At 47.4% G+C, this 72,089-nt stretch overlaps 1 protein-coding gene across 4 annotated transcripts; it reads right to left on the bottom strand.

Annotated features, from left to right (window-relative positions):
* Positions 1-22,476: 22,476 nt before the first annotated feature.
* p2ry1 (purinergic receptor P2Y1) lies at positions 22,477-63,217 on the bottom strand. 4 transcript variants are annotated; one of them, XM_038815866.1, is made up of 3 exons: positions 62,948-63,217; positions 44,017-44,338; positions 22,477-25,648 (listed from the first exon to the last, which is right to left on the bottom strand). In XM_038815866.1, exon 3 carries the CDS (start codon positions 25,601-25,603, stop codon positions 24,503-24,505), a length of 1,101 nt encoding a protein of 366 aa, XP_038671794.1. In that variant the 5' UTR covers positions 25,604-25,648; positions 44,017-44,338; positions 62,948-63,217; the 3' UTR covers positions 22,477-24,502. The 4 variants fall into 4 exon arrangements, with proteins under 4 accessions (XP_038671794.1, XP_038671796.1, XP_038671795.1 ...); XM_038815868.1 differs by having other exon boundaries at positions 62,962-63,217; XM_038815867.1 differs by lacking the exon at positions 44,017-44,338 and having other exon boundaries at positions 62,962-63,217.
* Positions 63,218-72,089: the final 8,872 nt, after the last annotated feature.

Here is a 72,089-nt window from a genome sequence, read left to right as displayed (position 1 = left end):
CCATTCAATCATGGCTGATATTTTCTCATCCCCATTCTCCTGCCTTCTCTCCATAACCCCTGATCCCCTTATTAACCAAGAACCTATCTATCTCTATTTTAAAGACACTCAGTGATTTGACCTCCACAACCTTCTGTGGCAAAGAGTTCCACAGATTCACCACCCTCTGGCTGAAGAAATTCCTCCTCATCTCTGTTTTAAAGGATCGTCACTTTGGTCTGAGATGGTGTCCTCTGGTTCTAGTTTTTCCTAAAAGTGGAAACATCCTTTCAACGTCCATTCTATTCAGGCCTCGTAGTATCCTGTAAGTTTCAATAAGATCCCACCTCATCGTCCTAAACCCCAACGAGTACAGACCAGAGTCCTCAACCGTTCATCATACGACAAGTTCTTCATTCCAGGGATCATTCTTGTGAAACTCCTCTGGACCCTTTCCAAGGCCAGCACATCCTTCCTTAGATATGGGGCTCAACACTGCTCACAATACTCCAAATAGAGTCTGACCAGAGCCTTATACAGCCTCAGAAGTACATCCCTGGTCTTGTATTCTAACCCTCTTGACATGAATGCTAACATTGCATTTGCCTTCTTAACTACCAACTGAACCTGCATGTTAACCTTTTTTTTTCTTTCTTTTTTAAAATAAATTTAGATTACCCAATTATTTTTTCCAATTAAGGGTCAATTTAGTGTGGCCAATCCACCTACTCTGCACATTTTTGGGTTGTGGGGGTGAAACCCACGCAGACACGGGGAGAATGTGCAAACTCCACACGGACAGTGATCCAGAGCCGGGATCGAACCTGGGACCTCAGCGCCGTGAGGCAGCTGTGCTAACCACTAGGCCACCGTGCTGCCCTCTGCATGTTAACCTTAAGAGAATCGTGAACAAGGACTCCCAAGTCGCTTTGTGCTTCTGATTTCCTAAGAATGTCCCAATTTAGAAAATAGTCTATGCCTAAATTCCTCCTTCCAAAGTGCATAACCTCACACTTTTCCACATTGTATTTAATTTGCCACTTCATTGCCCACTCTCCTAGCTTGTCCAAATCCTTCTGCAGCCCCCTTGCTTCCTCAATACTACCTGTCCCTCTACAGATCTTTGTATCATCTGCAAACTTAACAACAGTGTCTTCAGTTCCTTCTTCCAGATCATTAATGTATATTGTGAAAAGTTGTGGTCCCAGCACAGACCCCTGAGGCACACCACTAGTCACCGGCTGCCATCCCCTTTATCCCCTCTCTCTGCCTTCTGCCAGTCAGCCAATCCTCGAACCATGCCAGGATCTTACTCTGAACACCATGGGCTCTTAACTTATTTAACAGTCTCCTATGTGGCACCTTGTCAAAGGCCTTCTGGAAATCTAAATAAATCACGTCCACTGGTTCTCCTTTGTCTAACCTCCTTGTTACCTCCTCAGACATGACCTCCCTTTGACAAAGCCGTTATGACTGTCCTATTTTACCATGCACTTCCAAATATTTCGCGATCTCATCTTTAATAACAGACTCTAAAATCTTACCAATGACTGAAGTCAACTAATCAGCCTATAATTTCCCATCTTCTGCCTCCCTCCCTTCTTAAACAGCGGTGTTACATTCGTGTGATGTGGAGAAATGTATTTGTGATTCTTTGGAATTCACAACCCAGAGGTCTGTGGATGTGCAATCACAAGACTGAGATCCATCAAGTGTTGGACACTTAAGGGAATCAAGATATGAGGATAGTGAAGGGAGATGCAGTTGTGATTGAAGATCAGCCATCATCTTATTAAATGGCAAGTAGGCTGAAGGAGCCATGATGTCTACTCCAGCTCTTATTTCTTACACTATCATGTTCTAACAGGACATCATGCAGCCAAAAAGGTCAAGTTTTCTATTAGACATGTCTGAATATGGAGCCAGACCAGGCGCCGGAATGTGGCGACTAGGGGCTTTTCACAATAACTTCATTTGAAGCCTATTTGTGACAATAAGCGATTTTCATTTTTCATTTCAGAAACGGCAGGTATATCCTGCCACATCAAGACAGTCTTTATATGGGATGCGAGACCGGTTACTGATCAGGATCCGAGGTACAATCCTCTGCTGCCTACGACAACAGTGCATTTCCCTGCGAGACCAGGTATATGAGCAAAGATATGGCAAAACATATCATGGTAACTACAGCAGCTAGCAGCCCAAAGAGTGAGGCAAAACTGGGAAATAAGAATCTTCCCATACAAGTAATTATTACCAGATGGTAATGTGCACAAATGTGTGCCTTACACTCTTCCAAGTGAAATAGTCAGCTTGGCTCAGTTGCTAACAGTCTTGCCTTCCAGGTAACATGGGTTGGAGCCCAAATAAAGATCCTGAACACATTATTGCTGCTCAATTTCTGAAAGCACTGCCCATTGAGATCGGGCTGGATTCTCCCCTACCCGGCAGGGCAGGGGGTCCCGGCGGGATGGAGTGGCGTGAACCAATCCGGCGTTGGGCTGCCCCAAAGGTGCGGAGATCCGATCTTGAGGGGTTAGGCCCGCGCCAGAGTGGTTCCCGTCCCGCTGGCTGGCGTGGAAGGCCTTTGGCGCCACGCCAGCCGGGGCCGAAGGGACTTCACCGACCAGCGGAAGTCCACGCATGCGCCGGAGCGTCAGTGGCTGCTGACGTCATCCCCGCGCATGCGCTGGGGAGGGGGTCGCTTCCGCATCAGCCATCGTGAAGTCTATGGCCTACGCGGAAAGAAAAGAGTGCCCCCACAGCACAGGCCTGCCCGCCGATTGGTGGGCCCCGATCGCGGGCCAGGCCACCGTGGGGGCACCCCTCCCCCTGGGGCGCCCTGCGCCCCCTCCCAGGACCCCGGAGCCCACGCACGCCGCCAGTCCCGCCGGTAAGGGAGGTGTTTTGATTCACGCCGGCGGGACCGGCATTACAGCAGCAGGACTTCGTCCCATCAAGGGCCGGAGAATCGCCGGGGGCGCCCGCCGACAGGCGCGGCGCGATTCCTGCCCCTGCCGAATATCTGGTGCCGGAGTCATCGGGAGACGGCGGGAGGGGGGATTCACGCCGCCCCCTGACGATTCTCCGACCCGGCGGGGGGGTCGGAGAATCCAGCCTAAGATGTTGAAGTGAATTCTCACCTGGAGTTAATGTAGATGCCAAGTGTTCCACAACACTTCCCAAAGAAGATCAGGGAATGCCCCTCGAGTCCTGATCACAATTCCTTCCCTAAAACATTGGTGGAAATTAATTGACTGGTCAGTCACTTTCGTGTGATTGGTGACAGCCATTTAAAACAAAAGATTACCATCGTCAAAGTAATTTGTAAATGAAGCAACCAGTTCCCCTCCTAAATCATATACGAGTTTGAGACGGTAATGTTTCACCTTTCCTTCATGGGGACTGGATTAAAACCCTGGAGCTCCCTCCCTAACAGCACCAGGGAAGCACTTTCACCGCATGGACTGCAGGAGTTCAGGAAGGCGGGACATTGCCTCCTCAAGGGCAAAGGGGTAGAATCCATACAGTTCAAGAGAGGACCCAATCGAGGCCCACTTCCCCACCCTTTCCCCATAACCCCCATACATTCTTGGACACTAAGGGGCATTTCAGCAAGGCCAAACAACCTAACATGCACATCTTTGGACTGGATTGGATTGGATTGGATTTGTTTATTGTCACGTGTACCGAGGTACAGTGAAAAGTATTTTTCTGCAAGCAGCTCAAAGGATCATTCAGTACATGGGAAGAAAAGGGAATTGAACAGAATTCAAGAAAATACATGAGAATACATAATAGGGCAACACAAGATATACAATGTAACTACATAAGCATTGGCATCGGATGAAGCATACAGGGTGTAGTGTTAATGAGGTCAGTCCATAAAAGGGTCATTTAGGAGTCTGGTGACAGTGGGGAAGAAGCTGTTTTTGAGTCTGTTCGTCCGTGTTCTCAGACTTCTGAATCTCCTGCCCGATGGAAGAAGTTGGAAAAGTGAGTAAGCCGGGTGGGAGGGATCCTTGATTATGCTGCCTGCTTTCCCCCGGCAGCGGGAGGTGTAGATGGAATCAATGGATGGGAGGCAGGTTTGTGTGATGGACTGGGCGGTATTCACGACTCTCTGAAGTTCCTTGCGGTCCTGGGCCGAGCAGTTGCCATACCAGGCTGTGATGCAGCCCGAGAGGATGCTCTCTATAGTGCATCTGTATAGAGACTGTGGGGGGAAACTGGAGCACCTGGAGGAAACCCACGCAGACATGGGGAGAAAGTGCAAATCCATACAGTCACCCGAGGCCGGAATTGAACCCAGGTCCCTGGCGCTGTGATGTAGCAATGCTAACCACTGTGCCACCATGCCGCCCACTGGGTGACCATGGAAGCATTTCCTCGCGAATAACTCAATGGATGAGTCTGAAACCTGCCCCCGGCCCGCCCATGTCCAGATCCTTCTGATGTCCTGATGCCCTCTCCCTCATGTCTGGATTCCCTCCCCATGTTCAGACTCGCCCACCACTCCAGGTCTGGACCCCCACCCACCATGTGCGGTGCAGATCCCGCATCTCAACCGCTGCCAATGTCTGAACCCCCAACCCCACAGCCCATCCACTTTCCTTCGAAACCTACCTCCTTCGATGGGGCCCCTTCGCTCTGCTCCTTTTACATTTTGTCAGAGGAGACGGGGACGCAGTTAGCTTCTTCTGACTCACCCGGCCTGAGTCAGGAAGGTTGGGTGAGACAGGTTCTTTCCGTTTTGCGTGCGGTTAAATCGCAGCGGAGTGGCAATCTGCCGCTGACTGCCACTCCGAGGGAACTACTGGCCATGGCCTCCAGCTTAGGTCTTGCCCATAAGTGCGAACATCACTATTCATTCATTATGTCCTATGCTTTCCATGTATGAAACGATCTGTCTGGACTGTACACGGAACAATACTTTTCACTGTACCTCGGTACACGTGACAATAAATCCAAATCCAAATCGCTATTCATTCAAAAAATTTAAAGGTGCCCAGAAATTATCTAAAATACTCCACGAAACACGGTCATTGCTTTATAATTTTATTGATGCAACTTTGTTACTGCTCTGAGTGCTATACTGATAAAGTATTTGGTAACATGCTAAGTTTAACATGTTGCTTGTCCTGACATGCTGCACACGTTACTGCAATTGCATGCGAGAACACAATACAATCATACAGAATGCAAGCTGGGTACATTGAGAGAAAGGGAGACAGTTAATCTAGCTCCTTGACTTGCTGACGGTGAATAGTGGCCAATCCATGGCTAAATTGACAAGAAGACTTACGAGTACAAAGAGGGAGGATGGAAGGATTGCTTTTGATGTAAGGTTACTCAAATATAGAATGCATTATCACAATTGGCCATTCAATCTGTCAAGTTTGACATTTGAGAGGGAATTTGAGAACTGCTTGAAGAAGAAAATGTTAAAGAGTGTGGAATTAAGGCTCATGGACCATTCTGATGTAGAACAATGGGATAAATAGCTTCCTTCAATCCCAGCATTTCTATGGTTCTAAGACTCCAACCAGTTCAAACATCAATACAGCACTATTTCTGTACAGCAATGCACTCGTGCGGTCATTTATGAAACATACAATATCTCCTTTCTTCATCTTGTAATCCTGGTTTGAGTTGGGCTCTCTTGATGATGTATGTCGATTTGTATCAGTGGGAGAGAAATTTCAGTTAGTAGTATTGACAGGCAAATAGTTAACGTCCTTGTATCCAGCATTGTAATAGGGGTGTTAACCTGTTTATGGTAACTGTGGTGTTTCTGCTTAAGTAGAAGACAGGAAACACTCAGCAATTCATCCACTTGTTTCACAAACAGCAATCCCTTGACTGGTGGGTTTGATTGTCAACCTGGCATCGCAATTCACATGCTCAAACCACCAGATTCGCATGCTCACAAAGAAAGGTCGTGGTCATAGACATCAAATGTTGGGCTTGATTTTATTCTGCAAAGGCAAGGGTTTGGAGGTCGATGTGCCAGCAATGGTGTGCAATCGGCCAGCCTGTCTGTATGTACCCACCTCAGGGCTATTTTGGGGCGGGGTGGGGGTGAGGGGGAGGGCAGGTGACAGCTACCCATCCACCAGCAATGGGTATCCAACTGAAGTGCCAATCCAAGTCACTCACCACTCCGACTTGGAAATATATCGCCGTTCCTTCACTGTCGCTGGGGCAAAATCCTGGAACTCCCTCCCTAACAGCACAGTGGGTCTACCCACACCTGAAGGACTGAAGGCAGCTCATCACCACCTTCTGAAGGGCAACTAGTGATGGGTAATAAATGCTGGCCTAACCAGCGACGCCCACACCCCGTAAATGAATTTTTAAAAACTCAAATTGACTTCACAGGCCGTATGGAATTTTCCAGATGGCAGTCTGCTGGATGGATGGAGGTGGCCTCTCAGCAATAGGCCATGGCATCAGCAGTGGCCCATTTAACTCTGGCTCCCTCTTCCCCTGGTGCGAGAGGGTTACAGCTGCGACCGGGGACCACCTTGTGGAGGAGTACTGCGGCCAGCAGATGTGGCCACATTTTATTTTTCAAACTTCTAACGCCTTCCGGGGGGTGGCTCCATCTTGGAATAAGTTCTTGTTCTCCCACCTACAGCAGTCATGCCCACCTCACCCAGCAGTGCTGTTGGTCACTCACACCCTTGAGCTTCTGATTGGCCCTCCTGTCTGAGGAACCCATCCACCCTCTTTAATTGGACGGGGCACCTGGAGGCGGCCTCTTAATATCCTTTTTTTGATTCCTTCACGGGATGTGGATCAGCATTTGTTGCCCATCTCCAATTGTCCTTTAACTGAGTGACTTGCTGGGCCATTGCAGAGAGCAGTTCAGAGTCAACCACATTGACGTGAGTCACATGTAGGTCAGACCAGGTAAGTATGGCAGATTCCCTTCCCTGTAGGACAATAGTGAAGTGAAATAGCTTTATATTCCAGAGTTATTTATTGAATTTAAATTTCACCTGCTGTCATGGTGGGATTTGATCCAGATCCCCAGGGCATTAGCCTAGTCTCTGGCTTGCTAGTCCAGCGATATTACAACTACGCCACCGTCTCACCTAATTGGCCTCCTCCTTGAAACTCCCATCTGTCCCTCCAGAGGAATTTCCAGTTTCCTAACCCGGAATTGGGACCCAGTTAACTTGGTTTGTCTCTCCGCAGCTGTGGCCTATTGGGATTATTTTCTGTTACCATTTCAAAGGTACATAAATCGGCTGCGGAGCACTTTGTGATGCACTGAGGTCCTGAAAGATGCTACAGAAATGCAAGTTTCCTTTCCCTATCTCCCAACTAGTGCTTGTGAGGTGCCAAGGTCATCAACCCAAAACTTTAACTCTGTTTCTCTCCACAAATGCTGCCAGCCCTGCTGAGTTTCTCCAGCATTTTAAAAATGTAACTTTTTTGCTCATAAGGATTATTCATAGATTATGATAGAATTTACAGGGTAGAAGGAGGCCATTCAGCCCATCGAGTCTGCACCGGCTCTTGGAAGGAGCACCCTACCCAAGGTCAACACCTCCACCCTATCCCCATAACCCAGTAACCCCACCCAACACTAAGGGCAATTTTGGACACTAAGGGCAATTTATCATGGCCAATCCACCTAACCTGCACATCTTTGGACTGTGGGAGGAAACCAGAGCACCCGGAGGAAACCCACACAGACACGGGGAGGATGTGCAGACTCCGCACAGACAGTGACCCAAGCCGGAATCGAACCGGGGACTCTGGAGCTGTGAAGCGATTGTGCTATCCACAATGCTACCGTACTGCATCTGAATACACGAAGATGGATACTTGCCCTACTCCAATGAATGTCAGATTACTTTGGAATATATCCCTGCTGTAATAAATAACGCACTCGCTAGTGGAAGAACTAAGAGATAACAGCAACTTGTGTCTTTAACGTAATAAAACATCTGAATGCACTGACTTCACTGGGATGCAGCACCCTGAACTGCTGATGGGAAAGCTCAGCCAGGACTCTGTTTCCTGATCACCAGTCGGTCGGTTGGACAACTCTTGGGTGAAATTCAACTACCATGGGTGGGAAAAGTGGGCATGAGCCAACAGGTCGCATGCTACATATCCTGTCTGTTACCCATCCTGCCTGTTAAATACCCTGTCCATCAGACAACTATAGACGCCTGTCCGCATAAAGGAGAACACAGCCAACCCAGTCAATCACCACCCCGTCATATATTCTTTTATCATCAGCAAATTGATGGAAGGTGTCACAAACAGTCCTCCCAGGAGGTGCTTACACAACCATTGCCTGCCCGCTGATGCTCAGTTTTGATTCTGCCTGGGCCACTCAGCTGCGGACATCATTGCAACCTTGAACCAAACATGGACAAAAGAGCGGAATTCAAGAGGTGAGCTTCAAGGCAGCATTTGACCAAGTATGGTGTCAAGGGGTCCTCCCAGAACTAAATCCAATGGGAATCAAGGGGGAAACTCTCCTCTGGTTCAAGCCATACTGGTTCAAAGGATGATGGTTGTTTGTTGAAGGTTAATCATTTCAGTCCCAGGACATCGCTGCAGGATTTCCTTCAGGTAATATCTGTGCTTAACCATCTTCAGCTGCTTCTTCAATGACTTTCCTTCTACTGTAAAGTCAGAAGTGCAGATGTTCATTGATGACTGCGCAATGTTCAGCACTATTCGCAATGCCTCATTTACTGAAGCAATCCATGCCCAAATGCAGTAAGACCCGGACAACAATTTATTGGCTTTGCCAATAAAGTAACATTTACACCCCACAAGTACCTGGCGACATTCATCTTCAACAAGAGAGGATCTAACCATTTCCTAATGACATTCAATGGTATTTTCAGAATTGAATCCCCCAATATCCTGCGGTTACCATTGGCCAGAAACTGAACTGGAGTAGCCTCATAAATACTATGACTGCAAGAGCAAGACAGAGGCTGGCAATTCTGTGGAGGGCAACATATCTCCTGACTCCCCAAAGCCTGCCCACGATCTACAAGGAGCAAGTCAGGGGGGTGATGGTCCATTTGCCTGGATGAGTATAACTCCAACAACACTTGAGAAGCTCGACACCATTCAGGACAAAGCAACCTGCTTGATTGATACCACATTCGGCACCGTAAACATTCACTCTCTCCAGCATTGGTGCACAGTTTAGCAGTGAGTTCCTACAAGATGCACTGCAGGAACTCACCAAGACTCCTTTGACAGCAACTTCCAAACCTCTACCACCTAAACGTTCAAGGCCAGCAGGTACATGGGGACACCACCTCTTGCAAATTCCCCTCCAGGCCACTCACCATCCTGACTGGGAAATATATTCCCATTCCTTCATTGTCACAGCGTCAAATTCCCTCCCTAACAGCACTGTGTGTGTACATACACTACATAGACTACAGCCATTCAAGAAAGTGGCTCAGCCCATCACCTTCTTAAGGGAACTTCAGAATGGGCTACAGATGCTGGCAACATCTCATGCAAAAATAAATGAAAATAACACCCGGCCTGATAAGCACCTCGTCTGTTACACAATGTACACCCCTTCTGTTAGACACCTTGTCCATTATACATCATACACACTGACCATCAAACATTCCAGCTTTTAAGTGCTCCACCCATTATACACCACCCGTTATGCACTTTCTGTCTGTTATACACATCACCCATTGCAAACCCAACTGATATACACACCCAGTTGTACACCCTTTTGTTATATATTTGTCCAGTTGTCTTGGTGAGGGGTATACTGGACAAATATATAACAAAAGGGTGTACAACTGGGTGTGTATATCAGTTGGGTTTGCAATGGGTGATGTGTATAACAGACAGAAAGTGCATAACGGGTGGTGTATAATGGGTGGAGCACTTGAAACCAAAGCATATTTTGAATATCACTAAGGAACTTTGAACATCACAAAGGATAATGTACTCAGATCACACCCAAAATGAATATTTAGTTGTATTAAAATGTTTAGATCAAAGATACTTTTTAACAATCAAAGTGAAATAAGTTAATTTACAATAAGGTAATAAAAACTTAATTGTTAGAAAGAGAATATAAACCCAGGGAGCAGAACCAGAAGGGAAGGGGAGGAGAACTCAGAGAGAGGAGAGAAGCATATTCAGCTTTCACAGCTCGGTCATGGGAAAGACAAGACGAGCAGCCGAGCTTAAACAGCTATACATCTAAGGAAGACTAGAATTTAAACAGGAGTCAGAGTCAGCTGAGAGATAGCCAGCAGAGCCAGCTCTTATAGCTCAGCACATGGGATCGACAAGACACAGCAACAGAGCTAACCAGCGAATACATCTCAAGAAGACCAGACTTTAAAAGAAGATTGATTGTCAAGGTGGGCCTGAAGGTCCCTTCAGCAGGATCCAAAAGCAAGATCTTTTTACCTTTCTGTAAAGAAAGTGTTTGCAGTTTTTAACAGAAAAAATATAATAATCAAATAACTTAATTTAACCTGAAAAAGTGGTTATTCCTAAAGTCTACTTTACTTACTTAGCAATGCAGGACCCAGGACATCGATGCTACTAAGTGGTAAGTAGATAAAATCTTCGGTGAAGGTATGGGTTATACCGGGGGATAACTTGAAAATATAGTTTGACCTGAATGCACCCACCGAAGCCTGCATCGGAGCCAGGGAGTGAGAAACCCTGATAACCATTTAGAATGTCGGCCCTTTTTGGTATAGGCGGAATTCTAAGAATAATGGTGAGTTTTCAAAATCAGTAGTTTGTAAGTGTCAGCCATTGCTTAGTTGGCAGCATCTGCAGAGAGCGAGTCTGATGGTTGTAGGTTCGAATCCCGCTATTTGCTCATTGCCTCTGCAATACATGAATTCACTGACTTCATATTGGCTTTACTTAAGTTATAACTTCCAATTAGTCTTGTAGGATTATATTAGATTGTACAATATTATCAGAGAAATAACTTGTGCATTCATATCATTATCCCGCCCATTATTTTAACAGAAGCATCATCCCACTTATTTCACACGAGTTAAGTCCTCCAATAAAACAGTAAAGGGATTTGATAAAAATGTCCTCTGTGTATATTAATAATATCACACACCCTCAATCATGTTCGAATACTTGGCTGGAAAGTCTGTAAAATTTATAAGATTCTTTGCTGTAGAATCGCTCATTAAATCTTTGCTCTCAATGGGCACAAATTAAAATCAATTCTTCAAAATGGAACAAACTGATTCATTTTCCCCCAGGGGAGGTTTTGCGATTCCTCAGCTCCATAATCCTATCTTTTTCCAAGCTGGTTAGCATGAACTTGATTAAATTCAAACAAAATTGGACCTCCATCACTCCAAGCCTTTTACCCAGTGATACTCCCATGCAGAATCTCTCTGGCTTCCTTGGGCTTTATAACACATGGCTTAACTCTCACGCACTGGTATAAGATTTGTAGTTTGATGCCTGAATGTAAAATGGCTGCCTACTTGTTATAGAGGCCACCCAATCTTTACTCAAAGGCTAGTGGAAAGCTGGAACCATCACCCTCAAAAGATGTTCAGACTGTGGGTCAATTGAAAATTTCAAAACTGAGATTGATATACTTTGACTCGTCAAGGGTTGTGGGCCCAAGGTCAATAGATCTAGTTGGACAGCAGGACAGGAGTGAGGGGCTGAGGAATATTCCTTTGCTAGGAATAGCTGAGAACAGCATGTAGTCACCATGGATAGGAAAGAATGAACTTGTTTGAACCTTGATATCATTGCCTGACCTCACCACTACCTCAGAATGTTGGCTGAACAAGGCCCCTGTGCCGAGGTGGGGATACAGCCAAATTAATTTGACTGTGACTGTGAAGGGCCATCCAAAACAGTGAAACATTTCCTTGAATGCCCTCTACTACCAGCGCCATGCAGCCCTGAAGATGTGAAGGCCTTCAACTCTCAAGTGTGGAATGGTGAGGGGGAGCTTTTCATGACACAGCAGCAATGAGACTCCGAGATCGGCTCCCATGCAGCCCCTTGTGCATGTGTTTGTTCCATCTAGGCTCAACCACGCCAATATTGTCTTCGTTGCCCTCCGATCCTTCAACCCCCCATTACCGCCAACTTCTCCAGAACTGTGCTTCCAGGGGAAATGGAAACCAAGTGCTTTCCATAATGGATGGCCAATTCAGAACACCACTTGTACATCTGAACTGTAAGACTAAAATCCACCCCCTTGATACTGCTTTCTATCAATAGCGAGATGGTCAACAAATCATGATGGGGCTAGCATGACAGGAAAATGTTGCCGGAAAGTGTCACACTTACATCACAAATTTATTCCCACATTTACCCCACAACTGCACCATTTAACTCAGGGTTACAGTACAAACTGGGCCAAAAGGGCCATGCTGGTGTTTATGCTCTACACAAGCCTCCTCCCACCCCTCTTCAACTAACCCCACCTATACATCCATAAATGTAGCTTGCTCCACCTTTACTAGCTTAAATATATCCATGCCAATCCCCTCAATGATTCCCAATGGTTGCCAGTTCCACACTCTGGGTAAGGCCGTTTCTCCTGAATTCGCTATTCGAGTTATTAGCGACTGTCTTATATTTATGACCCCAAGTTTTGGACTCCCTCAAGAGCTTGGAAACATTTTCTTCACATCCACTCTATCAAATACTTCGATAATCTTCAAGGTCTACATCAGGCCACCCCCTTGCCCGCCTTCTCCTTTCTGGAGAATCAAAAAACACCCAGAATGCAATCTGAATTTTTGTGTTTAAACTGCGTTGCTCATACTCAAGTAAATATGGCACATTACTAAATATCAAAGCAAGTTTAAAATGGTCCCTGAAACAGAGGGAGGCAGTTGTAAGGACCTCAGGCAGAGTTCTACCGTATGTGCCCAGTCAATCTCATGTAAACGTTGGCCCACGATTCTTGGTTTCAAATTTCATAACTTTTCAAATACCACATGTAAATGTCGACAGGGATCAAAATCCATCTATTATTCCGCTTCTCTCCCCCCCCCACCCGCCTCCATCTGAATGGCCTAATCCTGCTCCAATGGATCGAGTCTGGCTGTAGACCAAGTATGCCTGAAAATTCATGATATTTTTAGTCCATACAAGGTATCAAGTTTTGGGGATCAATTATCAGCTTGGATTGATATTGGTTGAGAAGCAGAACTGAAGCATGAGGTTGATGCTGATATTTTCCCAGGGAAAAATTAATGAAGAGAAATTGGGGACGAGATGGAAAATCCAGAAATAAAAGTTTCCTGGATATCCTGCAGAGATGTCAGGGATGTCTTTTATACTATTTTGGCAGTTTTCCTGCCTGACCCCAATCCTGATTGAGAGCCTGTTGAGTGGAAAAGCCTGCATCACAAGGCCACAGCTGAGGTCTGGAAAGGAAAAGATGTAATCATTTGTGGCTGTCCACTCTTGTGGGGTGGTAGTGGAGGTCAGGGATGATTGCGGGGTCAGGGTGATTGTGAAGGTCAAGAGTAATTGTGGAAATCGGGGATGATTGTGGAGGTGGGGGTGATTGTGGAGGTCAGGGTTGATTGTGGAGGTCAGGGGCAATTGTGAAGGTCAGGAGAGATTGGGAGATCAGGGATGATTGTGGAGGGAGGGTAATTGTGGAGTCCGGGTGACTGTGGAGGTTGGGTGATCGTGGAGGTCAAGGGTGATTGTAGAGGTCAGGGGTGATTGTGGAGATTGGGGATGACTGTGAAGGTTAGGGGTGAGTGCGGAGTTCAGGAATGACTGTTGAGGTGAACGGTGATTGTGGAGGTCAGGGATTATTGTGGGATCAGGGGTGATTGTGGAAGTCAGGAGTGATTGTGGAAATCGGGGATGATTGTGGAGGTCAGGGGTGATTGTGTATGTCAAGGGTGATTGTGGAGGTCAGGGATGATTTTGGAGGTCAGGGGTGATTTTGGCAGTCAGAGATGATTTTTGCGTTCGAGGGAGAAGATGCAAGGGGGTGGGAATGGCTGATGACAGGATCAATGAAGTTTTTTTTTGTTGACTATGCGAAAATGTTCCTCTGGTTAACAAGCAGTGCTGGAAACTCACTTACCTTATGGATCCAAATATTGTCTCCCATTTTTATCTGTAGTCTAGAAGTCAGTTTAACTTTAGTTAAAAATAAGCAGTTTATACAGTATCCTTAAATGAGTTTAATCTTGCAACTGCTGCCTGAGAGAAGATGGGTCAACAATGTTCCCTCTCTCGACCCACCCTCAGTACACCTGGATTTAGGCAGGTTGGTTATGATTGGGGGGGGGGGGGGGGGGGGGGGGGGGTCTGGTTTGAATTTGTTTTGGTACAAATTTAGAGTAACCAATTATTTTTTCCAGTGAAGGGGCAATTTAGCGTGGCCAATCAACCTACTTTACACACCTTTGGGTTGGAGAGTAAGGTTTGAAATTTTTAACATTTTGAATTTCAGACCACACTAAACCCACCTGTTCTTTGGGAATCAAAACACCCTAAATAGAGAGTCAATCAGGCATACACATATCCCTTAGGGCATGGAATCCACAGTATTTATCCAGTCTAGCCAATGTGTGACTCCAGTTCTACAGCAATCTTAGCCGATCTCCTAAATGGCCAAGCAAGCAACTCAGTTCAAGTACAATTAGGGATGGGCAACAAATGCTGGCGTCGCCAGAAACGCCCAGGTTCCACGGAATAATTAAAAGGAATAAACCTTGGTCAGATAGGCTTAAGATGGTTTCACAGGTCGGCGCAACATCGCGGGCTGAAGGGCCCGTACTGCGCTGTAGTGTTCTATGTTCTATGTTCTATGTAAACCTGATTAACTTAGACAAGTGTTGATAGCTGCACTGGATTCACACACTTGATCTTCAGCTCTGGGTCTTTGCCAAGTGGACCTGGATTTCAAAATTAACACACTCACATTGGATAGCATGTAGAGAAGTGTTAAAATGTCACCATTTAAAGTAAATGCATGAACCCGTGGACTAAAGATAATGCAGGGAATATTAACATCTCAATGTTTATAAGTATTACCAGATGGACCTTAATGTTTAGTTGTGGTTTGGGAAATATTGTTATGAAAATGATCATGGTAAACCACGTTAGAAATTTATTTCCATATCAACTAGCTTCAGATACCAAACTGTGCACAGGCAGTGATGGGATCAGATTGAGATAGAGTCCTCCCAGCACAAAGCTATTGATCTCACGATAGGGAAAATAATCCATGAAAATAACATTCTCCTGAATGTATTCTTCTCCTTCTTGGGAATTCCCTCGGAATCAAGGATGACTTGCTTCTGCACTAAAAATAAGTTGTTAGGTGACTGAGGAGTTCGATGGACGACAGATAGACCGGAATTTTCCGGTCGTCGGGATTTTCTTTCCCCACTGACAGTGCAGCCCACCACCGGTGTACCAGCAGTGTGAGGTGGCTTCAAAGGGAAATCCCATTGACAAACGGCAGGAATAGAGCATCCCGCCGCCAGCAAGAAACACATGGCTCGGGACCGGGAGAATCCAGCCCACAATCTCTATCACAGGTTGGGGCAGTGTGTGGGTAGGGGTGTGGGTGGGATGCCCGAGTTCCCAAACTCTCCTTTCACCATCGGTGCTGGCTCCAACCTGCTCTCAGCGATGAAACACGAGATGCTCGTCTACTTCCCGGATGTTTTTCCTCCACTTGGGGTGAGTCTTGGACCAGATTCCCAGGTGTCAGTGGGGATGTAGTACCTTTCCAAGGAAGCTTCGAGAATGTTTTTGAAGAGTTTCCTCTGCCCTCCAGGGGCTCGCTTGCTGCATCGAAGCTCCGGGTAGAACGCTTGTACCAGGAATTACTTGTCAGGCACCTTGCGGAAGGTGTGACCGGCGCAGCGGAGCTGATCGAGGGTGGCCAATGCTTCGAAGCTGGGGATGTGGGCCTGAGTGAGAACACTGACATTGGTGCTCCTATCCTGCCAATGGACTTGCAGAGGCAGCATTGGTGGTACTTTTCCAGGATTTTGAAGTGCCCGCTGTACATAGTCGACATGCCTGTACCATAATGGATTAAAGATTTTTTGGTCATGGAAGGGAAATAACTTAAGAATCACTCTGATAAGAATTGGAATTATATATTAAATATAATTGAATAAGAGCTCCTTTGCTCCAATCAAATTGTGTCATATCGCACTGTGGTAAATGAAATATTCTAGTAACAATTTGTCTGATAGCATTCAGGATTGCAGAGAATGAAACACACACAAAAAGCAAACATTTCTTTTCACAAGCCTGGTAAATTGCAATCGTTATCTGTCCAGTTTCACGGTATGACACAGTCTTCCAATAATGATTTCAATCTCATTGTTCAAATGTTACAGTGTCAACACGACTGATGCAACACATACTTCACGTGGTGCGAGGACCAAACAAAATGAGGCTGTTCTTAACTTTGGGTAAGACTAAGGGCCTTTCATGTTTATTCTCTTATTTCCCCCTTTCTTTTACTTTTCCGTTATCACTTTTGGCCCATGGATGATTAATGGACATGCGTCTTTAAGTCAAACAGCAGAGTGAATGAGGAATTCAGAGGTTACAGGTGAGAATACTCTGCTAGTTTGAATAGGAGGCCTAAGTCTTTTCGGCACCAGGGAAAGGGATGGGGTGGGACTCATTTCGATTGATTGGCTGGTCACCAATGAATTGGCTGAAAGGCTGTATTCTGCCTGGTAACAGGTGGTGATTGGATCTTATCCCAGTGGAATGATTTTCAGAGTCCCATGGAGCTCTGTTTGACTCCTGGAAGCACAGGGATGGCACAGTAGCACAGTGGTTAGCGCAGTTGCTTCACAGCTCCAGGGTCCCAGGTTCGATTCCCCGCTTGGGTCACTGTCTGTGCAGAGGCTGCACGTTCTCCCGGTGTCTGCATGTGTTTCCTCCAGGTGCTCCGGTTGCCTCCCACAGTCCAAAGATGTGCAGGTTAGGTGGATTGGCCAAGATAAATTGTCCAAAAAAAGGTTAGATGGGGAGGGTGGGGGTGTGGGCTTAGGTAGGATTGGTGCAGACTCGATGGGCTGAATGGCCCCCTTCTGCACTGTAAATTCTATGATTCTATGACAAGGAACTACACACACTCTCTCTCCTCCGTATGTCCTCCAGAAAGGCTGTGAGTGTAGTATTTCTGCAGTTACAGAAAACCTGAATGAATGAATCTATAGGAAAAACATTACAGGGTGCAAACAAAGACCAGGAAATGTTCTCCTCCAGAATGCTGAGTATTGTATTACTGAAACTACGGAGACCTGAACGAATCTACAGTATAAAATCGCAAACTGAAAGTTTGAAGAGGAGTAGGGTGCTGGAAACAACCATCTGAAACAAAAACTCTTTTTCCTTTTATTTATGATTTTTATCCCTTTCCTCCCTTGTGTCTGTCTGTCTTGTGTGTGTGTAGAGGGTGCAGAGCAAGTTCAAATGTGGAATTAGGAATTAGATGATAGTTAACCAGTTTATTTGTTGCAAACTTCATTGCAGAATCATCAAATTCCTGCAGTACAGAAGGAGGCCATTTGGCCCATCGAGTCTGCACCAACCCTCTGAAAGAGCACCTACCAAGCCCATTCCCCCACCCTATCCCCATACCCCCACATAACCTGCACATCTTTGGACTCGAAGGTGCAACGCAGCACAGCCAATCCACCTAATCTGCACATCTTTGGGCTGTGGGAAGAAACTTGAGCACCCGGAGGAAACCCATGCAGGCACGGGGAGAAAGTGAAAACTCCACACAGTGACCCAAGGCCGGAATTGAACCCGGGTCCCTGGCATTGTGAAGCAGCAGTGCTAACCACTGTGCCACTTTTAAATAAAAAGTAATTGTGTTTAAACTTACAAATCTGGTGACTGTAATTATTTGGCAGCCAAGGGCCAAAGACTTTTGGGTTTTTTTGGTTAATTCACTTGTGTTGGGACTCTGGGTCAAGTGGGGCTGGAATTGACCGTGCAGTAGCCCAGGGTGTCCCATAACAAAGTGTAATGACTGTAAAAGAGGTGATGGAATCATCAGCAATGTCGGCTGATAATTATTATCATTGACTATAAACAGGAGATGGCTGCCAATTCACTATTATCCATATTCTGACAGAGCTGAGGAGGGATTTTGCCGCTCAGAGGAGAGTGAACCTGTGGAATTCTTTACCGCAGAGAGTTGTAGAGGCTGGGTCGTGGAGTATGTTCAAGGTTGAGATGGACAGATTGTTAATCAGTAAGGGAATGAAGGATAATGGGGACAATAAGGTTGGAAAGTGGAGGGTTATCATATCAGATTAGTCATGATCTCGTTGAATGGCGGAGCAGACTCGATGGGCCGAATAGCCTAGTTCTGCTCCCACGTCCTGTGGTCTTATGGTCACCTGGGGTGATTGTGTGGAGTTTGTCCTTTCTACCAGTGTCCGCGTGGATTTCCTCCGGGTGCTCCGGTTTCCTCCCACAGTCCAAAGATTTGTGGGGTTGGCCATGCTAAATTGCCCCTTAGTGTCCAAAGATGTGCAGGTCAGCTGGGGTAACGTGGATAGGGTGGAGGAATGGGCCTAAGTAAGCTAAGATTACCCAACTGGAGATCCAGATATAATATTATGGAATCGACTGACGTCGCAGCACTGAGGAAAGTCAGTCAGCCCGGGGAGCTCTGCTGGAGAAATTTAGCTCATCTCTTTCCCTGTGGCCTTGCAAATATTTTTCCCTTTGGTTGCTTCTTTGATTCCATGTGAAAACCATGAATGGAGTTGCCTCCAGAATAGTATCAAGCAAGTCATTCAGATCCGAGGCACTCAGCTTCTTTTGCCAATCACCTTAAATTGGTGTCTTCCTTTTCTTGACCATAACCCCAGTGGGAATAGTATCTCTTTGTCTCCTCTGTCCAGACTCCTCACGGCTTTGAACACCTCTATCAAATCTCCCCTCAACCTTCTCTTCGCCAATGAGAAGAGCCAACTTCTCCAATATAACTGGAGTCTCTCATCCCTGTAAATCTTTTTCTACTGCAGTTCTATAGTCTTCACACGCCTCCTAAAGTGTCCAGAAATGAACACAATGCTCCATAATCGTGCAATATCCCATACATAACTTCTTGAAGCAAAGCATGGAGATAGCCTGTAACTTCCAACTTCCAGGAATCATAACCTGGGGTACCCCGAAGGTGTGCTGGGGAATCCCCCGGAAATATTCAGGTGAGGATTGCCCGGAATCTGCTTGGGAAGTTCAAACTTTCATTGGGCAATTGCACTGCATCTGAAACGATTTGAAAATAAGAGTGAAATTGTAAACTTGGGATGGTTCAGACTGTCTCACAGTAATGGCCATCCAGGAAAGGGTTAGAAAAATTAAAACCATTTCTAACTCTTGGCTAACTGCAGTGCTGAGCATCACAAGGTGCCCCACCCCCTCCCCGAGTGGACCCCCCGGAACACCTGACACCTCCCCCAATCATCTTCGCAACTAATCATCCAACTCCCACCCCACTGACCACTCATACCCCTGGCTGACCACGCAATGCCCCCCGCCACCCCCTCTTTGATTGCCAACCTTCTCTTGAACACCCATCCCACCAGCTGACCACCCAAAATCGACCACCACTGACTGAACAACCCCCATCATTGACCACCCACACTGAACACCCAAGCCCCCCGCTGACCATCACCCCCGGCCAACCCCCTTCCCCTCAATTGGGGAATTACGTTACCCCAGCTGACCTGCACATCATTGGCCACAGGGAAAGGGATGAGCTAAATTTCACCAGCAGAGCTCAACAAGCTGAATAAATTATAAGGAGAGGCTGGATAGGCTGGGACTAAGGCTTTGGGGCGATCTTATAGAGGGCTATAAAATAATGAGGAGCATCGATAAGGTAGATAGTCAAGATCTTTTCCCAAAGGTAGAGGAGTCTAGAACTAGAGGGCATAGGTTTAAGGTGAGAGGGGAGCGATACAGAAGAGACCAGTAGGACATTTTCTTCACACCGAGAGAGGTGAGCAACTGAATGGGCTGCGAGAAGCAGTGGTAGAGGCGGGTACAATGTTTTCCTTTAAAAAATAGTTAGATGGTTACATGGGCAGTGTGGGTATAGAGGGATACGAGTCAAATGCGGGACAGTGGGACTAGCTTAGTGATAGAAACTGGCCGGCATGGACAAGCTGGGCCGAAGGGCCTGTTTCTGTGCTGTAAACATCTATGACTCGAATTGACCACCTGGTCCACTCACTGAGCACCCGATCCCCTTCTCACTGACATCCACTAACCACCTGACCCCATTGTCCCCCACGGACCACCCAACAAACCTCCAACCTTCAACCTCAATCCTACCCACTTGCCCTACAAACCAACCTCCGCCCTGGCTTATGAAAATGCCCAAACCTTGAAACGTACCTGCTTTTCTGGCAGTTGGTGCTGTCAAAAAAAGGGGCATGGCTTCCTCACCTCTGAATTTAGAGCCCTTGGCTGAAGGTCTCGGGAGTACATTGCCCTACGCAGTTCTCATCTGGCCCCAGTCAGAAGGTCAGGTGAGGTGCAGCAAAATTTTCAGGCGAATAACTAGGAACTGATGGGCAATCCGACTCCGATTGCCACACTGCGGAGCGTCATTCTCTGACCATTGGAGATCACGAGCATTGTAAAGGACAGCACCTTTATTTTCAGTCATGATATGCTGAACATAAAGACCAGAGAAATTACTCCCATTAGTGTGGTAAGGTGACACAGTGGCGAGCACGGTCTCCTTACAGCACCAGGGACCTGGGTTCGATTCTGGCCTTGGGTGTGGAGTCTGCACGTTTTCCCCGTCTCTGCGTGCGTTTCCTCCGGGTGCTCCGGTTTCCTCTCACAGTTCAAAGATGTGCAGGTTAGGTGGATTGGACATGATCAATGCGCAGAGTTACAGGCATAGGGCCGGGGAGTGGGCCTAGGTAGGGTGCTCTTTCGGAGGGTCAGTCCAGACTTGATGGCGGAATGGCCTCCTTCGGCACTGTAGGGATTCTATGGCCCGAGAGCTATCGCTGTGGTGTTAGGACTGCAGAAACAACCTATCCAGCCTCTCTTTATAATTAATTCAGCTTGTTTAGGGGGCAGCACGGTAGCATTGTGGATTGTGGATAGCACAATCGCTTCACAGCTCCAGGGTCCCAGGTTCGATTCTGGCTTGGGTCACTGTCTGTGCAGAGTCTGCACATCCTCCCCGTGTGTGCGTGGGTTTCCTCCGGGTACTCCGGTTTCCTCCCACAGTCCAAAGATGTGCAGGTTAGGTGAATTGGCCATGTTAAATTGCCCTTAGCGTCCAAAATTGCCCTTAGTGTTGGGTGGAGTTACTGGGTTACGGGGATAGGTTGGAGCTGTTGACCTTGGGTAGGATGCTCTTTCCAAGAGCCGGTGCAGACTCGATGGGCCGAATGGCCTCCTTCTGCACTGTAAATTCTATGTAAACAAGGCCTGAGCTGTGCACTGCTACATCTTGACATCTTATTGCAAACAAGATTGTTTGTGCCTGTTTTCTTCCGACCTTTGCTACTTTGTGGCATGAAGATCATAGATTATAGAATTTACAGTGCAGAAGGAGGCCATTCGGCCCATCGAGTCTGCACCGGCTCTTGGAAAGGGCATCCTAGCCCACATCTCCACCCTTTCCCCATAACCCAATAACCCCAACAAATCTTTTTTTGGACACAAAGGGCAGTTTAGCATGGCCAATCCACCTAACCTGCACGTCTTTTGGACAGAGAAGAACTGAGAAGCTTTTAGATGTCCAAAACTACTCTTGTGTTGAGAGCAAACTTTTGATCCACTGGAGCTCTTTCAGGCTTTGCGCTGGTCCAAGTGTCTTTATTGAGAAGAAAAGCCAGTTTTAATTTCCCTCAGCTCTGGTTCCATTTGCAGATGCACAAGTTGGTTCTTTGCAACTTGAAACTACACTGGGTTGCTCTCACTGCACTGCGCCAGCAAGAGGGAGAAAAAAACAAGAGAAAGAAAAGAAATGTTTGCATTTATATAGCACCTTTCATGACTTCAAAATGTCCCGAAGCGAATTACAGCCAACAAGGCACTTATTGAAGCAGAAATCATTTTTTTTTTAAAGCCAACTTTGTATTTCTTAATAGATTACATAGACCATCCAGTGCAGAAGGAGGCCATTCGGCCCATCGAGTCTGCACCAACCCACTTAAGCCCTCACTTCCATCCTATCCCCATAACCCAATAGCCCCTCGTAACCTTTTTGGTCACTAAGGGCAATTTAGCATGGCCAATCCACCCAACCTGCACGTCTTTGGACTGTGGGAGGAAACCGGAGCACCCGGAGGAAACCCACGCAGACAGGGGGAGAACGTGCAGACTCCGCACAGACAGTGACCCAGTAGGAAATCGAACCTGGGACCCTGGCGCTGTGAAGCCACAGTGCTATCCACCTGTGCTACCGTGCTGCCTTTGAATGTTTTGTTCTGTTTTCACCCGCACTAGAAACAATCCTTCGAGGAATGAAAGATTTTTAATTCCTGAAAAATAAATACTGTCATCACTTTTTTCCAAATAGCTCTCTGGGCAAAATATTCAACACAAGAGAAACTGCCAGAGGCAAAGGTTATGGAGGAGAGCATCATACATTCATGAAAGAAGCATGTAGAGTCTTCAGGCCGATACAGGGCTGAACACTTTATGAGTCTTTACCGCAGAGAACAAGGCCATTCGCCCCATTGAGTTGTTGCTGGAGACTACAATTTTAAACCTCACGTGTCGACATCAGAGTGTTAATTGAAGCTGTAACGTCTCGACTGTTTCAGTGCCTTGAATGTACATAATAATACATAAACCTTTTTCCTTCCCCAGCTTTATTGTTGAACTCCATATTAAGATAGCACAGGGTTGCCAAGCCTCCAGTATTGTCTTGGAGGCTCCAGGAATTAGCTAATAATCTCCTGGGCATAGCTACAAGCAAAACCCCAGGAGATAAACCAATGGGATCTTTAAAAAAAGATGCTCTTTTCACATTTTTTGAACACCTCTGTTGATAGTTTTGACAGTTTTGGAGATGAAGGCTGGGATTTTGCCTCCCACCAGGGGCGGGCATTGTCGTGTGCAGGACGAGAACATTTGGGGAGTGGCCAAATCTTTCATTGCCGCCCGTAATGATGCCCGCCGCTGGAGGGCGCGGAAAAACCCACCCGATGAGAAAATGGCCGCTTGACTGAGGGGGAAGAATCAGCCAATCAGGTATCAGGCAATAAAGAGTCTGTTGGCTTTCCAATGGGAAGGGGGGCTCCACGAGGATTGATATGTTGGGTGGCCAATGGCAGGGGTTGTTGGTGCCGATTACGGGAAGGTGCCTGACCAGAATTGTCAACCCGAGGGACTGGCGGTAAGTGAGGTGATGTAGCACGGCCACCATTATAAACTTTCCCGCATGCCTCAGCCGTGACTACTTTAGCGTTCCATTGCATTTGATGGAACTGAAAATCGGGTGGGCCTTACACCTGGTAGTCAGCTCTAAACCTCCAACTTGATGCCAAAGCCCAGACTTGAGTCTTTTATATAAAAAAAAATCAGGTCCCCCTCCCCTCCAAATGACCTCTAAGTGAAGATTAAATTTACAAAGATTCTTGTTGAAGAACCTCCATTGCAATTAGCTAGGAAGCAGATTAAGGGGTCACTTGCGTGTCAGGATAAACTCTCATGAGAAATATCTGGCAGCGCTTGAGCTCAGGGTAATTCTGCGCGTAAGATTATATTCCAGATCTCTGCCAAGTCATTTTGGCTGGGAGGGGCAGTAGGGAGCTGTGAGTAACTTCCTCAGTAGGACAGTCATCCCAGGGCTTGGTATTCCGCCTCTGTTTTGATTTCAGAACAGCGCTGGGATACTGAACAATTTTTTTTTTCTTTATTTGGTCAATGAGATGTTGGCACCGCTGGAGAGACCGGCATTTATTGCCCAACCCTTAAGGCAATTCAGAGTCAACCACATTGTTGTGGGTCTGGAGTCACGTGTAGGCCAGACCGGGTAAGGACGGCAGATTTCCTTCCCTAAAAGGACATTAGTGAACCAGATGGGTTTTTACAACAATCAACAATGGCTTCATGGTCATCACGAGACTTTTAATTCCAGATTTGTATTGAATTCAAATTCCATCATTTGCCCCGCGGGGATTCGAACCCATGTTCGCAGAGCATCACCCTGAGTCTCTGGATTGCTAGTCAGCGACAATATCACTGTGCCACCACCTATCCTAATGTGTGCATAGGAGAGAGATAGTGGAACAAAATAAATGTTTTTCCAAAGGATGAAAAATAAATTCTTGCCCTGAACTCGAAATTTCAGATTCAACTGTGTTTGATTTGGCAGATAAACAGCGAAGTTTGCACTCAACGCACAAACGTATAACTGTTGGTTACTTCACTCTTCATTCGTTTCCTATAACAGACCATTCTCAAACACAAGTCTTACTGTACCTTCAAGGCATAAAAGAAAAATGCCATCAAATTCACCGACGCAAAAGTAATTTCAGAGAGAGGTGTCTCCATTTTGTGAAATGTTTGATACGGCTTGAAGTGGACTATCTTCACTCCGAAACTGTATGTTGTTCTCGCTGCGCCGTGACATGATCCTAGTGGCTGCAGTAGTGAACCTCCTCCTGAAAGTGTCTCCAGCCAGAAAGTACAGGATTGGGTCCACACAGCTATTGAGGCTGGCGAGACCCCTGGTCACCTGATAGGTGGCGTAGACCCTCTTGTTCCAGTCGCACGTTTCTGTCCCCTGGTAATAAAGTCGAGACTGAAGATTTAGGTTCTTCATCACATGGAAGGGCAGATAGGCGACGGCAAAGACCGCCAGCACGATGATGACAAGACGCACAGACTTGCCCCGGAGAGGCGTCCTCATGTCGTTGCATATTAACGCCTTCACGATAAATCCATAACAGACCAAGATGGTGGCGAAGGGGACACAGAAACCAAAGAACGTAGTGAGCATGCTGTAAATGAAATAGGTCTTTAGGAGATCTTTAGATGTCGTATCGTAGCATGTCATTGTTTTATTTTTCCTTAACCCTGTTCGGGAGAAGTACAGAATTGGCGCAATGCTGGCCATCACTATCACCCACACGCACACGCACACAATGGTGGCCGATTTCTTCTTCAACCTGCCCAACGACTTTATGGGGTGGACCACCCCCATGTACCTGTGGACACTGATGCAAGTGAGGAACAAAATGCTGCCGTACAGGTTAACATGGAAAATAAACCTTTGCAGTTTGCACATGACCTCCCCAAAGATCCAGTCGGTCTTGTTGAAGTAATAAAATATTAAAACCGGCAAGGAGAAGACGTAGAAGAGGTCGGCCAGGGCGAGGTTAAACATGTACACGGTGATGCTACTCCAAGGCCTCATGTAGAAGATGAACATCCAGAGAGCAACACTGTTTCCGATCAATCCAGTGACAAACACAATAATATACATGATGGGCAGATAGTAGAACTGGAAACTCTTGTTCAAGGAGCAGGTTTTGTTGATGCTAGCATTCAGGTCACTGGTCAAATTTGAAAAATTAGATAATGCCTCCTGCATTGTATCAAACTCAAGGTCCCCAAAGTCAAGGTCTTCCATCTGGCATCAACAGGATGGCTCACGTTACTTCAAGGAATAGAACATCTGAAAAAAAACAAACAATCGAGGTTTACATTTGCATGATATGATCCTTACTAAGCAATTATGAATCATTAATGCTTGTTTTTAATCATCAGGAAAGTATTCTCATTCTACCAAAACTCTGGCAAAGGTAAATAAAATGGACCTGTAATGGTACAAAGGACGAAGTGACTTGCGTTCTTCTGATAACATTTTTAAGATGTCCCTAAATCTGCAATGAATTACTTCTTGAACTGATATCAAGCATGACAGCTAGGGGGTGCACAGCAAGCCCCTGGAGCGACAACAACAACTTGCATTTATTTAGCCCCTTTAATCTCCCAAGGCATTTCACGGCAACGTTACGAAAATGAACAAAGGCTTGATTTGGTGGCCGTAATTTTGGGTTCACATTACGGGGGCACGCCCAACCTCGCGGGCAATTGGGTAAGAATACGTCGGGTACATGTCCTAACATCATCCCACACTGGAGCAAGATTGCAGTCGGTGGGGATGCACGGGACTCGACTGCTCATCTGCTGACAATATAACGATCCACAAAGTTCATTAAAATGTCAATTCACAGCAATTGGACGCAGCCCGTGCGATTTTGCGCTCACAGCATGTGCAAAATAGATAAGTGGATAATCTGTTTATTTAGTTGTGCCATCCAAGGGCAGAATAAAATGAGTCTGGCGCATTGCCATTGTGAGCAGTGAGGGACAGTGTGCTGCCTGCTGTTTTGTGAAATTTGACAGTGTTAGCTCTTGTTTTCGCTTCAGGCATTGCACCACTAGCGTTCACTCCAGCTCTCATTTTAGTCTCCCGAGGCTGCTGGAGGATTTACACCGTGTGGACCCATCCGGTCACCAGACAGCCTTCTGTTTCTCTGCTAATGGGAGTTGTTTACTCCAGCGGTGAGTCCTCCTCCTCTGAGAAAGAGAGGGACAGAAGGGAGAGGTCAAGTGTTCACAGGTAGGATCCCAGGGAGCGACCTGTGGGAAGAGAGGTGAAGACGAAGGGTGGGACGGAGCCAACAGGGAGTCAATGACGGTCGAAGACAGAGAAGATGCCACTCTCCTGCTGCCAGAATGTAGTCAATCATTCAGTTACCTCACCAAATCTGCAGTTCTGTGCTGAGGGAGGCTCTGCCTCTCCAGGGACACTGTGACATCTATATGTCAGACGATTGGACTAGAGATTGCCTCCAACTATATGGTGGCCACCCCATACCAGTGGCTCTAAAAGGTCACAGTAACTCTCAACATTTATGCCTTTGGCTCAGGGTTCAGTAGGGGGTCTGTGTGGAGTGTTCCAATCTGCTGCCCACAATTGTGTTAAGCTGATCACTGATGCTGAGGGTCACGACATTTGTTGTTACCGGATGGACGAGTCCAGCCAGGCCGAGCAAGCCGGAGGCTTTGCTGAGATTGCAGGCCCCCACCCCCACATCCAGGGCACCATCAACTGCACCTATGCAGCCACCAACGTGCCAGAGAGTGGGCCGGGTGCCTTTGTGAACGGAAAGGGCTTCCTCCCCATGACCATGCAGATCACAAGTTGCCGATCCTGCAAGCCCGTGCAGGGAACTCTGACAGATCCCATGATACGTCCTCCGACACTCACAGGTGCCAGGTCATTTGTGGCTGCAGGGAGGTTGTTCAGGTGGCTCCTCGGATGACCAAGGTTATCAATTGAAAAGGTGGCTCATGACGCCTCTCCAGTGCCCAAGGACAGACGTGGAGGAGGGGGTGCAACAGGAGTCATACCTCCACAAGGGCAGTGACAGAGAGAACCAATGGACTGCAGTAGAGGAGATTCAGATTGCTGAACAATTCAGGGGGATCACTGCAATATCCTCCACAGACTGAGTCTCTCATCGCCATTGCATGCTGCACTGTGGCAAAGACGTCCCACTGGAGGATGAGGAAATCGAGGCAGCTCCACAGGCTGAAAATGATGGGTCTGATGGTGGATCAGAAGAGGAGTCCAGGGAACAACATGGTGAGGACATGGAGGAATCTTCAGGGAGGCATGAACACCAGGGAGGCCTTGTGTTCATGCACCTTCAGCAAGGCAGCCAAGGCACTGTCTCCACGTCATGCCAAGGGCAATGCCTCCTCACCAGACATCTGCAAATACCCACTCCATAGAAGACAAATCACACTCAGCACCGCGCAATGAAGTTTACAGCCCCTATTTTCTGCATGAGCCACTGGTGTGCCCTTCACCTATAAAACAAATAAAACATACTCAGACCGTGAACACAGGGGTAATATTTATCTGCTCGTGGCATGTAAAAAAAGGTAACATTTCATGGTGTTAACAGTCACAGCAGAAAATAACATAACAAATTATGGCAAAACGGAAAATCCCCCATGAAAAGTTCTTCTTGGGCTCTCAGCGATTTAAACGTACAGTTGCTGGTTCTGCTTCTTGGTGTCCCCTCTTCGCTGCCAATGGCATTTCAAGCAGCCTGCTGACACTGCTGTCCTGTTGCCGTGATGTCCTTGGTGGTCCACTGCCCAGGAGGGTGTGTCCAGTGCCATGGCTGGGCAGTCCTCAGTCTTCGTGAAGTGAACAGATGCCACAGCTACTTGCCGAGGGCCGGAGGAGCTGCTTCCATCATCCGAAGAGCCCAAAGGGGAGTCCACAGGGACGACATGAAGCTCACCTGCCTGTGAGAGATCAGTCTGGGTCTCCCTGCTCACCACTGATGGATGGGCACCTTGCAAAGAGACTGGATGCTTCATCCATCTCTCACATTGGCAGTGACCTGCTGACACCCTGACTGATTTCCTGGCGCTGCCTGTCCACGAGAGTCGCCATTTTCTCAATGGAGGAGGCTGTGCATTCAGGGCTCAGGTCAACGCAGTGTTCACACTCCGCATGCACCCATCCGTGACAGAGACCATAGCACATAAACTCTCAGGAATCTCTGCCAGACGTTCCCAGGCATCCCACTGGACAAGCAGCATCCGCTGTCAAATGGGTCACTCCAGAAACTTATCATCTGCCTCGGACGCAGCAAGAACAAAGAACAAAGAAAACTACAGCACAGGAACAGGCCCTTCAGCCCTCCAAGCCCGTGCCGACCATGCTGCCCGTCTAAACTAAAATCTTCTACACTTCCTGGGTCCATATCCCTCAATTCCCATCCTATTCATGTATTTGTCAAGATGCCCCTTAAATGTCACTATCGTCCCTGCTTCCACCACCTCCTCCAGCAGCGAGTTCCAGGCACCCACTACCCTCTGTGTAAAAAACGTGCCTCGTACATCTCCTCTAAACCTTTCCCCTCACACCTTAAACCTATGGCCCTGAGTAATTGACCCCTCTACCCTGGGAAAAAGCCTCTGACTATCCAACGGTTGGAGACCAGGACCTGGTCTCCAACTGTCTTCCGGCCACCAGTGCCCGGGATACGCTCTGCTTCCACCAGCTCCTCGTGCGAGTGCAATTTACTTTATCACTGTGAACTGCCACTGTAGCTGATGATCTAATGCACACTGAGGTGCTTTATCTGCACTGGTGCCTGCTTCCAAAAGAGGGCGCAATGTGAGTGCATCTGACGGGCGCTGGTCCTCCAGAGCAAGGCGTGGGTTGAAGCGAGCGAAGGGCCCGGTTTTTCTGCGGGGGTCCCACCATCTTGTGGAACAGGCCTGAGAAACACTGAGTAGGGGTACAACCTTTGATCCGCTCCGGTAACCCCACAATACAACATGTTGCCTTATGGATCTGTTTTCCAGTCGTCCAGGATAGAACTTAATGTCCTGTTCTCCTTGATCAAAGTGACAAGGCTGGACTCCAAGGAGGTGATCCTATCACAATGATCAAACAATGCAGTCTCCATGTCCTTGATTGTGGCTCCTTGTGCTTCGATGGTCTGGCTGCTGATCTCGAGAACTGAGCGATTAGGGGCCAAGGCCTCCTCAATTGATGTTTCCAGATTCACAGTCAAGCTTTGTTGGTAGGTTTGCGGAGTGCTTCAGCCATTAGTGGAGTGGCTGAAGAAAAAGCTGCCATCACCATCTTACCCCTGTTGCACTGTGGGAGGCTTCAAATGAAATGAAATGAAAATCGCTTATTGTCACGAGTAGGCTTCAATGAAGTTACTGTGAAAAGTCCCTAGTCGCCACATTCCGGCGTCTGTTCGGGGAGGCTGGTACGGGAATCGAACCGTGCTGCTGGCCTGCTTGGTCTGCTTTAAAAGCCAGCAATTTAGCCCAGTGTGCTGAACCAACCCCCTTCACAGTCTGAGTCTGTCGTCGGAATTCGGACCGATTATTTTCTCGCTTTGCCTCTCTTGGATATCCCAAAGATGAGGGAACACTATAATGATAGCTTTTGCCTTCTTTTGGTAAATTAAATACCTGTGGCGCATTTAATCATGGCCCGGGTTTACTGTCCGTGTGGAGTTTGTACATTCTCCCCATGTCTGTGTGGGTCCCACCCCCCACCAGCCGAAGATGTGCAGGGTAGGTGGATTGGCCATGCTAATCGGAATTTTTAAAAAAAAGACCTTTGGCGCTGGGAAAAAGGGTAGCAAGATCAGGGGCTGGATTCTGCGATTTGGAGACGATGCCCTGATGCCGCCGTGGGAACGGTGGTGTTTTACGGATCGGCTCTCCCCCGACTATGACGGCGCTGGACTCAGTCCGCCAAGTTCCCAAAAAAAATAGCATGAGAGACCCACGCCGTTGGGAACTTGGCCGGTTGGGGGTGCAGCATCGGGGGGGGGGGGGGGGGGGGGGGGGGGGGGGGGGGGGGGGGGGGCCTCAAGTAATGTCCTGAGGCTGTCCATACAGTGTGTTTTGGAAGGGGCGGAGAGAAGCGATGCCGACCCATTTTCGGCGCCAACGTGGATTCTCCGACTGATCGCCGAACGCGATTTTGGCGTCGGTGACCGGAGAATCCCGCCCCAGGTTTCCCACCTCGTGCGTGTCTTCCCCTCACGTTGCGCCACCGGATGTGCCCCAGCTTTGGTCTGAGCTGACACTTCAGTACAGTGCCGAGGGAATGAAACATTGAACTGAAGTACATCTGCCCTTGCAGGTGGTGCAAAAGGTGGCAGCTTTTGGAGAAAAACAGGGATTTGTGGCAGCAATTTACCCTCAACTGTTATCGACCTGATATGTTAACTCTGTTTCTCTTCCTGCCTTATCTACTGAACATTTCCAGCATTTCTGTTTTTTATTTCAGGTTTCAAGCAGTCACGTCTTCCTGCTATTGAAATAATCTATGCATTTAATTCCATTCTGTTTGTGATCTCTTGCCATGCACAACTGGTCGCTGTGTCTGGTGACATTAAAACCATGACTGCACATCAAAAAAACGTATGATCTCATTGGTTGTGAGTCACTCTGGAATGTCCTGAGGAAATGACCACACATTGTCGAAATCCATGTTCTTCCTTCTGAATGAATATTCTTGTATCTGAAGCAAGGGTTACTCTGACAGTGAGATACCTTCCCTGAGTGAACTCACAGAGCACACTTGGAGTTGTCCAAACGATAAGAATCATAGGATTTACAGTGCAGAAGGAGGCCATTCGGCCCATCGAGTCTGCACCGGCCCTTGGATAGTGCACCCTACTTAAGCCAATACCTCCAAATAATGCTGTTACCCAGTAACCCAACCAAACCGTTTTCGACACGAAGGGCAATTTATCATGGCCAATCCACCTAACCCGCACATCTTTGGACTGTGGGAGGGAACCGGAGCACCCGGAGGAAACCCACGCACACACGGGGAGAACGTGCAGACTCCACACAGACAGTGACCCAAGCCGGGAATCGAACCTGGGACCCTGGAGCTGTGAGGCAACAGTGTAACCACTGTGCTATTGTGTCGCCTGTAGGCTCCTTTTCAAGACATCGCCACAGTAACCGCCTCATTATTCGATTACAGACAAATTATAAATGGTTTCATCGACTACTGTGGGCGGTGCTGCAGTGGTTAGCACTGCTGTCTCACAGCGCCAGGGACCCGGGTTCAATTCTAACCTCAGGTTACTGTCTGTGTGGAGTTTACGTGTTCTCCACATGTCTGCGTGGGCTTTCTCTGGGTGCACCGGTTTCTTCCCGCAGTCCAAAGGTGTGCAGGCGAGGTGGATTGGTCATACTAAATTGCTCCTTAAGTGTCCAAAGGTTCGGTGGGGTTACAGGTGTCAGGTGGGGGATTGGGCCTTGGAAGAGTGGTCGCTTGGTGCAGAATCAATGGGCTAAATGGCCCCTTCTGCACTGCAGGGATTCTAAGATCCTATGATTGAGGAATCTGTTGCGGGATTATCCATAGAATCCCTACAGTGTAGAAGGAGGCCATTTGGTCGATCGAGTCTGCACCGACCCTGCAAAAGAACAGTCTGCCCCGGCCCACTCACCCCGCCCTATCCCGAAAGCCCGCGCATTGATCATGGCCAATCCAGCTAACCTGCACATCTTTGGACTTTGGGAGGAAACAGGAGCACCAGGTGGAAACCTACACGGACATAGGGAAACTCCACACAGACGATCACCCAAGGCCGGAATCAAACCTGGGTCCCTGGTGCTGAGACAGCAGTGCTAACCACTGTGCCGCCATGCTGAAAATCTGAAACAGAAGATGCTCGAAAAGCTCAGCAGCTCTGTGGAGAGAGAAAGGAGAGTTAAGGAGCTGGAATCACTGATTTTAAGGCTATGTCCCCAAGCCGGCGTGGGAACCGTGGCGTTTTACGGCAGGAAAAATGGCGGAAAAACGGCCACCGATCCTCCGTTTGGCTGGGGGCTAGAATCAAGGCAGCATAGAGTACCCGTCTCCAGCTGCCAATACGGCCCAGAGAACTGCGCACGGTGGCGGCCTGCAGCGGCCGGGCCGTGCTACACACGGACCCAGTCGGAGAAATTGTCCCTCGTTTGGCCGAATCGCGTGCCCCGGGCCCCCATCCCCCCCCCCCCCCCCCCCCCCCCCCCCCCCCCCACAGTGCCCCCACAGGCCGGTCGGAGGGGTGGGGTGGAGCATCGGGGGCCGGCAGGCCTCAGGCAATGTTCTGAGGCCGTCGATAGGCCGCTTTGGATGGGGCGGAGTATCGCCAAAGTGGCGCCGATCCCGATTTGGTCGTAAACTTTGATTCTCCGGCCGATCGCCGAACGCGAATTCGTCGTCGGCTATCGGAGAATCCAGCCCAAGGTTTCAAATCCGTCTGGGTCTTCTACAGAGCTAAAGAGAGGGAGGAGTCTGATGGATTATATATTGTATAAGAAGGGGTGAAATAGCTGGAGCAGAGTAGACAGTCAGTGATTGATGGGAGCTAGTTCATGTTGTTGTTGCTGGTGCTTGCTGGAGCGTCGGCAGCTGCATCACCTCTGGCCTTCTGGAAACATCAGGGGCTGGATTCTTCGCCCCGCCGCGCCACATTTATGCCCCGACCCACCGGCGGGATTCTCCATTACGCCAGCCGGTCAATGGGGTTTCCCACTGTGGGACAGCCTCACGTCATCGGGAAACCCCCGGCCTGCCGGCAAAATGAAGAATAACGTCGGCGTGAATCCCGCCCAAGAAGTTGCAAGTTTGACAAAGATGGCCGTCAAAAAAACGCTGAAGTAAATTTCACGTGGGCTGGTTGGCTGCGGTGTTTTCCCAAGCGAGGTGGTCTATAATGCAGAATCTTGCAACGCCCTTTACGTTGGGGTGGCTTTACATCGTTTGTACCGACCGCCTTATGTCGTTAGCCCTGAGACAGTTCCCCACTGAGGGTCGGGAAATATAAGACAAGCATTCTATAAACTCTGGAAGAGTTCCATTTGATTGTTGAGTAGCTAACCCCACTTTTTTAAAAAAGGAGGAAGAGAGAAAACGGGGAACTATAGACTGCTTAGCCTGACATCGGTGGTGGGGAAAATGCTGGAGTCAATTATTAAGGATGAAATAACTGAGCATTTGGAAAGCGGGACAGGATCGGTCCAAGTCAGCATGGATTCACTAAGGGAAATCATGCTTGACAAATCTTCTGGAATTTTTTGAGGATGTGACCAGTAGAGTGGACCAGTGGAGCTGTGTATCTGGACTTTCAAAAGGCTTTTGACAAGGTCCCACACAAGAGATTAGTGAGCAAAGTTAAAGCTCATGGTACTGGGGGTAATGTATTGATGTGAATTAAGAACTGGTTGGCAGACAGGGAACAGAGAGCGGAAATAAACGGGCCTTTTCAGAGTGGCAGTCAGTGACTAGTGGGATACCACATGGTTCGTTGCCGAGACCCCAGCTGTTCACAATATACATTAATGATTTGGACGAAGGAATTGCAAGCAATATCTCCAAATTTGCAGATGACACTAAGCTGGGTGTGCTTTGAGGAGGATTAAAGAGGCTGAAGAGTGACTTGGACAGTCTGGCTGAGTGGGCAAATGCAATATAATGTGGGTAAATGTGAGGTTATCCACTTTGGTGGCAAAAACAGGAAGGCAGATTATTTTTTGAATGGTGGCAGTTTAGGAAAAGGAGAAGTGCGACGAGACCTGGGTGTCATGGTGGAACAGTCGCTGAAGGTTGGTATGCAGGTACAGCAGGCGGTGAGGAAAGCTAATGGCATGCTGACCTTCATAGCGAGAGGATTTGAGTATCGGAGTAGGGATGTCTTGCTGCAGTTATACAGGGCCTTGGTGAGGCCATACCTTGAGTATTGTGTGCAGTTTTGGTCCCCCAGTTTGAGGAAGGACATTCTTGCTGTTGAGGGTGTCCAGCGAAGGTTCACCAGACTAATTCCTGGGATGGCAGGACTGACATATGAAGAAAGACAGGATGGACTGAGCTTGTACTCACTGGAGTTCAGAACAGTGAGAGGGGATCTCATCGAAACATATAAAATCCTGATGGGTCTGGACAGGCTAGATGCGGGAAGAATATTTCCGATGTTGGGGACTCAAGAACTAGGGGCACAGCCTAAGAATAAGGGGTCAGCCATTCAGGACTGAGATGAGGAAGAACTTCTTCTCCCAGAGAGTTGTGAACTTGTGAAATTCTCTACCACTGAAAGCTGTTGGGGCCGGTTCATTAGATATATTCAAGAGGGAGCTGGAAGTGGCCCTTGCGCCTTAAGGGATCTCGGGGTATGGAGGGAAAGCGACAGTGGGATATTGAATTTGCATGATCAGCCATGTTCATATTGAACGGTGGTGCAGCTTGAAGGGCTGAATGGCCTACTCCTGCACCTAATTTCTATGTCCACAATCTAAATACTGGCATCTCTTTGACTATGTGCCTGTCAGGAAGAAGAAAAGGACTGCCTTAAGATACTCATGTCATGCAAAGAGGTGACTGCCGGACAGAAGAGCACTTGATCCGCACCAACATTCAGCCAAAAAATCATAAATCACCTGCCAGGCCAGGGTGTAGTGCCAAATTTTGAGGCGTGGAAACTCTAAGAAAACGTGTTGACCATATCATCACAATATCTAAAATGATGGTGTTTTCCTATGTATTAATCATTTGAGTTCTCAAATGTCAGTAATACTATGCTTTTTAAGTGAAACATTTAAGTGTTGGTAGACGTTTTATTTCTAACCATGTGGTACTTTGAATCATTAATCTTCAACATAACTAGAATATCATTGTGAAACAATTTAATTCTAGCCTATTAAAACATGAATTACAAGAGACTTTACTTAATTCTGTGTGGATGATGGTATTTGGAGGTATCAATGCTTTTCTTGTCTTAGATAAATAACCTGGACCTGGGTGTACAGGGCACAATCTCAAAATGTGAACGTGATGCAAGACTTGTGAACAAACATACCCTTGCCCCCCCCCCCCCCCCCCCCCCCCCCCCCCCCCCCCCCCCCCCCCCCCCACATAATGACACAGGTAGAATTCACTCAACGTGGTCCCCACGCCGACTGCCTGTGTCGCCAATCACAGAACCCCACATGTTCTTATAGAACCATAGAAGTTACAGTGCAGAAGGACTGTAAAAAGACAGGGCACTGTCAGGGTGGCACTGTGAGGGGTCAACCCTTTGAAGAAATTCCGGAATATTCTGCTGTAAAATCAACTCTGAATTTGTATTGAATATTCGTCAGAAAATATGATAGAAGTGTTAGATGTAAAATTAAGTTGAAAACCTGGCCTATCTGCAAACTCCGCGATTTCAAAACAGTTGTTTCCATCACACTTAGACAGCGCTGATCTCACACACAATGTTCACCATACCTGCTGAACACTTGTCACGTCAGACACGGGTTCCTGGCACAAAGACCATTTTAAAAACTGGCTTTCACAAAAAAGCGTCAAGAATATCTGCAAAGTTCCACTTTTACTCACTTTTCAAGGCACGTAAAACAAGAAGAAAAACCACAAATATATATATTATTTCAAAGTGTGCTTACTTTAAAAAATAAATATTTACAATTAAGGGAAAATTTAGCGTGGCCAATCCACCTACCCTGTACATCTTTTTGGGTTGTGGGGGTGAGACCCACGCAGACACGGGGAGGATGTGCAAACTCCACACGGACAGTGACCCGGGGCCGGGATCGAACCGGAGTCCTCGGCGCCGCGAGGCAGCAGTGCTAACCACTGCGCCACTGTGCCACCCCTTATTACAAACATACATGAAAAGAATATGGTCACACTAATCATAAATTACCCTCACTACGTGTTTCAATGATATACATGGTGGTAAATAGAAGGGAGGTGTTGTCATGGTCAACATATATTAACCTTTCTGCAAGTTCGGTGCATTGCATTCATTCACACTTCATTGAGGACGGTGCTGGAATCGTGGCTCTGATTTTTACGCAGCTTAAACCACTCTGAGTTTCCAGATCTTGTAGCCCTCTGGTGCTCTCTCTCCTTCATACACTTTCTGATTCTGCAGGACATCTATATAACCTTTCAAACTAAGCACCGGAGGCAGCGTTGGAAGAGTTGTCAATGGTGTGGTTGACCACAAGGCAACTGGGGTTCTCCTTGTTTATCCGACTACCTGCTTTCAGTCAGTTTTCCAGAGAGATGTGCCTTGTTATATCATAAGGGGAATGGGTGCCGATCCAGCGGTCAGAAAGGTGAACTTCCTCAGTGCCAGGCGGGAGAAGCATCTTGGGTGGCAACCCGTGAGGAGGACTTGAGGCGAGCCATGAATGGGGGTCAGGTGCAGCTCCCAAAGTTAAGAATCAATGCCCCTGCCCCTCAGCTGTATTTGAACCGTGTGTCTTAAAGCCTTCCAATAGCAAAATAGCAGCTTCCTGAGCAGTGCCCTGTCAGAACTATACCCCCGATGCGACGCACGCTCAAAGCTAGACATCAGACAACTCAAGAACCCTACTATTGACACCAAGGTGGGTGGAGGGAGGGGGAGCTGTGAGGAGGACGCAGAGATCCTTCAGTGTGATTTGGACCAGTTGAGTGAGTGGGCAAATGAATGGCAGATGCTGTATAGTTTGGAGAAATGTGAGATTATCCACTTTAGTAACAAAAACGAGAAGGCAGACTATTATCTGAATGGCCATAAATTAGGAGAGGGGAATGTGTAACGAGACCTGGGTGTCCTTGTGCACCAGTAACTGAAGGTAGGCATGCAGGTACAGCAGGCAGTAAAAAAGGCAAAAATGGTATGTTAACCTTCATAGCAAGAGAATTCAAGTACAGGAGCAGGTTTTGCTGCAATTGTACAGGGCCTTGGTGTGGCCACACCTAGAATATTGTGTGCAGTTTTCAGAACAAAGAAAAATACAGCACAGGAACAGGCCCTTCGGCCCTCCAAGCCTGCACCAATCACGTGTCCTATCTAGACCAACAGCCTGTATCCTTCTATACTCCATCTGTCGATGTGCCTATCCAGATAAGTCTTAAAGGTCGCTAACCACCTCATTTGGCAGTGCATTCCAGGCCACCACAACCCTCTGTGTAAAACACCTACCCCGCCCATCTCCACTGAACCTTTCCCCCTCACCTTGAACTTGTGCCTCCTTGTAATTGTCATTTGTGCCCTGGGAAAAAGCCTCCAACTCTTCACCATATCTATACCCCTAATAATTTTATAAACTTCTATCAGGTCGCCCCTCAGCCTCCGTCTCTCTCGGGAAAACAATCCCAGTTCATTCAATCTTACCTCACAGCCAATACCCCCATACCAGGCAACATCCTAGTAAACCATTTCTGTACTCTCTCCAAAGCCTCCACGTCCTTCTGGTCGTGTGGTGACCAGAATTGGACACAGTATTCCAACTGTGGTCTAACCAACGTTCTATTAAAACCTGTCTCCTTATCTGAGGAAGGATGTTCTTGCTCTGGAGGAAGTGCAGAGAAGGTTTACCCGACTGATTCCTGGGATGGCGGGACTGACATATGAGGAGAGACTAGATGGACTGAGTCAGTTTGGATTGTATTCGCTGGAGTTCAGAAGGCTGAGGGAGGAGCTCACAGAGACCTATAACATTCTATTTTTTTAATTATAAATTTAGAGCACCCAATTCATTTTTTCCAATTAAGGGGCAATTTAGCGTGGCCAATCCACCTACCCTGCACATCTTTGGGTTGTGGGGGTGAGACTATACAAACACGGGGAGAAGTGAACCAGGGCCAGGATTGAACCTGGGACCTCGGCATCATGAGGCAGCAGCGCTAACCACTGCGTCACCCTGAAACCTGAAACATTCAAACAGGACTAGCCAGGATAGGTGCAAGAAGGATGTTCCCGATGGTGGGGGAGTCCAACACCAGTGGTCGCCGGCTGAGGATAGGAGGTACACCGTCTACAACAGAGATGAGGAGAAATCTCTTCACCCAGAGAGTGGTGAGCCTGTGGAATTTGTTATCTGGGTAAATAGATCGAAAGGCAGAGCGGTAGATGAATGGTGGGAGATGTTTTCAGGAACAATAAAAAATGTTCAACAAAATTACATTCCATTGAAAAAAACCAGAAACTCAATGAGACAGACGTATCTGTGGTTCACTCAGGAAGTTAAGGGGAATATTAGATTGAGAAAAAGGCTTGCAATCTTGCAAAAAATAGCAGCAATTGGGAGTGGGAGTGTTTCAGAAATCAGTAACGGTTACATGAAAAAGTAGAATGAGAGTAAACTAGCCAGAAATATAAAGAACAGTTTGTAAGTGGTTTTATAAGATATACAAGGGTAAACAATCGCTACAATAAACGCTGGCCCCTCAGCAGAGGCAGGAAAAATGATCAGCTGGAATGAAGAAATGGCAGCGACATTGAACAAATATTTTTTGTGTCTATCTTCACAGAAGACATGTGTTTTATACCAGATACTGACAGTGACCTCAGGACAACAAAAGTGAGGAAATTAACGTAATTCATGTCAGAGAGGCAAAGTATTGGAGAAACGCAAGTGATTAAGATCTGACAACCCCTGGGGCCTGATGGCCAACACCATAGGGATCTAAAAGAAATAGTTGCAGAGAGTTTGGATGCATTAGATCTGGGGCGGGATTCTCCGATCTCCGATGCCGAAATCGCGTTCGCCAATCAGCCGGAGAATCCACATTGGCGCCAAAATCTGGGGCGGCGCAGCTTTTGTGATGCTCCGCCCCCCCCCTCCAAAACTACGTACTCGCAGAGTACACCGCACGCAGTGGGGATGGCCTCAGGGCGTTACCGGAGGCCCTCCCCCTGATGCTCCGCCCCCGATGGGCCAGGGTGCCGACACGTGGGGCGCGTGTGGGGTTTTTTTTCGGGAGCTCGGCATGGCGGCTGCAGACTAAGTCCAGCGCCGCCGCCACAGTCGGGCGGTGGGTGTGGGGGGGGGGGGGGGAAGCCGGGGGGGGTGGTGGGGGAGCCAACCAGTGGGAAGGGGGGACTTTGGCGAGGGCTGGGGGCACTGGTGGGGAGCGGTCTGTGGTGGCGAGCCTGGCCAAAGCGGGGCACTATTCCGAAGGCCGGGTCCACACGGGCCAGCGCCATGTTGTACGGCGCGGCCACCACAGGCGGCCGCTGTGCCCATGCGCAGCCATGGACCTGGCAATTCTCCGGCCGTATGCGCATCTAGAGGCGGGTGCTCTACACCGTGTGCCTGCCAGCACCCCTACCAGACAGAGGATTGGTGGCCGTTTTGCACCATTTTTTCGGTCGTAAAACACCATCGTTCCCACGTCGGCATCAGCACATAGTCTCCCAAACAGAGAATCCAGCCCATGATTTTTCCAGAATTCCTTAGGTTCAGGAGCAGTGCCATTAGACTGGATGTTGGCAAATGTTACATCACTTTTCATGAGAGAGGGAGAAAACAGTGAACTACATGCCGGTTAACCTAGCATCAGTGTTGGAATTTATTATTAAAGAAGCCTTAACATTGCAATTAAAAAGCAATGCATTATTAAAACAAGTCAACAAATTTTACTCTCAGGAAATCCCGTTTGACAAATGTATTCAAGTTTTTTGAGGATGCATCTAGTAAGGGGAAGTAAAGAGGAACCAGTGGATCTTGCACACCTGGGTTTTCGTGAGGCATTCACTAAGGTGCTACACAAATGGTTGATAAGCAAAATAAGGGCTCATGATGTTGTGGGTGATATATTGGCAAGGATAGAAGTCTGATCAACAGACAGGAGGCAAAAAGTGGACATAAACAGGGCAATTTTACAGTGTTATTTACAACCTACATTCATGACTTATGTTAAGCGACAGAGAGTAATGTACCTAAGTTTGCTGATGATACAAAGCTAGGTGAAAGGCCAGCTGTGGGTAGGGCACGGGAATTGACAGGTTACGTGAGTAGGCAACAAGATTTGATTTGAATTATTATTGTCACATGTATTAGTATACAATGAAAAGTATTGTTTCTTGCATGCTGTACAAACAATGCATGCCGTACATAAGGAAGGAAGGAGAGACTGCAGAATATAATGTTCCAGTTATAGCAAGGTGTAGAGAAAAGATCAACTTAATACGAGGTAGGTCCATTCAAATGGACTATAATATAGGTTAATATATAAGATAATATATGGAGTATAATGTATGTTAATATATGGGTATAATTAAGGAAAGAGGGCAGTTGTTCACTTTGGTCGCAAGAGTAGAAAAGCAGAATATTTTTTAAACAGTGATGAACTAGTAAGTGTTAAAGTTCAGAGAGACTTGGGTGTGCTTGCACGAGGAATGTAGAAAGTTATCATGCAAGTACAGCGAGCAATTCGGATGGCAAATGGCGTGTTGGCCTTTATTGCAATACAATTGGAATCCAGCAATAAGTAAGTCTTGCTCCAATTATGCAGTGCTTTGGGGAGACCACCACATCTGGAGTTGAATGTGTAATTTTTGTCCCCACGTTTAAGATAGGGACACAGGAGGGCAGCACGGTGGCGCAGTGGGTTCGCATTGCGGCCTTATGGCGAGGTCCCAGGTTCGATTCTGGCCCCGGGTCACTGTCCGTGTGGAGTTTGCACATTCTCCCCGTGTTTGCGTGGGTCTCACCCCTGCAACCCAAAAAATGTGCAAGCTAGGCGAATTGGCCACGCTAAATTGCCCCTTAATTGGAAGAAATGAATTGGGTACTCTAAATTTTAAAAAAAGATAGGGATCTAGGAGCAGGAGTAGGCCATTTGGGTCTGCTCCGCCATTCAATGAAATGCTGGTGTGTCTCAACTCCACTCTTCTGTCTCCCCCCCATAATCCTTGACTGCCTCATCCATCAAAAACCTGTCGAACTCTGCCTTGAATAAATGTAATCACTCAGCCTCCACTGCTTTCTGGGGAAGAGAATTTCATACAGGAACGACCAAGAACAAGATGTACTTGCATTGGGTGCAGTACTGCGAAGATTCACTACTTGGTCCCTGGGATGAGGGGTTAGTCCAGGAAGGTGGAATGGACACCAATGTTCAATCATGATAACATTTTTTTAAGGTTAATTTTTGCAGGATGTGGGCTTCGCTGGCGAGGCCAACAATTGTTTCCCATCCCTAATTGCCATTGAGAAGTGGTGGTGAGCAGACTTCTTGAACTGCTGCTGTCCATGTGGTGTAGGTACACCCACAGTGCTGTTGGGGAGGGAGTTCCAGGATTTGGACCCAGTGACAGTGAAGGGACGGCGATGTATTTCCAAGTCAGGATCATGAGTGACTTGGAGGGGAACTTCCAGGTGGTGGTGTTCCCAGGTATCTGCTGTCTTTGTCCTTCTAGATGGTAAGTATGGAAGGTAGTGGCTAAAGAGCCTTGGTGAGTTCCTGCAGTGCATCTTGTAGATGATACACACGGCTGCTACTGTGCGTCGGTGTTGGAGGGAGTGAATGTTTGTGGAAGGGGTGCCAATCAAGTGGGCTGCTTTGTCCTGGATGGTGTCGGGCTTCTTGAGTGTCGTTGGAGCTGCACTCATCCAGGCAAGTGGGGAGCATTCAATCACGCTCCTGACTTGTGTCTTGTAGGTGGTGGGCAGGCTTTGGGGTGTCAGCTGAGTTACCCACCACAGAATTCCCAGCCTCTAACCTGCTCTAGCCGCCACAGTATTCATATTACTAGTCCGGTTCAGTTTCTGCTCAATGGTGATTGAGTGGTGGACCTGGCTCAAGGGAGCATTCTTATGGCTTAGTGGCATTTTACATTATAATGGTGACCATACAGCTCAAAGTCTGTGACGTGCTTTCGGACATTTTGAATCCTGAAAAGTGCTGTAGAAATGCCAGATTTTCTTTCTTATTTTCACTGGTAGAATGCAGTAAGATTGGCCTGAAGTACTTATTCCAAGTTACAAATAACCATTGTGCCTCGTACAATTGGAATCAGAATCGAGAGAGAAAAATAAAACGGTCTTTTCTTCTCGAAAGACAGTTGAACAGCTCAGCAAGAGCCCTTGCAGATAAATGGTTTGCTTTCAATAAAGGCTACTTTTGAGCTGCTAAAAGTTTTTTCAGTTCAGTTCCTGCCACGAGGTATCAGGGAATGGCAGCAAACAGACATTAAAAAAGTTAATTCTTGTATGCAGTCAAGTAGCACGGTTTAGGGAAGCACGGTAGCATGGTGGTTAGCATAAATGCTTCACAGCTCCAGGGTCCCAGGTTCGGTTCCCGGCTGGGTCACTGTCTGTGTGGAGTCTGCACGTCCTCCCCGTGTGTGCGTGGGTTTCCTCCGGGTGCTCCGGTTTCCTCCCACAGTCCAAAGATGTGCGGGTTAGGTGGATTGGCCATGCTATATTGCCCGTAGTGTCCTAAAAAGTAAGGTTGGGGGGGGGGGGGGGGTTGTTGGGTTACGGGTATAGGGTGGATACGTGGGTTTGAGTAAGGTGATCATTGCTCGGCACAACATCGAGGGCCGAAGGGCCTGTTCTGTGCTGTACTGTTCTATATTCTATGTCACAGTGCATGTAGCAATCCACAGCTTCGGCCTTGCGAGCACTGTTGTTTCTGCAGTCCAAACAATATGTTTACCAGCCATGGTGACAACAATTTCTCTGCTCATTTATGTGCAGCAACTTCAGAACTGAAAATATTGGCACGGGTCACGATGCGGTGTTAACATTGCTGCCTTTCTGATTAAATGATGAAGTGAGGCTCAGTTTTCATGTTGACATGGCTATAAAAAAAATCTCATGATGCTATTCACGAGCAGAGGATCCTCCTGATATCTTCGCTGACAATTCTCCCAAAACAAAAATCAAATGATCAAGTTTCTATGTTGCAAACTGACCGCTCGCTTTGCCTACAAAAGCATCAATGATTGTGCTTCAAAACAAATTCACTCGTTCTGCCTGGCTTTCTGAGACAAGCTAAAGACATGACATGAAGCTGTGCAAATGACAATTACTTCTCCAATGTGTGCGACTAATATTGCTGCTTATTGAACTGATAAGTGGAAAAAAATGGGGTGGAATGTAGGCTTGTAGGTTTGGGTAAGATATAGGGAGGGAGCTGGAGAAAGGGATAACGCAAGGGACTGGAGCAGAAGGGCAGCACGGTAGCACAAGTGGTTAGCACTGTGGCTTCACAGCGTCAGGGTCCCAGGTTCAATTCCCCGCTGGGTCACTGTCTGTACGGAGTCTGCATGTTCTCCCCCTGTCTGCGTGGATTTCCTCCGGGTGATCCGGTTTCCTCCCACAGTCCAAAGACGTGCAGGTTAGGTAGATTGGCCATGATAAATTGCCCTTAGTGACCAAAATGGTTCGGAGGGGTTACTGGGGGGATAGGGTGGAAGTAAGGGCTGAAGTGAGTCGTGCAGACTCGATGGGCCGAATGGCCACCTTCTGCACTGTATGTTCTCTGTTTCAGAAGAATCCATTTGGCCCCTCGAGCCTGATCAGCTATTCAATGAGATCATGAATGATCTTCTGCCTCAACACCATCTTTCCGCACCGTCCTCAAGACCCGTAATCCCCTTTATGTCCAAATGGCTATCCACCTCTGACTTGAATATGTTCAACAAATGAGTACCCACAGCTCTGGGCGGTAGAGAATTCCAAACTCACAATCCTCTGAAGCGAATAAACTTCTCTACATCTCTGTCTTTCAGCAAAGGTGCCACACGGGAGACTGATAAAGAAGGTAAAAGCACATGGGATCCAGGGTAATGTTACAGGTTGGATCCAAAACTGGCTCAGTGGTAAGAGACAGAGGGTGGTGGTAGAAAACTGTTGTGTGACTGGAGGCCAGTGTCCAGTGACAGACGACAGGGATCAGTGCTGGGCCTCTTATTTTTCGGGATACATATAAACAATATCGATGAGTCTCCAGGAAGCAGTCTCGAAAGGCGGAGCATCGGAGCGGTGAGTATCGGGGATTCCATTGTAGCTGAAAAAATATGAAAAACTGACATCACAGGAAAGCTGTGACCTGATAGGTACTAAATTTGCAAAAAAAGACACTGCAAAACTAATCAATTAATTAACTAAGTAGAGATGGCTCAGCAGGCGACGTGCTGCAGTTGCACGATGTGGGAGCTGGCAAATCCTACTGCCAGCTGCAGTGACCACATCTGCTCGAGGAATTTTGGCTCAGAGATGATGAACTGGAGTCTGAGCTTCCGACACTGTGGCACATCCGGATGGGTGTGGGGGGGGGGGAGGGGGAAGAGAGAGTGTGTAGCCTGGACACTTTGTTCTAGGAGGCGGTCACACCCCATTGATTAAGTACTTCAAATTCGGCCAGCTGTCAGGGACAGCAGGGTGTGATGATGAGTGAGGCAGGTAATGGTATCCTGAATTCAGGAACAGAGGAGCATCAGCTCTTGACCTTGTTCAACAGGTATGAGGGGAACGATTCTCTGATCGCGGGACAGAGTGTCCGCGCCGTCGTGAACGCTGTTGCGTTTCACAACGGCACAAAACGGGCGGGGGCACTAGTGATACTGCTCCAGCCTCACTTCCTGGCGCACATTGGGGGCGACGCGCCAATCCACGCATGCGCGGTGGCTTTACGGACTGCGCTGGCCCCAACGCAACATGGCGTGGGGGTTCTAGGGCTGGACACACAACAAAGTAGGCCCGGGAGGAGAGGTCGGCCCGCCGATTGGTGGGCCCCGATCGCGGCCAGGCCTCATCGGAGGCCCCCCCAGGCACCGCCCCCCCCCCCCATCCCCCCCATAGTCCAAGCCCCCCCACCGACCGTTCGCAGAGTTCCCGCCGGCAGGGACCAGGTGTGGATGCCGCCGGCGGGACTCTGCTTTTTCCGCGCGGCCGCTCGGCCCATCCGGGCTGGAGAATCGGCGGCCCGGCCTCGTACAGCAGCCCGTGACCGGCGCCGCGCCAAACGCACCAGCGCAAATGCCGCTAATTCTCTGCACCTCGAAGAATCGCGCGCCGGCATCGGGCCGGCGTGGCGCGGTTGCGGCGATTCTCCAGCCCGGCGCGGGGCTGGGAGAATCTCGCCCGAGGTACTTGTTCCCTGTGTGGATGAGGAAATGGACTGTAGTGAGGATGAGCTAGCTGAACACTGCACCGTGGTGCAGGAGGTCATTGAGCAGCGGGGGGTGCGGGGGGGGGGAAGATAAGTGGTAGTTGTAGGGGATTCTATAATTAGGGGAACTGATAGTATCCTTTGCAAGCAGGGCCAAAAGTCCTACATGGTATGTAACCTGGCCCATGCCAGGGTGAGGGACATCTCTAATCGGCTTGAAAGGATATTGGAGTGGGAAGGGGAGGATCCAATTGTTGTGGTTCAAGTTGGGACAAACAATATAGGCAAGATGAGGAAAGGAGGCCTGTTTGGGGAATATCAGGAACGAGGAACAAAATTAAAGAACAGGTGCTCTGAGGTTAAGATTACTACCCGAGCCACGTGCAAATGGCATAGGGAAGAGAAAATTAGGGAAGTAAACACGAGGCTAAAGGATTCGTGCGGGAATGGGGGGTTCCATTTCATGGAGCACTGGCACCAGTGTTGGGACAGGAGGGATCTGTCCCGTTGGGACGGTCTCCACCTGAACTGATCTGGGACCAGTGTTCCAGCGGAAAGGATAAATAGGATGGTCACAAGGACTTTAAACTAGCAAATGTGGGGGCGGGGGGAAGGGTAAAACTATAAGAAGTCACTAAGGAGAAGGTATTGAATGAATCAATAGGGTTAAAGGCCGATAAGTCTCTGGGACATGATGGCCTGCACCCTAGGGTATTAAGGGAGGTAGTATCAGAGATAGTGGATGCATTGGTTATGATATTTCAAAATTCCCTGGATTCTGGAAGGGTCCCGGTGGATTGGAAACATTTTAATGTGATGCCCCTGTTTAAAATGGGAGAGAGGCAAAAAGTAGGAAACTATGGACCAGTTAGTTTGACCTCTGTGGTGGGAAAGTTGCTGGATTCAATCATTAAGGAGGAGATGGCTGAACATTTGGAAAGACAAAGCACCATTGTCAGCATGAAGGTTAAGTTAATTTGCTTGAGTTCTTTGAGGACGTAACCAGCAAGGTGGATAATGGGGAACCTGTGGATGTGGTATATCTAGACATCCAGAAGGTTGCATAAAAGTCTGATCCAGAAGGTGGCATAGTGGTTAGCCCTGCTGCCTCACAACGTCAGGGACCCGGGTTTGATTCCGACCTCGGGTGACTATCTGTGTGAACTTTGCACATTTTCCCCGTGTGTGCGTTGGTTTCCTCCGTGTGCTCTGCTTTCTTCCCACAGTCAAAAGATGTACAGGTTAGGTGGTTCGGCTATTCTAGGGTCCCCCTCAGGATGCGCTTAGGGCAGGGGATGGGGCCTGGGTAGGGTGGTCTTTCAATGGACCTTGTGCTGCACTGTAGGAATTCTATGATTTAAGGTGAGATCCCAGGGGATTGGCGGTAGACTATCAGATTGGTTTGAGGATTGGTTGACTGACAGAAAGCAGACGGTCAGGATAAATGGGTCCTTCTCTAACTGGTGGACTGTAACTGGTGGGGGGCCGCAGGCATCAGGATCGGTCCACAACTGTTCACAGTCTATATAAATGATCTTCAAGCAGGGACAGAGTGTAACATAGCAAAGGTTGTGGATGATGCTAAACTAGGTGGGAAAGCAGGCAGTGAAGAGGAAATAAGGATGTTACAGATGAATATAGATAGGCTAGGAGATTGGGCCAAAATTTAGCAGATGGAGTTTAATGTAAACATAGAAAATAGGCCATTCAGCCCTCCGAGTCTGCACCACCATTCAAAATGGTCATGGCTGATCATGCAAATTCATTTTCCCACTCCTGCTTGCTCTCCATACCCCTTGATCCCTTTAGCCACAAGGGTCATGTCCAGCTCCCGCTTGACTATATCCAGCGAACCGGCCCCAACAGCTTTCTGTGGTAGAGAATTCCACACGTTCACAACTCTCTGAGAGAAGAAGTTCTTCCTCATCTCAGTCCTGAACGGCTGACCCCTTATTCTTAGGCTGTGACCCCTAGTTCTGGACGTCCCTAATATCGGGAACATGCTTCCCGCATCTAGCCTGTTCAGTCCTATTCGGATTTTATATGTTTCTATGAGATCTTCTCTCATTCTTCTAAACTCCAGTCAGTACAAGCCCAGTCGATCCAGTCTTTCTTCATGTGTCAGTCCTGCAATCCCGGGAATTAGTCTGGTGAACCTTCGCTGGACACCCTCAACAGCAAGAATGTCCTTCCTCAAACTAGGAGACCAAAACTGCTCACAATACTCAAGGTGTGGCCTCACCAAGGCCCTGTATAACTGCAGCAAGACATCCCTACTCTGATACTCCAATCCTCTCGCTATGAAGGTCAGCATGCCATTAGCTTTCCTCGCCGCCTGCTGTACCTGCATACCAACCTTCAGCGACTGTTCCACCATGACACCCAGGTCTCGTCGCACTTCCCCTTTTCCTAAACTGCCCCCATTCAGAAAATAATCTGCCTTCCTGTTTTTGCCACCAAAGTGGATAACCTCATATTTATCCACATTATATTGCATTTGCCCACTCAGCCAGACTGTCCAAGTCACTCTTCAGCCTCTTTAATCCTCCTCAAAGCACACACTGCCACCCAGCTTAGTGTCATCTGCAAATTTGGAGATATTGCTTGCAATTCCTTCGTCCAAATCATTCATATATATTGTGACCAAAACGTTCAGGAGGGGTTATTGGGATAGGGTGGAAGTGAGGGCTTAAGAGGGTCGGTGCAGACTCGATGGGCCGAATGGCCTCCTTCTGCACTGTATGTTCTATCTTCTATGTCTGGGCAGAGGGATCTGGGTGTCTTTGTTCATGAATCACAGAAAGTCGGTGTGCAGGTACAGCATGTAATTAAAAAGGCAACTGGAATATTAGTGTTTATTCCAAAAAGACTGAGAAGTGTTGTTGCAATTGTATAGGATGTTGGTGAAACCACATCTGGAGTATTGTGTCCAGTTTTGGTCTCTTTATTTGTGGAAAGATGTGGTGGCATTGGAGGCAGTTCAGAGGAGATGCACCAGATTGATTCCAGGGATGAGAGGGTTGAAGTATGAGGAGAAATTCAAGAGCTTAAGCTTATACTCGCTGGAGTTTAGAAGGATGAGAGGGGATTTGATCGAGGCACATAAGATACTAAAAGCGATTGATAAAGTAAATGTAGACTAAGGGGGCGATTCTCCAATATGGAGCCCAAGTGTTCGCGCCGTCGTGAACCAGGCCCGGGTACGACCGATTCTGGCTCCCACAGGGGGCTAGCACAGCGCTGGAGCAGTTCATGCTGCGCCTGCCTCCTTTTGCAGTGCCAAATGGGCGCCGTGCCAACCTGCGTATGCGCAGTTGGGCAGCGCCAACCTGCGCATGCGCGGGGGACTTCTTTTGAGCGCCGGCCCCGACTCAACATGCCGGAGGTGTTCAGGGGCCGGCCACGCCAGAAAGTAGGCCCGGAGGGGGAGAGGCTGGGCCGCCGATCGGTGGCTCCCGATCGCGGGCCAGGCCCCATCGGACTCTTCCCCCGGTGAAGGAGCCCCCCTCACCCCCACCACAAGCCGCCCCCCCCAACCGTTCGCGCAGAGGGAACAGAGGGATCTTGGGTGCTTGTCCACAGATCCCTGAAGGCAGCAGGCAGGTGACTACGGTTGTTAACAAGACAGACGGGACACTTGCCTTAATCAGTCGTGGCATAGATTATAAGAGCAGGGAGGTTATGTTGGAGATGTACAAAATTTTGGCTCGGTCACTATAAGACATAGGAGCAGAATTAGGCCACTCGGCCCAATGAGTCTGCTCTGCCATTCAATCATGGCTGATATTTTTCTCATCCCCATTCTCCTGCCTTCCCCCATAGTCCCTGATTCCCTTATTAATCAAGAACCTATCTACCTCTTAAAGACACAGTGACCTGGCCTCCACAGCCTTCTGCGGCAAAGTGTTCCACAGATTCATCACCCGCTGGCTGAAAAATTCCTCCTCATCTCTGTTTTAAAGGAACGTCCCTTTAGTCTGAGATGGTGTCCTCTGGTTCGAGTTTTTCCTACAAGTGGAAACATTTTGTCCATGTCCACTCTATACAAGCCTCGTAGTATTCTGTAAGTTTCAATAAGCTCCCCCCTCATCCTTCTAAACTCCAACAAGTACAGACCCAGAGTCCTCAACCATTCCTCATAGGACAAGTTCTTCATTCCAGGGATCATTCTTGTGAACCTCCTGTGGACCCTTTCCAAGGCCAGCACATCCTTCCTTAGACTCGGGGCCCAAAACTGCTCACGATACTACAAATGGGGTATGACCACAGCCTTAGAAGTACATCCCTGGGCTTGTATTCTTGACATGAATGCTAACATTGCATTTGCCTTCCTAACTGCCGGCCGGACCTGCACATTAACCTTAAGAGAATCGTTAGGAACTGGGGTACTGTGTGCAGTTCTGGTCACCTCACGATAGGAAGGATGTGATTGCACTGGAGAGGGTGCAGAGACATTTCAGCAGGATGTTGCCTGGGATTAAGCATTTGAGCCATGAAGAGAGGCTGGATAAGCTCAGGTTGTTTTCTTTGGAGCAGAGTAGGCTGAGGAGGGACCTGATTGAAGTGTGTAAGATTATGAGGAGTATGGACAGGGTGGATAGAAAACGGCTGTTCCCCTTAGTTGAAGGATCAATAACAAGGGGGCATAACGTTAAGTTGAGGGACAGGAGGTTCAGAGGGGATTTGAAAAAAGCTTTTTTTCAGTCCAGAGGGTAGTGAGAATACACTGCTTGGGAGGGGAATAGAGGCAGGAAACCTCACTGTCATAATAGACACACTAGTATATGATGGTGCACAGACAGGCATTGATTGACACACAGGATGACCAATCAACACACAGAACACAGCAGCCAATCACCAGACAGGACACGGCCACTATAAAGCCAGAGGGCACTAGTTTTCCCGCTCTCTTGGGATGCAGCCTCTGAGACAGTCAGAGCCCGTGAGCAACAACTAGAACAAACACCACGTGGTAGTCAGTTAGTCTGGTCAGGTTAGCCTCAGGTCTCCAGTCAACTCAGCATAGTGTCAACCCACAGTTAAAGTATGTATGATACTTAAGAGTTCAATAAAACAGAGTTGCATTTCTTCAAGTGTTGGAAGCCTGTCTCTCTCACTGCTACAGTAAACACAGTCCTCGCAGACCCAGCTTACCCAACACATCAGTCACAACCTTTAAAAAGTATGTGGATGAGCACTTGAAATGCCATAATATTCAAGGCTAAGGGTAAGTGCTGGAAAGTAGGATTCGTGTAGATTCAGTGGTTTTGTTCGTGCAGACTCGATGGACCGAGGGCCTCTTCTGTATTGTATCACTCTATGTCTATGCTAACCCCTGACCCTGATTCTAGACTCCTCAGTACAGAAAACATCGTTCCAGCATTTGTCCTGTCAGAAATGTAAGAATGTCATATGTCTCATTGAAATTACTCCTTAATTATTTAAACTTGGGGAGATATATGCTTAGTTCACATTAATCTTTCTTTATGAACAATCCCTTCATCACAGGATCCGGCCTAGTGAATCTTCGGTCCATATTCATTGAGGCAGCTAAGGAGATCAAAACTGTGAACAGTATTTCAGGGGTGAGATCAGGAATATCCGATACCAGCGACGGGCAACCTAGGCCGGTGAGTGGGCCGCATGAGAGGCCCTGCTTCATCAAAGTGGGCCGCAAGATTGAAATGGGGGCTTGTTCACTGACCATCACGCCATAAGTACCAAATTTTTCATAACGAGTTATAGAAAATGCTCAATCGTTCAGATATTAATAGAACCGGTAAAAGCAAAATAAATGTTTTAGAGTTTTAGATTTAGAATACCCAATTCTATTTTTCCCAATTAAAGGGCAACTTAGCGTGGCCAATCCACCGACCCTGCACATCTTTGGGTTGCAGGAGTGAGACCCACGCCGACGCGGGGGAGAATGTGCAAACTCCACACGGGCAGAGACCCGGGTCCTCCGCGACGTGAGGCAACAGTGCTAATCACTGCAACACCGTGCCGCCCTGAATCATTTCAGTCATACCGGTAAGAAAAATAACTACACGGATGGAAAACAGCGGAAGGCGACAACCCTGCACATGGGCAACGGTCAACAAAATGTCTCGTGGTTCCCACTCATAATCCAGATAGGCCGCATGTGACCCCCCCCCCCCCCCCCCGCCCCCCCCCAAGGCCCTTAGGTTGCCCACCACTGCCCTATACAGTTTTAAGACTCCTTTTCTGGATTATCCCAATCGGATTGTAATGAAAGTTAACGTGCCTTTGTTTGGATGGTGGGGGGTAGGATGCGGTTCAGCGGGGGTAGAATCATGTTTTCTTAAAATACGATCAACTAAGCATCAAACATGCAGAGGGACATGAGTCAATGAATTCTTGAGATTCCTTAAATTCTATAAAAGCATCGGAATGGTAAAAGCGCAATATCTGCTGGAGGGGGGAACGTGAAGCACAAACATTATTGATTACTGGAATGAGGAGACTGACTGTCCCCAAAAGACAAAATGTGGGACAGTGCCACCAAAGGGAGAGAGAAACAAGGACAATTCACAGCACAGAAGGAGGCCACCAGCCCATCATGTCCATATCAGCAGATTTACAGGAGGTATGAGGACTGGTCAGGCAGGTCTGTTTTAATAGAGAGATAAAAAGGGTGGAGAGCTTTAACAGGGGAATTCCAGAGCGTACAGCAAAGATAGCTGAAGGCAATTGCAATTAAAAGTCAGGAACGTGCAAGATGCCAGGTTGGAGATCTCAGATGGTTGTAGGGCCGCCCCAGGTCACCGAGTGAGGTGGAGACAATGCTGTGGAAGGAGTTGCAAGCAACGATCAGAACTTGGATTGGATTTGTTTATTGTCACGTGTACCGAGGTACAGTGAAAAGTATTTTTCTGCGAGCAGCTCAACAGATCATTAAGTACATGGGAAGAAAAGAAAATACATAATAGGGCAACACAAGATATACAATGTAACTACATAAGCACTGGCATTGGATGAAGCATACAGGGTGTAGTGTTAATGAGGTCAGTCAATAAGAGGGTCATTTAGGAGTCTGGTGACAGTGGGGAAGAAGCTGTTTTTGAGTCTGATTGTGCGTGTTCTCAGACTTCTGTATCTCCTGCCCGATGGAAGAAGTTGGAAGAGTGAGTAAACCAGGTGGGAGGGATCTTTGATTATGCTGCCCGCTTTCCCCAGGCAGCGGGAGGTGTAGATGGAGTCAATGGATGGGAGGCAGGTTCTTGTGATGGACTGGGCAGTATTCACGACTCTCTGAAGTTCCTTGCGGTCCTGGGCCGAGCAGTTGCTATACCAGGCTTTGATGCAGCCCGATAGGATGCTTTCTATGGTGCAACTGTAAAAGTTGGTAAGGGTTAATGTGGACATGCCAAATTTTCTTAGTTTCCTGAGGAAGTATAGGCGCTGTTGTGCTTTCTTGGTGGTAGTGTCGATGTGGGTGGACCAGGGCAGATCTTTGGAGATGGGCACCCGTAGAAATTTGAAACTGCTAACCATCTCCACCTCGGCCCCGTTGATGCTGACATGGGTGTGTACAGTACTTTGCTTCCTGAAATTAATGAGCAGCTCTTTAGTTTTGCTGGCATTGGGGGAGAGATTGTTGTCGCTACACCACTCCACTAGGTTCTCTATCTCCCTCCTGTATTCTGACTCGTAATTATTCGAGATCTGGCCCACTATGGTTGTATCGTCAGCAAACTTGTAGATGGAGTTGGAACCAAGTTTTGCCACACAGTCGTGTGTGTACAGGGAGTAGAGTAGGGGGCTAAGTACGCAGCCTTGCGGGGCACCGATATTGAGGACTATTGTGGAGGAGGTGTTGTTGTTCATTCTTACTGATTGTGGTTTGTTGGTCAGAAAATCGAGGATCCAGTTGCAGAGTAGAGAGCCAAGTCCTAGGTTTCGGAGCTTTAATATGAGCTTGGCTGGGATTATGATGTTGAAGGCGGAGCTGTAGTCGATAAATAGGAGTCTGATGTAGGAGTCCTTGTTTTCGAGATGCTCTAGCGATGAGTGTAGGGCCAGGAAAATGGCGTCTGATGTGGACCGGTTGCAACGGTATGCGAATTGCAGTGGGTCAAGGCGTTCTGGGAGTATGGAGGTGATGCGCTTCATGATCAACCTCTCTTAAAAGTCAATCCATTCACAGATCAAGAGCCAAGGTTAGTAAGTGAGCACACTGGAGGTCGGTGAACATGTTCTTTGTGTGAATTTGAGTACGGACGGCAGAGTTTTGAATTAGTTCACGTTTAGGGGGGTGTAAGTGCTGGCTAGCTTATGGAGCCGATAAGTTGAAGCAGAGGCAGAGAAAGGTGACACTACAGACGGGAACAGATTCAGAAACTCAGCTCAAAGTTAAATAGGATGTCTGCAAACGGTCTACTTCAGCCTCAGGCAATGGTCAGATACGTTCATAAGATTTCGGAGCAGAATTAGGCCATTCGGCCCATCGAGTCTGCTCTGGCATTCAATCATTTTCCTCATCCCCGTTCTCCTGCCTTCTCCCCAGAAACCCTGATCCCCTTATTAATCAAGAACCTATCTATCTCTGTCTTAAAGACACTCAGTGATTTGACCTCCACAACCTTGTGCGGCAGAGTTCCACAGATTCACCACCCTCTGGCTGAAGAAATTCCTCCTCATCTCTGTTTTAAAGGAACGTCCCTTAAGTCTGAGATTGTGTCCTCTGCTTCTAGTTTTTCCTGCAAGTGGAAACATTCTCTCCATGTCCACTCTATGCAGGCCTCGCAGTATCCTGTAAGTTTTCATAAGATCCCCACTCATCCTTCTAAACTCCAACGAGTACAGACCCAGAGTCCTCAACCGTTTCTCGTACGACAAGCTGTTCATTCCAGGGATCATTCATGTGAACCTCCTCTGGACCCTTTCCAAGGCCAGCACATCCTTCCTTAGATACGGGGCCCAAAACTGCTCACAATACTCCAAATGGGGTCTGACCACAGCCTTATACAGCCTCAGAAGTCCATCCCTGGTCTTGTATTCTAGCCCTTTGTTTTTTCTTTTTAAAAATAAATTTAGAGTGCCCAATTCATTTTTTCCAATTAAGGGGTGTGGCCAATCCACCTACCCTGCACATCTTTGGGTTGTGGGGGCGAAACCCATGCAAACACAGAGAGAATGTGCAAACTTCAGATGGATAGTGACCCAGAGCCGGGATCGAACCTGGGGCCTCGGCGCCGTGAGGCGGCAATGCTACCCATTGTGCCACCGTGCTGCCTGTATTCTCACCCCTTGACATGAATGCTAAAATTGCATTTGCCTGCTTAACTGGCGACTGAACCTGAAAGAGAAAGAGAATCATGAACAAGGACTCCCAAGTCCCTTTCTGCTTCTGATTTCCCAAGCATTTCCCCATTTAGAAAACAGTCTCTGCCTAAATTCCTCCTTCCAAAGTGCTTAACCTCACACTTTTCCACATTGTATTTCATCTACCACTTCATTGCCCACTTCTGCAGTGCCCTGGTTTCCTCAATACTACCTGTCCCTCTACAGATCTTCGTATCATCTGCACACTTAGCAACAGTGCCTTCAGTTCCTTCTTTCAGATCATTAATGTATAATGTGAAAAGTTGTGGTCCCAGCACAGACCCCTGAGGCACACCACTAGTCACCGGCTGCCATCCTAGAAAGACCCCTTCTGTCCCCACTCTCTGCCTTCTGCCAGTCAGCCAATCTTCTATCCATGCCAGGATCTTGCCCTTAACACCATGGGCTCTTAACTTATTGAACAATCTCCTGTGTGACACCTTGTCAAAGGCCTTCTGGAAATCTAAATAAATCACATCAACTGGTTCTCCTTTGTCTAACTTCCTTGTTACCTCCTCAAAGAACTCTAACAAATTTGTCAGACATGACCTCCCTTTGACAAAGCTGTGCTGACTCAGTCCTATTTTAACATGCACTTCCAAGTACTCCTCGATCTCATCTTTAATAACGGACTCTAAAATCTTACCAATGACCAAAGTCAGGCTAACCAGCCTATAATTTCCTGTCTTCTGCTCCCTCCCTTCTTAAACAGTGGTGTTACATTAGTCACTTTCCAGTCCCCTGGGACCCTTCCTGCCTCCAGTGATCCCTGAAAGATCACCACCAATGCCTCCACAATCTCCTCAGCTATCTCATTTTGGACACTGGGGTGTAGTCCATCCGGTCCAGGTGACTTATCTACCATCAGACCTTCCAGCTTCCCCAGAACCTTCTCCTTAGTGATGGCCACTGCACTCACCTCTGCCCCCTTATTCTCCTGGAGCTCTGGCATCCCACTGGTGTCTTCCACCGTGAAGACTGATGCAAAGTAACTATTCACTTCATTTGCCATTTCTTTGTTTCCTATTATTACTTCTCCAGCCATGTTTTCCAGTGGTCCAATGTCTATTTTTGCCTCTCTGTTACCTTTTGAAAAATGAAAATCTCTTATTGTCACGAGTAGGCTTCAAATGAAGTTACTGTGAAAAGCCCCAAGTCGCCACATTCCGGCGCCTGTTCGGGAAGGCTGTTACGGGAATTGAACCGTGCTGCTGGCCTGCTTGGTCTGCTTTCAAAGCCAAATTCTTCCTATCTTCTTTTATATTGCTAACTAGCTTGCATTCATATTTTATCTTCTCTCCCCTTATTGCTTTTTCAGTTGTCCTCTGCTCACTTTTAAAGACTTCCCAATCCTCTGGCTTCCCACTAATCCTCGCCACTTCATATATTTTTTCTTTTGCTTTTATGCGGTCCTTGACTTCCCTTGTCAACCATGGATGCCTTGTCCTGCCCTGAGCATATTTCCTCCTGCTTGGGGTGAATTTATGCTGTGCCTCCCGAATAACCCACAAAAACTCCTGCCATTGCGATTCTACTGTCTTCCCTGCTGGGCTCCTTTTCCAATCACTCTAGCCAGCTCCTCCCTCATGTCTTTGTAGTTACCCTTATTTAATTGTAATATTGTTACATCTGATTCCAGCTTCTCCCTCTCAAACTGCAGGGTACATTCTATCATATTGTGGTCACTGCTCCCTCAGAGTAAATTCGACCGCAACATGTGCCAGGCTCGGCCTGATTCAATTTAAGGTCGTTCACTGGGCCCACATTACGGTGGCTCGGATGAGCAAATTCTTTGGGGTAGAGGACAAATGCGCTAGGTGCGCAGGAGGACCAGCGAACCACGTTCACATGTTTTGGGGATGTCCGATGCTTAGGGGGTACTGGGAGGGATTTGCGGGGATCATGTCCCGGGTGCTAAAAACAAGGGTGGCGATGGGTCCAGGGGTGGCAATCTTTGGGGTTTCCGAGGACCCGGGAGATCCAGGGTGAGAAAGAGGCCGATGTTTTGGCCTTTGTTTCCCTGATAGCCTGGCGACGAATATTATTGGCATGGACGGACTCAAAGCCCCCAAAGACTGAGTTGTGGCTTTCGGACATGTCGAGTTTTCTGGGTATGGAAAAGATTAAGTTCGCTTTGAGGGGATCTGTACAGGGGTTCGCCCGTAGGTGACAACCATTCATTGACTTATTTGCGAGAGAGTGAGCGTTAGCAGAGGTGGGGGGGGGGGGGGGGGGGGGTGGAGGAGGTTAGAGTAGAGTAGAGTAGGAGGGATAAATTGTCGGGTAGTGCGGGTAGATGGGAGAGGAGCGGGCTGGTGCAGTATGGTACGATTGAAGTATTGATTTTACGTGGATGTTTGCACATTTTTGCCTTTTTTGCTTTCTATTTGTTGATGTCTGTAACTGTTGACAATGCCGAAAAATACCTCAATAAAATTGTTTGTTAAAAAAAAAAGATCCTGAATCAAGACTGCCTCATTACACATCACCTAATCCAGAATTGCCTGTTCCCTAGTGGGCTCTACCACAAGCTGCTCCAAAAAAAAATCTCTTAAACATTCCACAAATTCCTTTTCTTGGTATCCACTACCAATTTGATTTTCCCAGTCCACGTGCATATTGAAGTTGCCCATGATTATTGTGTTATTGCCTTTTTTACTTGCTTTCTCTATCTCCTGATTGATTTTCTGCCCCACATCCTGACTACTGCGAGGGACCCTGTACATAACTCCCATCAGGGTCTTTTTACCTTTGCGATTCCTCAACTCTACCCACAGAGATTCTATGCCTTCTGATTCTATATCGCTCCTTGTTATCAATTTAACTTCATTCCTTACAACAATGCAACCCCGTCCGTCCCCTTTGCCCATCTGCCTGTTCTTTCATTACGACAGACATCCTTGTATATTTAGATACCAGCCCTGATTCCCTTGCAGCCGCGCCTCTGTGATGCCCACATCGTACCGCCCAATTTCAATGTGCACAACAAGCTCATTTACCTGATCCCATCCTGGCCTCAAATCCATCGTCCTGCCTGGTCTCCATAACCCTTCAAACCATTACCAATTTACACTCCTCCTTAAATTTCCTCACTGTCCCAGCATCCACCTCACTCTGGGGTAGCGATTTCCACAGATTCACAACCCTCTGGGAGAAGTCGTTTTTCCTCAAGTCTGTTTTAAATTTGCTACCTCTTATTCTTAGATTATGACCTCTCATTTTAGAATGCCCCACAAGAGGAAGCATCAGCTCCACTCCTACTTTATCCATACCTTTTAGCATCTTGAAGACCTCAATTAGATCTCCCTCATTCTTCTAAACTCCAGAGAGCATAGGTCCTTTGACAAGGGACCTCATGGTAGACTGGTACAAAAGGTGGAGTCACATGGGATCAGAGGAGAGCTGGCAAGTTGGATACAGAACTGGCTTGGGCACAGAAGATGGGGGTAGCAGTAGAAGGGTGCTTTTCTGAATGGAAGGCTGTGACTAGCGGCGTTCCACAGGGATTAGTTCTGGGACATTTGATGTTCGTAGTGTATATAAATGATCTGGAAGAAAATGTAGCTGGTCTGATTAGCAAGTTCGCAGATGACACAAAACAATGGTGGAGTTGCGGATAGTGAAGAGGATTGTCAGAGGATCCAGCAAGATATAAACTGGTTGGAGTCTTGGGCAGAGAAATGGCAGATGGAGTTAAATCCAGACAGGTTTGACATAATGCATTTTGGAAAGTCCAATGCATGTCGGAATTACACAGTAAGAAGTAGAACTCTTGCACGAATTGACAGGCAGAGAGATCTGGGCATGCATGTCTACAGATCACTGAAAGTGGCAACGCATGTGGATAAGGTGGTCAAGAAGGCATACGCTGGCCTTCATCGGTTAGGGCACTGAATATAAAAATTGGCAAGTCATGTTGTAGCTGTACAGGAACTTGGTTAGGCCTCATTTGGAATATTTGGAGAGGGTACAGAAGCGATTTACTAGGATGCTGCCTGGTCTAGAGGGCATTAGCTATGAGGAGAGGTTAGATAAACTCGGTCTGTTCTCACTGGAACGATGGAGGTTGAGAGCCATCCTGATAGATGTCTACAAGATTATGAGTGGCATGGACAGAGTGGATAGTCAGATGCTCTTTCCTACGGTAGGAGAGTCAAGTACTAGGGGACATAGATTTAAAGTGCCTGGGGAAATGTTTAGAACAGATGTGCAAGGCAGGTTTTTTTCACACAGAGGGTGGTAAATATATGGAATGCGCTGCCTGGGGAGGTGGTGGGAGGAGGTACAATAGCGGCATTTAAGGGGCATCTAGACAAATTTATGAATAGGGTGGGAATGGAAGGATACAGACTCCGTACGTGCATACAGTTTTAGTTCTAGCAGGTACCATAGTCAGTGCAGGCTCGGAGGGCCGAAGGGCCTGTTCCTGTGCTGTATTGTTTTTTGTAAACTGTTCAATCTCTCCTCATACGACAAACCCCTCAACTCTGGAATCAATCCAGTGAACCTCCTCTAAACTGCCTCCCAATGCCACTATAACTTTCCTCAAAAAAGGGGACCAAAACTGTGCATACAACTCCAGGTTCAGTCTTAGCAATGCCTTGTATAGTTGCAACAACTCTTCCTTACCTTTGCACTCAATTCCTTTTGCTATCAATGCCAACATTCTATTTACTTTCCTTATTATCTGCTACAATTGCATGCTCGTTTTCTGTGACTCATGCACAAGGTCACACAGACTCCTCTGCATCAGAACACCCTAATGTCTTTCCCGATTTAGATAATAAGTTGCCTTTCCATTTTTTTGACCAAAAATGCATGACCTCACACTTATCCACATTAAACTCCATCTGCTCCAACTCCTCACCTATCTATATCCATTTGTAAGGTTCTAATTTCCTCATTGCAAGTTACTGTCCCACCTATTTTTGTGTCATCTGCGAAGTTGGCTATAGAACCATCTGTCCCTGTATCCAAGTCATTAATAGAGATTGTAAATAGCTGGGGCCCAAGGACTGAACCCTGTGGCACCCCACTAGTTATATCTTGCCACCCAGGAAAAGACTAATTTATCCCCACTCTCTGTCTCCTTCCGTCAAACAGTCTTCTATCCAAGGTATTAAATTACCCCTAATCCCAGGTAATCTCACTTTGTGAATTAACCTTCTGTGTGGCACCTTATCAAACACCTCCCGGAAGTCCAGATATACTACATCTACAGGATCCCCATGATCAACTTTGCTTGTTACATCTTCAAAGAACTCAAGCAATTTAGTCAAACATGATTGGCCCTTCATAAAACTATGCTGACTCTGATGGATAATGCTTTGGCTTTCCAAATGTCCTGATATTACGTCCTTGATAATTAATTCTAACAACTAACTGGTCTGTAAATTCTCACATTCAGCCTCCCTCCCCTTTTTGAATAAGTGCGTTACGTTAGGATTTTTCCAATCCATTGGAACCATTCCCGTGTCCATGGAATTTTGGAATATTATAACCAGTGGATCCACTATCTCTGTTGCCACTTCCTTTAACATCCGAGGATGTAGGCCATCAGGCCCTGGGGACTTGTCTGCCCCCAATCCCAAGAGTTTGTTGAGTACTGTTTCCCTATTGATGCTGGTTGTTCCGTTCCACCCTTTCTATTACCTCTGAATTGCCCGTTCCTATAGGAATGGTACCAGTGTCCTCCACCGTGAAAACTGAGGCAAAGTATTGATTTAGTATCTCTGCCATTTCTGTGTTCCCCACTATTAACTCACCAGTTTCATCTTCCAAGGGGCCAACATTCACCTTAGCAACTCTCTTCCTTTTTATGTACCTGTGGAAGCTTTTGCAATCCTTTTTGATATTCTGTGCTGGTTTTAATTCATAATTTACTTTTTATTACTTTTAAAATATCCCTTTGTTTATGTTTGAAAGTTTCCCAATCTTCCAGCCTGCCACTGGCCTTTGCAATATGATATAACTTACTTTTTCTCTTTATAATGTCCTTGACCTCCTTGTTTAGCCATTGATGTTTTTTACCCCTCTTCCAATCTTTCTTCCTCACGGGGATATATTTTAGTTGTGAGGAATTGTGTATCTCCTTAAACAACGGGCACTGCTCATCAGCTGTCCGACCTTTTAGCCTTCCTGCCCAGTCTACACTGTCCAAATCTATCCTCAAGCCTGTGTTTCCTTTAATTCCAGAACACTATTGTGGGACTCCACTTTCTCGCCCCCAAACTGAATCTTGAATTCTGTCATACTATGGTCACTACTCCCTAGTGGCTCCTTAACTCTGAGGTTATTAATTAATCCCTCCTCATTACAAAATACCAAATTGAGAGTCGCCTCCTTCCTGGCTGGTTCCTCAACATACTGTTCCAGGAAACAATCTCTATTGCATTCATTGAACTCTGCCTCCAGGCTATGCTTCCAATTTGATTCCTCCAATCCATTTGCATATTAAAATCACCCATTATTATTGCTGTACCTGTCTTGCAACCCCCCAGGATTTCATGGTTTATACTGTGCCCCACTGTGGAACTGCTGTTTGGGGACCTATAGATTACCCCTACCAAGGACTTCTTCTCTTTGTTATTTCTTATTTCTACCCAGACAGATTCGACATCTTGATCTCCGGTCATTTCTCATTACAGCACTGATCCCTTTCCTCACCAGCAGGTCTACGCCACCTTCTTTTCCTTTCACCCTATATTTCCGAAATACTGCGTACTCTTGGATATGATGGAGTGATCGACTTGGAGGTCAGGGCTCATTCGTGAATTTGCTTCACAACAGCCATCACATCCTGAAGTCACAATTATACTATTCAAATTCCTGTACTCTCCTTCATCTGCTGCAATTTGCACAGTGGTATTCACCCACACCCACAATTAGACTGCATTTGAATGAATTCTAATTACAAGTCAACCATTTGGGGCATCGTCTAAATCGGAACAGACAACCATGGACCAAAGTTGTGCCTTGTAATGACAGCCCGTGCAATTTGAGTCATTTCATGCACAAGGTTCCATTATCCTGCATCTCATTCCATGCGTCTGAGCGACAGCCTGAAATTCCACACACTGGTGTTCCTTCTCGAAAAGCGAGAATGGAAACATTTGAAAGAAGGTGTCACGGGATTTGAGAAACCACGGAAACCACACTGGGACACGGAGCATCCCTACATCTTTTCAATCCCCTAGAACCCAAAGTCTATCCACCTCTATCTTGAACAACTGAGCAATAGCAACCCTCCATGGGGTCGGTGAATCACAATGATTCACAACCCTTTGAGTGAAGAACTTTCCCTTCATCTAATAACAATAATCTTTATTGTCACAAGTAGGCTCACATTAACACTGCAATGAAGTTACTGTGAAAAGCCCCTCGTCGCCACATTCCCGGCGCCTGTTCGAGTACACTGAGGGAGAATTCAGAATGTCCAATTCAACCTAACAAGCACGTCTTTCAGGACTTGTGGGAGGGAACCGGAGCACACGGGGAGAATTCCGCACAGACAGTGACCCAAGCCGGGAATCGAACCTGGGACCCTGGCGCTGTGAGGCAACAGTGCCAACCACCATGCTATCTCAGTCCTAAATGGTGGACTCCCTCACCCTGAGACTGTGACAACCCCCCACCCCAACCATTCCCACACACACGTGTTCTAGATCCCTCAGATTTTGCGAGCTTGTGTGTGAGAGAGAGAGAAAACAATCACAGGTCGGTTTCTTTTTCCAATCAGCTGTCTTCGCTGGTCACCGACCCACCCGCCAGCAGGAACAGTTGCTGCTTATTTTGCTCTCATCAAAAGCCTCCGTCCAGTCTGAGCATTTCTGTCTCAGGATTCAGGCCAGGTCGAGGAAGATCTGCCTCCTGCCCACCGCTGACCTCCATGCAGTCCAACTACACGCGTCCCTCTCCCTCCCTCACTAGCACAGTATCAATTTCACACACGCGTCTGTTGCACCATCCCTGGCCACAGCCAAGGGAGTGCTTGCCCGATGAAAGTTCTCGGACCCAAAGGGAAATAAATGGGTTTAATTGCAGGCTACATCAAATAAATAGGGGGAACGGGGGGAAATGGAGGTACTGTCCCGGGTGCTGGTCACAGTGCCAAAAGTGCACTGAACTGCATGTTGACAAACAAACTTTAAACTTTCCTACCGCACATCTCAGACCTTTCCAGACAGCAGCTCGGGCTCAGTGCTGGCACTTTACAGGGCTGTGCAGCGGGAGAAAGCAGACACGGTCAAATGGGTTCTTCTTTTCCTCCTCTTCCTTTTGTGACTTTTAATCTCTCCCATTGAAAGTCCGGCTCGGCTGCCCACAGATCTCACGCCGGTTTAAAAAAGCACAGCGCATTATTCACATGTCAAGCACTGCTACCTCCCGGCTTTCTCTCCCACCCCCACCCGGGGAGAGCGTCATTGCAAAGGCGTGGCACTCGAAACTCTCCCACTTTTTCTTTCACAAGCTCCTGTATCGGGTTGCACTCCCTCCGGGCTCGCTGGTTGCAAAATTGACATGAGCCCCGAGTTGATCGGTTTCACTTCTTCGCGCCGGTCTAATTTTAACAGCCATCTGTACATTTCTTCCAAACCGACTTCCTTTTCCAACTCGAGAATTGAATTCCCGCTTTCTGTGCACTTTTTTAAATATTGGAAATGCATGTGTAAACTCTGCAATTCTTCTATTTTATTCTCCATAGTAATAATAATCACTTATTGTCACAAGTAGATTTCAATGAAGTTACTGTGAAAAGCCCCTCCTCGCCACATTCCAGCGCCTGTTCGTGGAAGCTGGTACAGTAATTCAACCCGCTCCTGACCTTGTTCTGCATTATAAACCAGCTGTCTAGCCCACTGAGCTAAACCCCCGGCACTTTGGGATTCAGAGCAAGTGGCCTTCCAACTTCGCCACAGTTGTGGCAGTGAAGGAACAGATTGGCCAGTTCTCCCAGACCTTATTTTTTTGGAGCTGAATAGCTGAATAAGAGATGTCACATATAGTTTCTCCCAGGCTTGATATAAGATGAATTTCAACATGTATTCACACAAGTTACTGGAGGGCTTTCGATAAAGCATCGAAACAGAGAAAATAGAAGTGGGAGGAGGCCATTCAGCCCTTCGAGCTGCCTCTGCCATTCATTATGATCATAAGAACATAAGAACATAAGAACATAAGAACTAGGAGCAGGAGTAGGCCATCTGGCCCCCTCGAGCCTGCTCCGCCATTCAATTAGATCATGGCTGATCTTTTGTGGACTCATGACTGATCATCAAGCTCAATACCCCCATCCCACCGTCTGTCCCCCATATCCCTTGAGAATAATAATAACCTTTATTATTGTCACAAGTAGGATTACATTAACACGGCAATGAAGTTACTGTCAAACTGTCAATGTACTGTCAAAATCCCCTAGTCACCACATTCCCGTGCCTGTTCGGGTACACTGAGGAAGAATTCAGAATGTCCAATTCACCTAGCAGCCCGATCCCTTTAGCCCCAGGAGCAATATTTAATCCCTTCTTGAAATTACACAACATTTTAGCCTCAACTACTTTCTGTGGTAGTGAATTCCACAGATTCACCACTCTCTGGGTGAAGAAATTTCTCCTCACCCCAGTCATAATAAATTTACCCCTTATCCTCAAACTATGGCCCCTAGTTCTAGACTCCCCCATCATCAGACACATTCTGAATCTATCCTGTCCAGTCCTGTTAGAATTTTGTAAGTTTCCATGAGATCCCCTCTCACTCTTCTAAACTCCAATGGTTATAATCCTAAAAAGCAATTTGCATTATTTATTATCCTCCAATTTATATGTTCATATTTATCCCATCGATCAACATCATTCTCTTCATGTCGTTAACATATTTCCATTTCTTCTTCTTGGGGTCAAGGATGCCTTGCTTCCACTTCGGGGAGGTGGGTTCTCCGGTGGCTGAATAGTCCAATCCTGGATCCGCAGACTCTGCCTCGGATTTGGCAGGTGGTGCTTGATACGGTGGGTGGGCGGGCCGCTCTGCATTCTGCGCTCTCCTTCCACTGTTTATGCTTGGCCTCCGTATGCTCTATCCTGTGGCGCACAACGTGATTGGCGCCTTTGCGATTGCTTCTTCTCCAGTTTGTGCATTTTAAGGCAAGTGATTCCTATGTGTCAATGGGAATGTTGCATTGGGGCAGCACGGTGGCCTAGTGGTTAGCACAACCGCCTCTCGGCGCTGAGGTCCCAGGTTCGATCCCGGCTCTGGGTCACTGTCTGTGTGGAGTTTGCACATTCTCCCCGTGTCTGCGTGGGTTTCGCCCCCACAACCCAAAAATGTGCAGAGTAGGTGGATTGGCCACGCTAAATTGCCCCTTAATTGGAAAAAATAATTGGCTAATCTAAATTTAAAAAAAAAAAGGGAATGTTGCATTTATTTAGGGAGACTTTCAGAGTGTCCTTGTAGCCATTCCTCCACCCCCCTGGTGATAACTTGCTATTGCAGAGCTCAGAGTAGAGACCTTGTTTCCTAGGCAGTTAGGAAGGCAAATGCAATATTGGTGTTCATGTTGAGAGGCCTAGAATGCAAGAGCAGGGATGCACTGTTGAGACTGCAAAAAGCTCTGGTCAGACCTCATTTGGAATATCGTGAGCAGTTTTGGACCCCGTATCTAAGGAAGTATGTGCTGGTCTTACAAAGGGTCCAGAGGAGGTTCACAATAATGATCCCAGGAATGATGGACTTATCAAATGAGGAGCGGATGAGGACTCTCAGTCTATACTCAATGGAGTTTAAAAGGATGAGGTGGGATCTGATTGAAACTTACAGGACACTGGGAGGCCTGGATAGAGTGAACGTGGAGAGGATGTTTCTTCCACTAGAGAAACTAGAACCTGAGGGCACAGCCTCAGAATGAAGGGACGATTCTTTAAAACAGAGATTAGGAGGAATTTCTTCAGTCAGAGGTTGGGTGACTCTGTGGAACTCATTGCCGCAAAAGACTGTGGAGGCCAAGTCACTGAGTGTCTTTTTGACAGAGATAGATAGGTTCTTGATCAATAAGAGGATCAGGGGTTACGGGAGAAGGCAGGAGAATGGGGATGAGAAAAATATCAGCCATGATTGAATGGTGGAGTAGTCTCAATGGGCCGAATGGCCTATTCTGCTCCGACATCTTATGTTCTTATGGGAATCTTGTGTTGGACATGTGGACAATGTGACCTGCCCATCGCAGCTGGTCGAGCATGACCAGTGCCTTGACACTGGGAATATGGGCCGGGGAGAGGACAATCACGTTGATATGCCTATCCTACCAATGGATTTACAGGATTTTGAGGAGGCAATGTTGGTGATATCTCTCCAGGGATGTGAGGTGTCTACTGTACATTGCTCATGTTTCTGAGACACACATAAGATCAGGGACCACGGCTGTTCTGTTGACCATGAGCTTGGTGCTGGATTTGAGGTCTTGGTCTTCGAAGACTCTATTCCCCAGGCATCTGAAGATTGCACTGGTGCATTGGAGTCAATGCTGGATTACATAGCCAATGTCTGCTCACGTCGAGAGGAGGCTCCCAGGGTATGGGCAAAGCTCCATATTGTCCAGGGGCTCACCGTGGATCTTGATGGCCGGGGAGGTGAGGAGGGGGGAGGGGGGGGGGAGGGGGGTTGGGGGGGGGCATATTTGTGTGCCAGGAGCAGGTTGGTAGAGAACCTTTAGAACATAGAACATAGAACATAGAACATTACAGCGCAATCCCGGCCCTTCAGCCCTCAATGTTGCGCTGACCTGTGAAACCACCTGAAGCCTATCTGACCTACACTATTCCATTTTCATCCATATGTCTATCCAGTGACCACTTAAATGCCCTTAAAGTTGGCGAGTCTACTACTGTTGCAGGCAAGGCATTCAACACCCCTACTACTCTCTGAGTAAAGAAACTGCCTCTGACATCTGTCCTATATCTACTACCCCTCAATTTAATGCTATGTCCCCTCGTGTTGGTCATCACCATCCGAGGAAAGAGACTCTCACTGTCCACCCTATCTAACCCTCCGACTATCTTATATGTCTCTATTAAGTCACCTCTCAGCCTTCTCCTCTCTAACGAAAACAACCTCAAGTCCCTGAGCCTTTCCTCGTAAGACCTTCCCTCCATACCAGGCAACATCCTAGTAAATCTCCTCTGAACCCTTTCCAAAGCTTCCACATCCTTCCTATAATGTGGTGACCAGAACTGCACGCAGTACTCCAGGAGCGGCCGCACCAGAGTTATGTACAGCTGCAGCATGACCTTGTGGCTCCGAAACTCAATCCCCCTACTGATAAAGGCTAGCATACCATGTGCCTTCTTAACAGCCCTATTAACCTGGGTGGCAACTTTCAGGGATTTACGTACCTGGATGCCGAGATTTCTCTGTTCATCTACACTACCAAGAATCTTGCCATTAGCCCAGTACTCTGCATTCCTGTTACTCCTTCCAAAGTGAACCACCTCGCACTTTTCCGCATTAAACTCCATCTGTCACCTCTCAGCCCAGCTCTGCAGCTTATCTATGCCCCTCTGTATCCTATAACATCCTTCAGCACTATCCACAACTCCACCGACCTTTGTGTCATCTGCAAATTTACTAACCCATCCTTCTACACCCTCTTCCAGGTCATTTATAAAAATGACAAACAGCAGTGGCCCCAAAACAGATCCTTGTGGTACACCACTAGTAACTGAGCTCCAGGATGAACATTTGCCATCAACCACCACCCTCTGTCTTCTTTCAGCTAGCCAATTACTGATCCAAACCGCTAAATCATCTTCAATCCCATACTTCCTTATTTTCTGCAATAGCCTACCGTGGGGAACCTTATCAAACGCCTTACTGAAATCCATATACACCACATCAACCACTTTACCCTCATCCACCTGTTTGGTCACCTTCTCAAAAAACTCAATAAGGTTTGCTAAGGTCCCAGGTTCGATCCCAGCTCTGGGTCACTGTCCGAGTGGAGTTTGCACATTCTCTTTGTGTTTACCCTTCACAAAACCGTGTTGACTATCGCTAATCAACTTGTTCTTTTCAAGATGATTATAAACCCTATCTCTTATAACCTTTTCCAACATTTTACCCACAACCGAAGTAAGGCTCACAGGTCTATAATTACCAGGGTTGTCTCTACTCCTCTTCTTGAACAAGGGGACAACAATTGCTATCCTCCAGTCTTCAGGCACTATTCCTGTCGACAAAGATGACATAAAGATCAAGGACAAAGGCTCTGCAATCTCCTCCCTGGCTTCCCAGAGAATCCTAGGATAAATCCCATCTGGCCCAGGTGACTTATCTATTTTTACATTTTCCAAAATTGCTAACACCTCCTCCTTGTGAACCTCAATTCCATCTAGCCTGGTCGACTGAACCTGAGTATTCTCCTCAACAACATTGTCTTTCTCCAGTGTAAACACTGATGAAAAATATCCATTTAACGCTTCCCCTATCTCCTCTGATTGCACACACAACTTTCCACTACTATCCTTGATTGGCCCTAATCTTACTCTAGTCATTCTTTTGTTCCTGATATACCTATAGAAAGCCTTAGGGTTTTCCTTGACCCTATCCGCCAATGACTTTTTGTGTCCTCTCCTCGCTCTTCTTAACTCTCCCTTTAGGTCCTTCCTGGCTAGTCTGAGGCCTATTCACTTTTATGCGTCAGTGAATGCGTGATGATGGTTTGTAGCTCGGCCTCTGGGTGTGCGCACACACAGGCATCGTCTGCATACCGCAGCTCGATCATATTCAATAAAAAGCAATTTGCATTATCTATTATTCTCCGATTTATATGTTAATAGTTTTGCTACTGCCCCTTCTGTGCCCATAAGACCATAAGACCATAAGACATAGGAGCGGAAGTAAGGCCATTCGGCCCATCGAGTCCACTCCACCATTCAATCATGGTTGATTTCAACTCCATTTACCCGCTCTCTCCCCATAGCCCTTAATTCCTCGAGAAATCAAGAATTTATCAATTTCTGTCTTAAAGACACTCAATGTCCCGGCCTCCACCGCCCTCTGTGGCAATGAATTCCACAGACCTACCACTCTCTGGCTGAAGAAATTTCTCCTCATCTCTGTTCTAAAGTGACTCCCTTTTATTCTAAGGCTGTGCCCCCGCGTCCTAGTCTCCCCTGCTAATGGAAACAACTTCCCTACGTCCATCCTATCCAAGCCATTCATTATCTTGTAAGTTTCTATTAGATCTCCCCTCAACCTCCTAAACTCCAATGAATATAATCCCACGATCCTCAGACGTTCATCGTATGTTAGGCCTACCATTCCTGGGATCATCCGTGTGAATCTCCGCTGGACCCGCTCCAGTGCCAGTATGTCCTTCCTGAGGTGTGGGGCCCAAAATTGCTCACAGTATTCTAAATGGGGCCTAACTAGTGCTTTATAAAGCCTCAGAAGTACATCCCTGCTTTTATATTCCAAGCCTCTTGAGATAAATGACAACATTACATTTGCTTTCTTAATTACGGAATTACCCACGTTGAAGTTACCTGCTGTCTTATTAAATATCAAAGATCACAGGGGACTTCTTGATTAAAAAGCAGTGGATATTTCCTGGCCGACATTTACCATTCAACAAATGAGCTCGTGAATGTTCTCATTTTCTATCTCCGAGACTCCACTTTGCGCAATTTTGTTCCTACATTTGATCACCAACGAACAGCAACTAAACTTCAGAAGTAACTAATTGATGGCAAAGTAATCTGGGACATCCTGAGTGTATCATATAATTCAGGTTCCATCTTTCTTCAAACTAGCTTAACGTTGGGAGTGAGGAACTTTAGCCAGCTTCGTGACATTACCTTACAGATACTCACATAATGGGGCTTTGTGTGTCATTGGCAAGAAGCTGTTGAAATAAGCAGATTAGCCCAATTGCTAAAGAGTCTGATTCCCATTTACAGCATTGATCATGTTTCAGTAGTGTTTCATTGTCCGCAAAGGGCTTTGTGACATCCTGACGTCATGAAGGGTACCATATAAATGTAAGATCTTTCCTTTTTTTGTACAATATCACCGTGTGGCCAATTCCACTCTTCAAGGGTGTCAAATGTGTTGCCATTGTATTCTTCACCTTGCTTTCTCTTCCATTGCCTCCAGTTGAATGGGGCATGTTTTTGTTCATAGATTTAGAGTATCCAATTAGTTTCTTCCAATTAAGGGGTAATTTAGCATGACCAATCCAACGACCCTACACATTTGGGCAGCACGGTAGCATTGTGGATAGCGCAATTGCTTCACGGCTCATGGGCCCCAGGTTTGATTCCGGCTTGCGTCACTGTCTGTGCGGAGTCTGCACATCCTCCCCGTGTGTGCGTGGGTTTCCTCCTGGTGCTCCGATTTCCTCCCACAGTCCAAAGATGTGCAGGTTAGGTGGATTGGACATGATAAATTGCCCTTAATGTCCAAAATTTCCCTTAGTGTTGGGTGGGGTTACTGGGTTATGGGGATAGGGTGGAGGTATTGACCTTGGGTAGGGTGCTCCTTCAAAGAACCGGTGCAGACTCGATGGGCCGAATGGCCTCCTTCTGCACTGTAAATTCTATGATCTATGATCTTTGAGTTGTGGGGGCGAAACACACCCAAACACGAAGAGAATGTGCAAACTCCACTCGGACAGTGACCCAGAGCTGGAATCGAACCTGGGACCTTAGCACCGTGAGGCAGCAGTGCTAACCACCGCGCCGCCGTGCTGCCCGGGGCATGTTATATATTGTACGTTCATTCGATATTGTCCTTTTCATCCCAGCCCACCAGGGACAGTGGAAGTGAGCCGCAGTGAGCTTGCAGAGTAATTTCAAGGTCAATGCTGGGGCAGTGTCGCCTCCAACTGGAAGCAGCTGTCAGTCCCTAGTTTTCAATCAACTGCTAAATGACAAAAGGGAATTTTTATTCCGTCTTTAACTTTTTCCAGGAAAGCCGCTTGCAGCCCAGTGCTATCATTTGCAACGCAAGAGTAGAAAAACACAGAGCAATGCTTTCCTCAGCGACCATTCCACCGCAACCCGCCCACACCAATGACCTGCCTCACAGATGCTGAAACATCTGTTGTTGTCTTCAAAGTTGGTTCTGATCGCAGCACAGTTAATACATCAACTGCGAGAGGACTGAACTGTGGAACGTGAAGCTAATGTTTTATTTCTGGTGATTTGCTTTTGGTGCAGATCAAGGTGAGAGTTTGATACATATTTAGCTCAACAGGCAGGAATGTGCCAGGTCATGCAACCTGCCCTGATAGGAGAATGAGGAAATGTTAGACAAATACTGACCAAGCTCCATCTAAATCTCCTTCTACCAAGCTGACTGGAGCCTTCTATAGTGACACAGTAGTTATTGGCCAATTACAGCGATTAATTTCTGCCAATTAGTCTACGGTGTCAGCTTCGGCTCAGCTCTCGCCTCCGAGTCAGAGGTTGCAGATTTAAGGGCCACAAGAGAATGAGCACAATATCCGGGCCCACACTCACTCCTGATTTCGGTACAGTATAAAGCTGACCCATTAGAGGGTTTTGTCTTTCAGATGAGACATTAAACCATGACATTAAAACATCTGCCCCTCAGATGAACATAAAATAACCCACAAGAAAGCACTTCATGGGGGCCCAGGGAAATCACCCTGCTATTTCCTCATTATACATCCCTTAACCAGCATTATTAAAACAGACCCCCTGGTCATTATCAAAATTGTGCTTGTGGGATCTATCTGTGTGCAAATTAATCACTGTATTTCGTATATTACTACAGGGCACTTCAAAAGTAGCCCACTGTCCGTGAAGTGCTTTTGGACAGTACAAGCACTAAGTACAATCACTAAGTAATGTGAGGGGAGAAAGTGGTATTGCCACTGGATTAGGAATCCAAGACTCAGGGTAATGCTGCAGGGACCTGGGTTCGAATCTCATTGTTGGTCGGCGCAGGCTTGGGTGGCCGAAGTTCCTGTTCCTATGCTGTGGCAGCACGGTAGCACGCATGGCTAGCACTGTGGCTTTGCAGCGCCAGGGGTCCCAGGTTCGATTCCTGGCTGGGCTACTGACTGTGCGGAGTCTGCACGTTCTCCCTGTGTGTGCGTGGGTTTCCTCCGGGTGCTCCGGTTTCCTCCCACAGTCCAAAGATGTGCAGGTTAGGTGGATTGACCATGCTAAATTGTCCTTAGTGTCCAAAAATAAAGGTTAGGAGGGGTTATTGGGTTATGGGATAGGGTGGAAGTGAGGGCTTAAGTGGGTCGGTGCAGATTCGATGGGCTGAATGGCCTCCTTCT

The sequence above is a fragment of the Scyliorhinus canicula genome, chromosome 13 (assembly GCF_902713615.1).
Source record: "Scyliorhinus canicula chromosome 13, sScyCan1.1, whole genome shotgun sequence".
In the NCBI taxonomy this organism is placed as follows: domain Eukaryota; kingdom Metazoa; phylum Chordata; class Chondrichthyes; order Carcharhiniformes; family Scyliorhinidae; genus Scyliorhinus; species Scyliorhinus canicula.
The sequence above is the reverse complement of the archived record's forward strand: the minus strand, read 5'-3'. Positions and strand labels throughout refer to the sequence as shown.

Coding starts and splice junctions, on each gene's coding strand:
- p2ry1 (XM_038815866.1), bottom strand. CDS start 25,603: ATGGAAGACCTTGACTTTGGGGACCTTGAGTTTGATACAATGCAGGAG.